At 41.5% G+C, this 53,011-nt stretch overlaps 2 protein-coding genes across 2 annotated transcripts; both read left to right on the top strand.

Annotated features, from left to right (window-relative positions):
• The first annotated feature begins 7,120 nt into the window (after positions 1-7,120).
• Positions 7,121-28,161, top strand: gpr139 (G protein-coupled receptor 139). Its single transcript, XM_004558295.4, has 2 exons — positions 7,121-7,595; positions 25,386-28,161. The coding sequence occupies exons 1-2, from the start codon at positions 7,451-7,453 to the stop codon at positions 26,396-26,398; spliced, it is 1,158 nt and encodes a 385-aa protein (XP_004558352.2). The 5' UTR covers positions 7,121-7,450; the 3' UTR covers positions 26,399-28,161.
• Positions 28,162-49,972: 21,811 nt separating this feature from the next.
• LOC101481379 (lipid droplet assembly factor 1) lies at positions 49,973-52,479 on the top strand. Its single transcript, XM_004558296.2, has 5 exons — positions 49,973-50,114; positions 50,370-50,483; positions 50,596-50,764; positions 50,853-50,998; positions 51,592-52,479. The coding sequence occupies exons 2-5, from the start codon at positions 50,391-50,393 to the stop codon at positions 51,658-51,660; spliced, it is 477 nt and encodes a 158-aa protein (XP_004558353.1). The 5' UTR covers positions 49,973-50,114; positions 50,370-50,390; the 3' UTR covers positions 51,661-52,479.
• The last annotated feature ends 532 nt before the right edge of the window (positions 52,480-53,011 follow it).

The raw sequence follows: 53,011 nt of genomic DNA, 5'->3' as shown, positions 1-53,011 counted from the left end.
TGAGAGCAGTGTAATTTACAGACAGGGCCGTGGGGCTTTAGTCTCAGCTGCAGCAGTGTTAAATGTCTCCATTTCCCAAGTCTAATAACAGAAGTATTATAAGAGCCTGGTCAGACCAGCTGGTCCCTGGTGCTGGGCAGGGGCAGAAGCTGGACCACTTAGACCAGGGAGACTCACCCAGGGGTGGCGAGAGCTAACGCAGAGCCTGCTCGGGCGTGCCGAGCTGCAGCTAGATGTGCAAATGATTCTGATAATTTCCCTGGCGTGTCTGGTGTCCGGTGTCCGGTGAAATTGCTAAAGACACGCATGCATAGTATACACACTGTATGAGCGCACATGGGATGTGCAGCGTACACCAGATGTGTTACTGGTGTGTTACGTGCGAGCATGCAGGTGTGCTCAGTGCTGTATGCGCTGGCTTAGAAAGAGGAGTAGAGGAAAACTTGCTCAGTCATCCATCCATCTCTTTCCTTCTGTTATGTTTTATTCAGCATCCCCACTCTTGTGTTGTCTCTCACCCTCCCACTCTCTTTCGCTCTTGCTCCCAATTCTTTCCCACTCCTCTTATTATTTTTGAGTGCTGACTCTAAATTGGAGGGTAGCAGGAAAGAAAGGGTGGCACAGCGCTCACGTGTAACCTCGCTGACCCACTCCTCTTCACATCTATGGCCCAATTTTACAGGCACACTAAACAAACGGCTCATCGCACAAGGCATCTATAATTAATGTCACCTGATACTTGACAACTTTGTGATGAATTTAACAGCCTGGTTGTTAAGTCCACCGGACTCCCTGTCTGGAGTCTCTCCCTCTCTCGCTTTCTGGCTTCCCTTCTTTGCTTTAAAGCTGTGCTAGCAACATGTCGATTTGCCTGCTGTTCCACCACTTTGATCCAGACTCAAATGACTTAACATATTATTCTAAATAGGCTTCCCCAGACATGTTTACACCTGCTGTTCAAACCTGGTTACAAAGCATGGTTGTTTACAATATTAAAAAAGTAACACTAAAACCTGGATCTCCTCCCTCGTCAGTTCGTTAGACCAGAGAAAGGATGCTTCTGAATTTATCGATCCTCAGACTTTTCTTTCAGTCTGTCCAACCATACATGTCAGATTTTAACTTTAAGCAGTGCCTGCTAATAAGCATCGGGTACAATAGCATGCAGATTTAGCACTGGATAAGTTAAAGTTTAGCCTCACAAAGTCTGCATGTAGCCTTGAATATTTCCATTTAGCCCAAGATGGCAAATTATTATTTTTCATGTCATTTATACATACGTATTATACAAACAGCTGTAGATGGGTGATATTCAGAAAAAAGCATTGGGACACCTACACATTACAGCTACAGGAGCTGCTCAGCCATAGGAACTAATGCCATGTAGCTCCCCATGCTCAGATTTTGTTAATGTCAGAGGAGGTTTGGAGCTCTCAGTTGATGGCTGGTGACGTATACGAACTGCACGACCCCGCTCTGTAACTTTATGTGATCAGGCACTTTGTGGCGGAGTTGCTGGGACTCTTAAACATTTCCACTTTGCAATAATACCACTTACCACCGATGGTGGAATACCTGCAGGGAAGAAATTAAACAAACTGACTTGAGGAAATGGTAGCATCTCATTTCAGTATCACCTTCAAATTCAGTGAGGTCTTAGACCGACCCCTTCTTTCACACACGTTTATAAAGGCAGACTGCACGGCTAGGTGCATGATTTTACACACATAACGGGACTGAAAACACCTGAATTCCAATATTAAATGGCGTGGCCCAATACTTTTGTCTCTATAATGTACAGTCATGGTAAAATGAAAGTACACCCTCTGTCATTTCTAAGTGTTTACATATCAGGACATAATGAAAAATATCTAGATCTTAAAATTAGGTAAATGCAACCTGAGATGAGCACAACAAATTACATATTCTTCCTTAAATATTTGCAATGGTATGGAAGCTTGTTCCCATGGCTGAATGATTGGTCTTATTCACCATTTATGCACCATATAGTGTATGTCAGCATATCACTATGAGACACACAGTCTTAGAGCTTCTGGTTCAGAGCTGGTGCTCTTTTGAAGTAGGACAAAACTGTCTCTGTAGGGATGTTTTCTTAGCTTGTTTGGCACTGTACTTAACATTAGCCAGCTTCTCACAACAAATGACAGATGCTCCACAGAAAAAGCAATCAAATGCCAATAATACTGCACGATACTTTCTTTGCAGTTGCACATGTAAGTATCTGGTATTTCATGTATTGTTAACAGAAAACCAAAAGGCACACCTGAACTGGCCTGGCCTCACACCATTTATAAACCAGTAGACACTCTTTAAGCCTCTGAGCCGGATCATTGGCACCTTTTCTGAAAATTTAGGCTTGTTGCAAAGAATAAAACAAATAAGATAGCTGTTAACATCAGCACAGCACTTGAATTAGTATTTTTATTTCTGTGGCGTTTGCACTGAACACAAATCACCAACCATTTCTTTAGCAACAACCTGCGTTTGTTTTTTTTCTTTTGTGCATCCGGTGCTCGTTTCGGTGATGACCTGGCAGCATGGGGTCCTGAAACACTGCGTGTAATGATGATGTAATGAGTTAATAACACACGTGCCCTGTAACGACCTGCACAAACCTATCCTACCACTGAACTCATCCACATGCGTCACCGCAGGGCATAATGGGGTCGGGCTGAAGTTCAACCGCGTTCCATAACTAACGTGTATAACAGCCGTCGTCTGTCCTGGTTTGGTTTTGAAAAATATCACTGCATTACACATCAAAAAATACCCTCACACGTACACAGGACAGTATCTGATGTCCTATATTAAATCTAACTGCAAACAACAACCCACATGCACAACACAATCCCGCCTGGATCAAAGCACCACAAGATTACATGTAATCGAGTTTGCGTGACAAGGACCAATGATGATGTTGTATTAAGTACTGGAAAGCAGGCCAGCTCTAACCCTGTGGGGGTTTTTCACAGCTATGCTACCTACTCTTGAAGGATATCTTCCGTTTCCCCCCACATCTCTCTGTGATTAATTCACGTCATCTGGCTATATTTTATTTAACACTCAATCGTGGAGCTCCCCTCCCTGCATCCCTTGCAGCTCATTTGTTCACGTGTTGCAGAAAATAATTAAAAGCACATGATTATTCCTTTCTTTTCTCTTCTACTCTCGCTCACCTTTGTTCCACTTTTCAAGTGGCTTTTAGCAAATACGGGTGAGCCATTACTGGACACTTTAGCGCTCAATTCTTGCTTTCCTTTACACTAGTGCCCATCTGGGTAGAAAATGCTCATAATGCCATAAATGAAGCTCCTAGCGGGTATAAAGATGATGCTGTGATTCCTTCCCTTCGACAAGTGGTTCATTTTCTGCCACAAAAATCTCTCTCTTCTTCTCTTTCTTTGTGTGAGACTGTGTAATCTAATCTGCCCTCACCTTCTTATCGCAGACGCATGTCCTACTTTATAAATGATCTAAAGTATGGTGCTCAGACAGCAGAGATGAGCAGGATGCGGCTCTCTGGCTTCAGAACTGAGAAAGAGGCAGCGTAGGCCCAGATTGAGCTGAAGATGGGCAGAAAGAGCAGAGGCACAACTGACAGCTCCCTAAATGGACATGATGTTTCACTGTAATCATGCCAAAACCTTTTTGATGCCTGCTTTCTGCACGTGTAGCTTCTCTTGAAAGCCTAAAAAAGCCTGTAGTGTAATCATAATACGTATGCATATGTATGCTATGTAATCGCTACACTGACACCATCTCATAGCTCACGTTTTGTATGGTTCATGCACTGAGAAATAACGTGGCAAATGACACAGAAATGATAGATATAGCAGTGGGTGGTGAGATCTGAGGGGAAAAAAGACCCTCGGGTGTAATTGTAAATCTTCTGCTTGCACTCAGTTGGCAGTTTATTAGGAACATCTGGGTAAAACTAATAAAAAAGCGACTTCTCTCAGCTCTTCCCTTATTCATAAGGAGTCACAACCCAGTCTAATAAAAGTTAGAATGTTTAGTTTTTGTTCAAGCTGCTTTACAGAGGTGTTAATTCAAATACATTCTCATTTTGGAGGAGAACTTTGTTGTGATATTGGAATAAAGTGTTAGGCTGCTTCACTGGAAAGCTAATCATATTCTCTCAATCATGTTCTGCTGAAGTTCAAAGTGAGCATCACAAAGGTGGAAAAAGGTGATTTAAATGACTTTGAATGTAGCACGCTTGTTGTTGCCAGACAGAAACTGCTGATCTACTGGGATTTTCCCACACAGCCATCTCTAGGGTTTACAGAGAATAGTCAGCGAAAGAGAACATACTGTATCTGGTGAGCCACAGTTCTCAGGGTAAAAAATGCTTAGTTTATGTCACAGGTCAGAGGAGAATGATTATACTGTTCAATGAACCCAACAGTGGCTCAAACTAAACTCATTCTAACTAAGGTGTGCAGAAGAGCATCTCTGATGTGGCTGATCAGCTACAGCAGCAGATGACCACAAAGGGTGTCACTCCTGTCAGCTAAACAAAACTGGACGACTGAAGATTAGAAAATGTTGCCTGGTCTGATGAGTCTTCATTCCTGCTGTACGCGGCAGAAACGACATGAAATCATGGACCCATCCTGCTGTGTATCAACAGTTCATTTTGCTGGTGGTGCAATGGTGTTGGGGATGTTTTCTTGGTGCACTTTGGGCCTCTTAGTACCAACTGGGAATCATTTAAACCCCACAGCCTACCTGAGTATTGCTGCTGACCATGTCCCTCCCTTTATGGCCACACTAATAATGGATTGGATTTATATAGCGCTTTTCAAGGCACCCAAAGCACTTTACAATACCACTATTCATTCACTCTCACATTCATACACTGGTGGAGGCAGCTACAGTTGTAGCCACAGATGCCCTGGGGCAGACTGACAGAAGCGAGGCTGCCATATCGCGCCATCGGCCCCTCTGGCCAACACCAGTAGGCAAGTAGGGTAAAGTGTCTTGCCCAGGGACACAACGACCAGGACAGAGAGCCCAGGGATCGAACCGGCGACCTTCCGGTTACAGATGCGATTCCCAACCCCCTGAGCCACGGTCGCCACACGGTCGCTGCACCCATCTTCTCATGGCTACTCCCACCAACAGAGCATACCATGTAATAAGCCCCAATGATCTCAAATTTCACATTTCTTGAACAAAATAATGAGTCCACTATATTCAAATGAGCTCCACAGTCACCGGATCTCAGTCCAACAAAGCACCTTTTGGGATGTGGTGGATGTGGTCCTGACAAAACTGTAGCAACTGTGTGATCCTATCATGTGAACATGGGCTAAAATCGCTGAGGAATGATTCCAGCACCTCGCTGAATCTATGTTATGAAGACTTAAAGCAGTCCTAAAGGCAAAGTAGGGTCAAAGCTGCTACTAGCAAGACACAACTAATGAGTGAATTTTGTATGAAAATCTTGATCTGCAAATAAATCTATCATAGAAATGTACCGTAAATGGCCTCAAACTCGTACCTAAGTAGAGTACATGTTAAAAATTAAAGTGAAAAAATTAGTCACTGGGCTTTCTGTTAACAAGTGTTGATAGAAGAAAAAATTAAATATATATTTGCTGATATTGTTCACTGAATCTAAAGAGCTGTTTGTTTTCTCCTTTCTGTTCCATTAGAATGATTATGGGTCATTGTGAGTCTTTTTTTCTTTTCTTTTATTAAACGAAGAACTTTAGCGTTCCTAAGATCGAGGCTATTGTTTAAAATTTCCACCTGAATAAAACGTAAGTCAATAACGGTTGCAGAATGGCAGAATGCGGACTGAATGGAAATGAGAGACGCTTTAAAAATTTTAAACAAATCTTTTTGTACTGGTGCAATTAGAAAAACTCCAACAACTATTGATAATAACTTAGAAAATTACTTCTGCCTTTTCAGCGTGGCAGATCAGAGGGTAAACTAACAACCCAGCTTTTTAACCTCCTGAAATTCTCAACTCTGACAAATTTGATGTGTCAAAAACAGAGCACAACAATCCCCGTGTCTTTTTAATCTCAGCATTTCAAAGGCTCCTCTTTCGTGATTCTGCCATGCTTGGCAACATTTGAAAAATAGTTACAGGTCGTTACAGTGGTTTCTTTTCTTTTTTTTAAGCCTAGAACAGCTTACATGAAATTACTCATTACTGCTCTCTTTCTGAAACTCAAGAGCAATTTATTAAATGGTCCAACACTTATCTGTAATATTGTAGCAAAGAGTTTCAGCTACATCGCAATCAGTGGGATGGAGAAAACAGTCTACTATATCTGAGAAGTCTGAGGAATAAACACATCATTTTACACACCAAACAACCAGAGGATCATTTGTAATAACTGACAGATGAATAGAAAATGAAAATAACAGGCAGCTGCAGACCTGCTGTCACACCAACTGATGAACCAGAAATTGGAATCTGTCTTAAGGTGGAATACTTGAGTTTTTAAGTGTCAGCCTAGAGTTCATTAGCACCTTTTAGCTGGAGATTCAAACTGTTCACACTGCATTAGAATTAGACTGTGCAGCCAATCCCAACCCCCATTTCCCACCACACACACACACCTACATGCACACACAAGTCTGGTCATATGTAATTATACTCTGTGTGACATCCAGGATGTGCAAATTGGCTTGTGGATGTAAAGACATTTTAAAGACTAATGGACCCAGCTTGTGATCTGTCCCCTAACTCGATATGCAATCAGAAAGCCACCAAGCAATGAAGAGACACACTGACAGAAAACAAACACAATGACAAGGGCAAATGCACTATGTCCTTTTCCACAGTTGACTTAACCCCCCATTTATCTTTTCTCGTCTATCACATCTGGCTCCCCATCAGTTTTATGATCTCTTTATGTTCTCTGCCCTCAAACCCCTATTTCTCTCCTTAAGCATCCTCCCCTCATCCTCATCCCGCTTGCTGCCTCCACTCTCAGTCTCCGTCTCTCCCTCCCTCTCTTTCTGCCCTTTCTCTTTCCCTCTTCTTTGCCCTCCCTCTCTCCTCCTCCCCGCTGCGCTCCCGACTCGCTCTCATTCCCCTCGCTCACACACTCAGGCAGCATCCTCCCCTCTCCACTTCTACCTTCACACTCACCTCTTCACGCCTCCCTCTCAGCTCCTCTCGCCACCTTCCTTTTTCCGTCACCTACTAACACATATCATCCCTCGCATCTCCCCCGTCTGCTGCCTATCTCGCTCTCCTCCATCTCTTCCCATTCCTCCCTCCTTCTCACTCACTCACTCAACCTTGCGGTCTTGCCAAACGCACACGTACACACACCCATGCTGATTGGCACCCAAGGACAGAGCACCCTCTCCCCAAAACCGGCTTCCAGGCGGTTCGATCTCGTGGCCAGCACGCTTCTTGACACTGAGCTCAGCTGAGGAAGAGGACCAGGAAGAGGCCATGGAGCACAGCCACTTCCCTGTTTTTCCCCCAAACGGGAGCACCTGGAGCACAGGGCAGAATCCCTCTGAAGCTGCCCAGGGATGCCCTCTCGGACCACTACCCGTCATCTATTATAGTGTCCTGCTCTGTCTTGGCCTACCAGGTAAGAGACGTGCACATGAGTGTATTCTTTCACCTGCATGCCTTATTCTGTGTTAATTTGCTCACGCTTTTTGATGACAGTCTGGCTTTGGTAGCGTGCAGTGTTGCATCTTGATTTGTTGTGCACTTACCTGCAGGACTAAGTGAGTGTGTCGTGCACAGCTGCTCCCGAGTGTCACTTCATGCACACATACTGTTGATTCATCAGCCTGACCTTGTGGCCAACACTTGTGGGTGCACATGCACTAAGCATGTATGTGTCTGTGCTTGTGTCCATTTGGAGTTTCTTATGCTTTTGCCTCTTACTTGGAAAGATTCAGGGATAATAGGGAGCGACATACTGATAAGTGAAATTACTCTCTTCCAATATTTCCCAGACATTTGATCTCAAACTAAGAGATGACATCTTTTTTATTAATCTGGAGCTGGCATATGTATGTTTGCATGACAAATTGTGGGACTCATGGGTTAACCTCTGGGATGAGTGTGTATGTGTGTGTTACATGTCTCTTCTCTATGACCTGAATTAATGACACTGCCTTGTCGTGTCTATACCATTGAATGATTAGTCCATTCACAGACACTGTCAGACCCATTTACTGTCTCCATCCCAATGCGTGATCTATGAGCACTGACCTAGTCTCACACAGGGAGGCAAAGTGAGGTGTGTGTGTGTGTAACAGAGACAGCCTGAGACACAGACAGAAAACCTGGAGGTCAGATGAAAGAGGAAAAGTGCTGAAGCCTAATAAGAGATTAGGTGAAGACCCAGTGGACTGTCTGCTTTTACCCAAAAACTGAACTCAATCTGGGATTAAAGAGTGTAAAACATAATTTGGAGGTTACACTAATTAACCTCAATTTTATGATCTGATTTATTGGGAGTTCTGACATGACGTGGACTCACTTTGGTGAACAGCAGCACTGACTTCTGATGCCTTATTCATGCTAATCCTCGCGATTAGCACATCTTCTTTATCGCCGAACCTCTTTCCTTGATAAAGGGAGTGAGATGTTATCAACAAGCTAAGCTGTGCTGGTTCAAAACAGATCTGCATTGCAAAGTGAAAAGCTCTCGCGTGCCAAGACTGCAGTCGCTCCAGAGATTTGCTGTCTTGTAAAAGTAAAAGTCGTTCTTTCTGATCAAACCTCGCTTAATTGTTTCCCCTGGATGGCAGAGCAAGCAATTTACTTAGCTGTCGTTTTCTGCCGAAATTGTATTTGATTCTGCTGCTGAGTCGTCTTTACAAATTGGATTGAAGCTGGTTGTTTAATCACTGAGTAACAATAACCTGAGAGTGTAAGGCAATCCTACAATAGTCGTCTGAATTAATGGCTGAGTTGAGTGCAGCGGGCTGATACTTTGCGGCAGCAGGTTCGACTTATTCAATCATTATGACACAGCTCGTTCCACTCAAGCTGAATCATGAATGTTTCATGAGCGCAGCATGTGTGAGTAGTAGCAGCGTGACCCGCAGAACCACACATATTAGACACATAGGAAGGAAAGGAGGCTGTTAATTTGATCGTCAGCCAGTGATTCATTAGTTAACTGAAATGAGGTTTTAGCGAGGCAGCATCGCATCCGTGCAGACAGACTTTGACCTGCAGTGCGGCGGGCAGACAGGGGTCACAGCAAGGCGGGAAGAAGGCGATAAGAAAAGGGATTACGCAAGTGGAGCGGCCGGGAAAGATTACTGTGACCTATAGTGAGATGATGAATTGGAAATGCAGAACAAAAAGCAGATGAATTGGGAGCGAGTCAAAAAAATGGAAGATGCGGACACCCAGAAGAAGAAGAAAAGTGGAGTTAGGAGAGAAAGATCAGAGCACTAATAGAGAGGGAGAGATTAATAACAGCCGAGCTGGCTGAAGTAGCACCTCTGAGCCCCGACTCGGGGTGCTACAGACGACAGAGCTGAAACGAATTGCCACATTTTTAATTAATCGCTAACCCGCTCTCTTTCGTTCTCCACTCACTACAGCACACTGCTTGAGACAGAGCAGACGTGTGGTGGCATAGCAAGCAGTACAATGAAGGCATCGTTTCTCTGGCTCTTCCTTTGACATGATGGAATTATAGAGGTGAAGTACAGCATGTCTCAGAGCGTTCGCCGGTTAGACAAAAATTGTGGAGTGGGAAGCCATCAGCTAATGAACAATGCTGTGTGACAAGCGGGTCCTCGAGAGAGGGTCCCCCTAATGTCTGGGCCAACACAGTCCAACATTTCTCAAACACAATTTGTTGTTTATGGAGCTGTTTACTGACCTGTACCTACACATTTTAAATCCTACTTCCCCTGGTGATTCATCAGCCCTTTCTGCAAACAGAAGCCATTTTGCGTAGCCTGAAGACTTCTGCATCTGAATTAAACACGCAAAACACGTTAATGAAATGTCTGCGCCCCGAGATAATGCAGCAGGGCACAAAGCCGCTAAGGAGATTAAATTAAACTCTATTGCCTCCAATAATTAACAATTAAAACTTCATTTAATTAGTCATAAAAGATAATTTTACCAAAACAAGCACAGTGTTTGGGCTTGAATAATGGAGTAACGCACAATCCAGTGAACTCATGATACACTGTCCCCGTTGAGATAAAGCTATTCTACACATCGGCCCATTATACTCCATACAAGACAGTCTACAACACAGCACAGCATCTGCGTATCTATGTAACAGTAAGTGTTCTTGGTTTTCAAATATTTTGGTAGCCAATAAGGCCTGATTTAGACTTCTCCGGCGAATCGGTGCAGAGCCTACGATGTAACCTATGTAAGTCTTAGTGCTGTGCAAGTTTTGGTATCGAGCAGATACCAAGTAAAAACAGGGACAGTATTGCTGATACCATTACTGATATCAGTATCCGTAATAGCAGATCAGGCAGATCAGTGTGTCCCGACTTATGAGATGAATCATTATTTGCAGTTTGCAAATTGAACACACGTTTAAAAAAAACACTAAATCACTATGATCTTTACTTTATACAGTGTATAGTTAACACAACAAAACACAGCTTTTCATGTATTTTGAATCTATTTTTTGGGAGTGTCAGAATATAAACGTGCCTGTCTATAAAGCACTCTAGGCCAACTTCTGTTATTTAAATGTGCTTTAAGCTATAAAAGAAATAGACATGACGCAAAAATCATATCCCCCCCATTTTCATTTACAATATATTTTTATTTAAGTTCATCGGGCTGAATACTGAAATTAGAAAACAAAACCAAAGTATCAATCCAATACCAGCACCAACTTTTAACAAGTGGCCGACATCGTTGCCAGCATTTATGTTTGTTCTGGTGCATTATGTATTTATTACTGTGTGGTCATCGTCGACAGGAGCAAATAAATTACTGAGGCTTTTTTTTTTTTCGTCTTGGGTTTTGACAGAAATCTCTCTCCAGGTATGTGCTGACATTTTTGAGCCCTTATGCTCATTATATTAGATTATTATTCCTTATATGGAGATGGTGATTGTTATTCTCTAACGGATACATTTTAAAAAACTGCAGTGAAAAAGTAAATGCACAGGAGGTGGTCATAAGGTTATGCCATAGGTTACAGCATAAGGTTTCAGAGAGGTTTGCAGTCACCATGGAGCTATGCCATAGATTTCCTGCTGAAGCATGAATCCTACAGTAAGAAGGAATTAGAAGAAAGTCAGGATAAGAACAAAGTGTCTGCACAAGACATGTAAAGATTATTCTGAATTGCGACTTGCACCATGCCACTTAAAAATATAGAGTTGGAAATTAGCACAGCAGGTCTCCTTTGCACGCTTGAGTAAAGCATCTTAAAATGGTTGTGATGTTCAGTAGCTGAATAAATGTTCTGGTAGAGCAATTCAACTCCAAGTCTGCACACTGTCAAAGAATGTAGCACATTTTTGACCTTGGGAAGACTGAGACTGTTATCTCAGTAAAAAGAAAAAGCACTTCAGCCGTTTCAGTGGGAGACCAGAAAATGATGCTCTTTTTGATGCTTTACTTTCAACATTGTGGGAAAAGAGAATCACGTGTTGTTTTCAGTCGCTTGCTGTAAAGCTCCCATGGGATTCCTCCCTGACTCCCTGTGCACAAACATATGTGTGCTCACATTTCTGCATGGTACCTCGCCGCTCCTCAAAGCTCCTCACAAGTGTGACTGTGTTCAGGTGTCTCCTCCCACTCACACTCTTGCATCCACGCAGGGGGGGAAAGGTTGGGAAGGTTCAGCACTAACAACCCCTGCCTCCATGTTGCAGTGTAAGGGGCCAGTGTCAGCCGCTGTTTAGGATAATGAAGAGACGGACCCCCATCGATTTTCAGTTTGAGCTATTGATCTGTCAATATGCACCAGCAGCGGGACCTCTGTAGTGGGTTGGTAACTTGTTGATAAAAATCCAATCACTCTAAAGATGTTTTTTTAAAATAGGTGGGGCATGCAAAGGAAATGGATGTGAGGGTATATCCTGAAGCATGAGCAGATTTCAAGTACTGATTTACAAAAGCAGAGAAAGATAGGGGGAGAGTGAGAGCTTGTTATGGGAGAGATGGGCCAGAGATGGCACGGGAGAACAGAGGAGGCTAGAGAGGAGGGAGGTGTTGCTTGAGGCAATAAATCAGAGATGTGCTGTGACAGAACTGACTTTATTTGACCAGTAGGCAGCAAAATGCTGTCACGGCTGCAGAGAATACAGCAAACTCGGTATGTGTAAGTCGTTTGGATTCTTTGGACAGCAGTAACATATAAATCTATGGCTAATTAGATGACTTTTAATGATTAACATTCCTGATCTTCTATCTGTTTCCCCTTCTTCCCTCCTCACATCTATTATCAAATGTGCTCCTTTTCTTTCTTTTCACACATCACACTCAATTACACGTGCTACATTTTCCTTAGGTGAACATTACAATTGCTGATTTAGTTGACTAATCCTTAAAAAATTAATAGCAGGTCTTTGTCATTCAGTGCACAATACCTGCACCTTATCACCGGCGGCAGCCTTAGCCTTGATGTGAGGACAGTCGTGCCCAAACCTTGACTCACTGTGGCTTGTCTGTAAAATGAATGGCTGTTAAGGTGAGCAGGCAGCAAAGCACTGCAGTCACATCAATACCATTAGCAGCACATAGGGAGAGGGCTTATTTTCTCTTAATATGCCCATTAAACTTAAATATTCAGTTTCCGTACACATCTCCGTCTCCCCTTCTCTGATTTTTCTCATTGTTAGCTTTATGTTATTGAATTTATTTCTCCTTTGGGCTTCTTCTGAAATCCTCTGTTAGCACTCACCTCACACATCAGGAATCAGGTTGACTGTCACTGCATTTAAATCCCATACTGAATGCAAATGAATGCTTTGTAAAAAAGAAAACCATCATTTTTTATCTTCCCTGTTTGCTTTTCACTGCTTTGTAGTGGGGACGCACCCCTGTTTTTTGGTTTGGAGAAATTAAGGAATCGCCACCCTTCATGTCCAGTCTGACACTTAGAGATAGACAAAAGGGAAATGCTGGTCATCAGGAACAAAGTGCTGTGACCTTTGAAGCAAGCTTTTGATATTCACCCACTCTCCGTCTCTCGCCTTGCTTCCTTTCCTCCTGCCGCCCGTCCTCGATACCTCTCTGTCTGTCTGTCTCTGTCCCTGCTCACTCACCTGCCACCTTCCTCAGATCACACTTCACCCTATTCTTATTAGCCTCCGGAAAAGCCATTAAAGCTTGACCTCGATTTCCTCCAAGATTATAAAGGGGAGAAAAATTCCCTAATTGCAATGATGCAATGCTTCTCTTTTTTTAGATCATAATTTCCGTTTTACAATATTGTTTCTGCTTTACATGGGGCCCGTGAGAAAACTTGATGACAGTTGTATAAGAACGTGTCAGTCTCTCTGTCTCTATGTTATACTTGCTGTTGTGAGGGGTTAAACTGTGCTGTGTCATTTGTCGACAGCCCGGCTGAACACGTCCCTTTAGTGGTGGGATGAGTCAGCCTCGTTACACACCTCAGGGAGCACACTCTGCCTTCCCTTTTCCCGCTAAATAACGTCAATGGCCCTGTCCCTCGTTATATTAGGGGCACAGCGGGGGGAGCTGAGACATGCATAAAGGCACACAGATCACCAAAGTAATCACCCGTGCAAACACACACAATCAAAAGTAGACAGACACAGAACAGCCGATTATCCGTCCAACAGGTTATTCTAATTTCCTCTTGGATGGAGATGCTTATTTTTTTCTCCCACAAAGAAAAAAAAAGGAAAGGATGGTGAATGTTTTTCTGTCGCATGTGCCTTTCTGTGCGCGCACGGTGTACCTCTCTGCACCTCGGCTTCCCCTGTTCCTGCTGAGACGAGCCCCGCATGTGCCACCCCATACCACCTGAATGCCGAGCAGATCTACCCCCGCTCCAGAGACGACGGAAAGAGCAGGAGTCAATTGAAATGAATAGGCAACCCAGTGCAGGGTGGCTCAGGCTAAATGGAAATGTCAAGCTCTCAACAGATCCCCTTTGTTTGTTTGTAGAGTGCCCTGCCTCGCTGGGGAGCCCAAACAGAATAATACCCAGCCTGTGACAGTCAACACCTCACTGTTTCCATTTTATGTCACTCCCCCTCTGTTCAGCAGTATGTACACAGAGAGGAAAACGGATGGGCAGAGGTACAATAGAGAACGTGAGGCAATGGATTGAAGGTGACGTCTATTATGTGTTTGATTTGTAATGGATCTCCATCTGGAAGACAGCACAAAGTTAGCAATAAACATAAAAATATGTGATAAGACAAACTAATTCATCCATCCTCTTCTGCTTTTCCTTATCACAGACAGACAACCAATGACACTCATATTCACACTTAAACTAACCCCACTATTCTACTCAAATCTATTTACAGTGTTGGGAAGGTTACTTTTAAAATCTATTCCACTACAGAGTACAGAATACTTGTAACGTATTCTGTTAAGTTACTTAATGTGAGCAAAGTATTCTGAATACTTTGGATTACTTAATATATTGTCATGCTTTTTACAACTACATGAATGTACAATTGCTGTGTGATTTATTACTATGACTGAAGCTTACTCGCCATACCAATACCAACTAGATTTTTAAATCTCAATATAAAATGAGTAAGAGTAGGGTGGACATTCGGTAAGGCTGCACTTTTTGCAGTGATCTCGTATAGAAAACTAATTCTGTATCAGTAATATGTTTTCTTTCTGTCTGCTTTCAGAAGTGCACATGATTATCTGCAGCTAGCACGTTGTTAATGCTATCCATCAAGTCTAACAGTCTGCTGTCTATGAACTAACCCCAGCTAGCACCAGCTAACAATGTTAGGTTGGTGGCGAGTAGCCTTCAGTAATAGTAATAAATCACACAGCAATAGTACATCGAGATACTGAAGTGGCACATAACCCAGGTAGCTACCACAACTAAAACAAGTTAGTTGCAGTAGGCTAACGTTAGTTTTTTTTGTTTTTTTTTAAAGAACTTACAAGCAGATGCTTCTTTAGGTTGGAGGTGGAGTCTTTTGATGCTGAGAGCAGCTTAGTTGCGGCAACAGAGTTTGCATTGCACAGTCAGATTTCGCCCATCCTTGTCTTCTTTAAATGTGAAGTGGTGTCAGAATTTCCAAGTAAGAAATGCATTCCTGCCCGTGCACTGCTGGCTCTGTTGTGGTGGCTTCAGGTCTATTGTGTAACTGACGCCACCAACAGGACGCTTACATTAAAGCCTCTTATTGTGTGTTTTGTTTGGGTTTCCACCAGCGTGGAATTACCAAAATTAGAGAGAGACATATGAAACAGGAAAAGACCGCCGTGTAATCCATTTATTTCAACAAAGTAACTGTATTCTAATTATCACCTATTTAAACAGTAACTGTGATGGATACAGTTACTCATATTTAGTTTTTTAAATACATATATTCTGTTACTCCCCCAACACTGTCCATTTATATAGGGCCAAATCACAACAGTTGCCTTAAGGTGCTTTATTTTGTGAGACCCTACAATAATAAAAGAAAATCCCAAATTAGTTTAAAAAAAAAAAATGTGAAAGGAGCATATATTTTTCAAATAGGGATTTTTAAAATTTATTTACAATATCTCTGGTGCTGTCAACAGAAACATAGAACCCAAACTGTGAAGAAATATCGGCCAATCGAAAGCCGCAAACAATAGTATGGCACACAGTGTGACACTTTAGACGTTGCAGAACAAAATCTCGGTTTTCCCTGTTCACATATAAACGCATGTAAATTATTACCATGGCTGGAATTCTTTCAAAAACTTAGTTTTCAGTGATCCAAAATGCTGTTCATGTTCCCCAAACACGTAGAATAGAAGCTATGTTTACCAAAATACCTGTATAATACCCATCAAGTCAAGTCGAGTAGTAGAAAAGAGGCTATAGTGTTGAAAAATGAAGAAAGCTGCACGTACCAAAAACTGCAGTTCCTTAAATCACCGCTTGAGGCTCTAAGAGCGAACCAGTCCCCATAAACACCAATCAAAATGTCCAGCTTCACCGAAGTGAAAATAGAGTATTTATATTTCAATTCAATTTCAATTCAATTTTATTTATATAGCGCCAAATCACAACAAAAGTCGCCTCAAGGCGCTTTATATAGTACAGTAGATACAGAGAAAAACCCAACAATCATATGACCCCCTATGAGCAAGCACTTTGGCGACAGTGGGAAAGACAAACTCCCTTTTAACAGGAAGAAACCTCCGGCAGAACCAGGCTCAGGGAGGGGCGGGGCCATCTCCTGCGACCGGTTGGGGTGAGAGAAGGAAAACAGGATAAAAGACATGCTGTGGAAGAGAGACAGAGGTTAATAACAGATATGATTCAATGCAGAGAGGTCTGTTAACACATAGTGAGTGAGAAAGGTGACTGGAAAGGAAAAACTCAATGCATCAGTACAACCAGCATCAATGCTGTGTTCGCTTCGGATTACTCCTCACCCCCCACCCACCCCTGTAGCTTGTCATGTCTTCATAATGTTGTGCTGTGGACATTTATGTGCTCTTTGTGCAGAGGAGTTTTTTGTGTTTCCTGTTCTCATGCTGTCCTACCATGGAAGCACAGCATGAGTAGGGGTCTCTTTTTTTCCTCTTGTACTTTCCCCACTGTAGTGTACATTTCAATGTTTTTTTTCTCTGATTCTACCAATCTCCGACCTGTATCCCCATGTAATGTTTGTGCTATATGTGTAAGGTCGGGGGGGGGGGGGGGGGTCCCATTTCACTGCAGGGCAACCTGCATGTGACGAATAAAGCTTTGATTGATTGATTGATTGATTGATCATGGGAATCCCCGGCAGCCTACGTCTATTGCAGCATAACTAAGGGAGGATTCAAGGTCACCTGGTCCAGCCCTAACTATATGCTTTAGCAAAAAGGAAAGTTTTAAGCCTAATCTTAAAAGTAGAGATAGTGTCTGTCTCCCGAATCCAAACTGGAAGCTGGTTCCACAGAAGAGGGGCCTGAAAACTGAAGGCTCTCCCTCCCATTCTACTTTTAAATACTCTAGGAACAACAAGTAGGCCTGCAGTGGGAGAGCGAAGTGCTCTAATAGGGTGATATGGTACTACAAGGTCATTAAGATAAGATGGGGCCTGATTATTTAAGACCTTGTATGTGAGGAGCAGGATTTTGAATTCAATTCTGGATTTAACAGGAAGCCAATGAAGGGAAGCCAAAACAGGAGAAATATGCTCTCTCTTTCTAGTCCCTGTCAGTACTCTTGCTGCAGCATTTTGGATTAGCTGAAGACTTTTCAGCGAGTTTTTAGGACATCCTGATAATAATGAATTACAGTAGTCCAGCCTGGAAGTAATGAATGCATGAACTAGTTTTTCAGCGTCACTCTGAGACAGGATATTTCTAATTTTAGAGATGTTGCACAAATGGAAGAAAGCAGTCTTACATATTTGTTTAATATGTGCGTTGAAGGACATGTCCTGGTCAAAAATGACTCCAAGGTTTCACAGTAAAAGAAAAAAACTGTTTTGGTGTCTATAGAGGTTTTACAGACACATGATCGCTATCCACATCATGCTATCTCATTCATTTATTTGATTGCATGACAATCATGGTGACGGTATATGGTCAGGTAGATAAGGCCCCAGTCATACAGGTGTGCGTTGTGATAGAAGCAATCTGCAAATTCAGAAAATGTGTTGTAGAGTTTGTTCTAGTGTTAACCAGACAGTAGGGAGTACATGAGTTAAGGGGAAAGCCTGTGATTTGATGAGCATGGCATTCGCAGTCGTCTGCCGCCATGTTGTATTTACGCTCTGGTAACAATACGTTCAAGAGTAATAGCGTATATGGCGCGAATGTTGTGGGAATGTTGTGTGAACATTAAATGAGCTATTTGAGTTATGCTGTAAGTTATCCTTCAGCCGGGTTTTGTGTTTTTTTTAAGTTATGAGTATTTGAATAAGTAAAATTATTTTGAATTATTGCGTTTTTTGCTTTTTAAAGTTTGCATTCTGTAACTATTTGAAGAATGCTTGGTTTAATGTGACTTGTACTGTGTGTATAGGTTGAGTGAATGAATGGTAGCCCAGAAATAAATGAGCAAGACGCTAACTTTGGTGTCCTCTCTATTAATCCAGTTTTTTATAATTGGCTACGCAGTGCTCTCTAGCCTGTGTGCCACTTGCTGCTGGTCCACATTTCCCCTAGGTCTGATAGCATCAAGTGGGAAAAAAAGACCAATCATTTCCCAGTGACTGATGACAGTACCCAGGAAATGGATTGCTTAAGCCCCAGTTGCACAGGTCTACAGATTGGTCAGTGACTCCCTGGCAACCACCAGTCGCTAAGGAAAAATCGTGCATTCCTTGACTGCTTCATGAAAACATCCTTGTGATTGCTTTGCTCGGTAGCAGATTCCTGATGTTCCCCATAGTTTGCATGGAACACACTGATTAAAAACACTCACCAGCTGCTGTCTGGTTAAATTGCAGGATTAACATTATACATTACTACAGGTGTGGCTGTTTGGAGTGACAGGGGGCTGTGACTAAAGAGTTCATTATTCACACTGTTGTCACCTTCACGAATGGCAGCACAAGAGCACAAGCCAGACTTCAGTGTTGTTTTTTCAGGGTCATGCAACTCTCAATTTTTGTAACCTTGCAGTAGTGGTAGGTTGAAGACAGGAGTGGATTTTTTCTGCCCCCTGGGCGACCGTGGCTCAGGGGGGTGGGAATCGCATCTGTAACCGGAAGGTCGCCGGTTCGATCCCTGGGCTCTCTGTCCTGGTCGTTGTGTCCCTGGGCAAGACACTTTACCCTACTTGCCTACTGGTGTTGGCCAGAGGGGCCGATGGCGCGATATGGCAGCCTCCCTTCTGTCAGTCTGCCCCAGGGCATCTGTGGCTACAACTGTAGCTGCCTCCACCAGTGTATGAATGTGAGAGTGAATGAATAGTGGTATTGTAAAGCGCTTTGGGTGCCTTGAAAAGCGCTATATAAATCCAATCCATTATTATACTGTATTAGCGCAAAAGCTCAGAAATTACCAGATTATATAGCTTGAAAAATAATTAATTTCTGGTGAAAACTTTGAAAACAACTCAATGATTTCTTTGCTTCCAATTCCCATGTTTTCAATTCCTATATCAGCTCAGATATGGAGGTTTTGTCTGAGTCATGAGGCTTATCACTAAGGAAAATACTGTCTGGCAAGCCCTCAGAACCACTGTAATGGCGATGGACTCACAGCGATGGTTAACAGTGCTACCAATGCGGTCATCTTAAGCCGTTAGCTGTTGTCAGTTGAGGTATAGCTTGCTGTATAGTACAGCCCAGTGAGTGAAATTTTGAGTCCTCATACAGTTATGGATGCAGATTACTAATGTCCTCTCATCCAAATAAAGCCATTTCTGAGTTGGAAAAAAGATGATGTGATGACCGTAATAATAAAGTAAAAGTACTTAAGAGTCATGTGACTAGACAAGTACAAAAGACAATGATATACTGAGTAAGGAAGCAAAACAAAAAGCAATTAGCCTACATATAAATAAAATCATGGTGTCACTAAGTATACTTTTATGTCAGTATGACCCCAGTGACATCTCCTAGACCCTGAGCATTGTTGGCTTGTTAACCTAAAGTAAAATTTATCTGATCAATAATCCCAACCCACATGTATTCAAAATGCTATGAATGACAAAAAAATATAGCAAAGCCATACGTTTAAGAAGCCAGAAGAAGGACATGACATTTTTCCTTCAGACAGTAACTCAGTTAGCCGATTACCAAGATCCAAATGTTTTTTTGGTCTAAAAATCAATGCGCTGACTTTGACTTAATGTCCTGCAAACAGCAACGACAATGTGCTCAGTAACTGGGAGCAACCAACCAAACTTGACCCCTGTTACCCAAATCAACTGCCAACAGTCAAATAAAAAGAAAATCAAGGGTTTTTTTGTTATTAAAGTTTTGTCAAATCAAAGGGAAAAGATTAAAACACCTTCACATGACACAAAATCGCTATACTGTCTCTCATTTGGGGTTAATATACACCTCATAGCACAAACGATTAAGTACCACATCTCTTACTGTTTGATTTGAGTTGTGTAATCTGTAATCTACCAAAATTAAAATCAAAAACAACAACAAGCAGCTTTAAACTCAAAGAATCGATGACACAGTCAGACAAGATTTAAGACGAAAGCAACTCAGCTATGGAGAGGATAGTGAGCTGTGCAATTGTGATGTGACTGATATTTGTTAAGTTGTTGGGTGTTGTGAGCAGCTTTGACGTCTCATTTGTGGTTATTGATAGATCGTTAATGAATTGGTGCTTCCCTATCGATCTGTGTGTTTTTTATGCACATTTGTGGAGCCGCACATGCATTTCTATGTGCGTTTGTGTCGTCTGCTGCACATCCTCCGCACAACTTTAGTCGTTATCCAGAGCTGGCTTTGTAATTTCTAATCAGTTGACAGTGGCAGAGGCTGTGAAGTGTGATGTACCAGACTTCAAGCTGCCATATTTAATCCAATCCCAGATCTTTTACTGCAGAGGGAGGCACAAGGATCACAGAACATACACACACACAGACACACTGTGTGGACTGTGACTGCCACTGAGTGCTTTGATGTCTGTGAAGCTGTTGTGTAAAGTGTAATGTTTACGTGTCTCCGGCAGGTTTGACTTAAAGAGGGTTATGCAGCAACAGCAAAGCACACATGCAATGTTGTGTGTATTTTATCGTTAGTTAGGTTATTGAACTAATAGAGCATGAAATAGAAATCTCTGGATAAACTGGAAACAAGTGACTCAAAACGTGTCTCTGAATTTCACACTGCACTTACGTTCCTGTGAGGACAAAAAAAGGTTCAAATGCATTAAATAAATGGCTGCCTTCACTGAATATTATCAGAACAGAAGGTAAGACTTTACTTGAAGTGCCTTGAATGTTTTCTTTGACCTCAGCTACAGCGGTGCAGGTTGAACAAGGCATGAAACCCCGGTTGTACAGTAACCTAATCTTTGGTAATGTCATGTTATCATAACATTGATGTCTCAAACCATTTTGGTATTAGTTTAAAATAACATAAATGACCTAAAAACACTCACTGACATCGACCATAAACATCAAAAAAGACTCATCCCATGGCTCAGGGTGACACACCTTCAAATAAAGTGGTAGCAAACAGAATTCACGGATCATCGCTTTCAGGGAAAAATAACGTTTATTTTCAAAATGTCAGCATCAGCGTTTCAGGAAGATAGATAACCTTGGTTATGAAAGTTGATAGCCAGAGTCCATTAAAGGTATCCTGAGCATTATGCAGCACAGTTTTTAGGAGAAAGTCCATTTTTCACTTAGAAACCCATTTAGTTGATAAGCAGCCCTACTGATGCTTGCAATCTATTCTTCTAGTGTGTAGTTGGTGGCACTGGTGTATTTAAAAACAACAACAACCACAGGTAGCAATGCACCAATTAAGCAAGCAGAAGATAACTGTTAGCAAACTAATACTGAAAAATGTGTAGAAATAAACAGTAAATATTTCAAGAGAAATGCATTGAGCCGGTTGAGAAGACCTCAAGAATATCACAAATTTGTTTTGCATTGAGTTTAAGTCAGATTTGTTGAAGTAAGTCTACAGATCACAAAAAATTACACTATTTGATGCCTAAAAGAAAAAGCAAGAGAAAACCTAAAGCTCACATTGTATCGTGATGAACAAAGTATTCAAGCTAAAACTTTTTACTGACATACATTGTGTAGGCGTAACAGTGAAAGTCATAATCCTCATCCCTTTGAGGGTTGGATTAGCCACCCATCTATCTATATGCACAACATCTGGGCATGTCTCTGAGGTGATGCTGGGTTGGGTCTTAGGGGGATCTCCTCCCAGTCCTGTATCTAATCTGTGGCACTATTGATCAGTGTCATAATAGGCTGTGTTGATGGTGAAATACACTGCACAAAAAAATTAAGGGACACTTAAATCACAGTATAGCATCAATTCTGTTAACCTTCTGTAATATCTGCCTAGTCAGTCAACTAGCAGAGTGGATTCGTTTCAGATGCGTTGGTGCTAATTAAATTACCAACGGGTGCAGTAGAGGGGCAACAATGAAACAACAGGAATGAAAAAACACAAATAAGCGGAGGCTGCTCCCATTTTTTCTCCCTTGTCATCTTTTCTGACTGTTCTTTCAATAGTTTTGCATTTGGCTAGGGTTAGTGTCACTGCTGGTTGCATGAGGCGATACCTGGTCCCTACAGAGCTTATGCAGGTAGTCCAACTCCACCAGGACGGCACATCAATAAATTCCGTTGCCAGGTTTGCTGTGTCTCCCACCACACCAGTAGGCTAACCAAGCAATCAGAAACCGGCTACATGAGTGGGCTGAGGGCCCTGTACTCACTGCCATGGAGCCCCATTGGCATTTGCCATAGAATACCAGGATGAAGAGATTAATTATAGACGTATGATTACGTGTAGTAGCTGATCTCAAAATGAGCTGTGCCATTACATCTACATTACATGCATGTTGTACAATTTGCTAAGCAATTTTTAGTCAAGTATCATGTGTTCTCATTCATATCTGTAAATGTTTATCAAACAGTAATGCTAATAGGGCCTGTAATTGTAATTGCTTTTTCTTATACAGTGAAGATATAGCTTGCAAAGATTATTCATTCAAGAACAACATGTCTTTTCATATATAAATGACGTGAAAAAGTTCCACAGACTTGGCAAAAACCATCCGTAGGGCAGGTTTTTTGTTAGTAAGACATAAAATACAGATATAAACAACACAGAAAGCCTAATTTTCAAAAGTAACACAGGATAAAATCTGAGTATGAATTATGCTCAAAACAAAAGGATCCAAGAATACTCCTCCAAGACCCAGGGACCATGTCAGATCTACAGACACGTAGCATCCCAGAAGGTCTCACTTGAATTCAGCTTTGATCAATACCTTTGAGGCTAGGCACTGCACCCGCTACACCAGCACATGGAGGCCACCTCACAGAAGTAACAAAAAATAAGTGGAAGCATAGGTCCCCAATTAGATTTTATTAGACAAACAGGAATGAGCAGTTAATCAATTAAACGATGTGTACTGAACTGTCAAATTAAGTACCCTCCTTCCTCGCACTCGCGGTGATGAAATGTTTTCAATTTTAAAATGTACCAGCAATGCTGATGATTCATTTCACTGATTTTAGTCTTTGTCTCAGTCTTTACTTCCATTCATATTACAGAGTAAGCCAAGCATGCATTTTGTGTGCTGTGCCCTCGAAGTTTGGGAAGGGTTTGAGTGAGGCCTATAAACCTTGCTGACGTGATGAGACTATCTTGGGAGCAATGTGCAATTTGCACTGATTGGAGAAATGGGATGTGCAGGTCCACGTGAGAGCCAGAAAGCTGTGCTGGTGCCTCTCAGATGCACAGCAGTCAGACTAAATGCAGTCGTGAGCTAAATCACATTCAGACCTTTTTGCACTCCATCTTGGGTATTTACCTGTAAAACAAATGCGTAATAAATCAGCTGGGAGAGAAACTTGGCAGGCTGGATGAGAAGTTATTATGGAGCTTGCTGGGCACATGGAATAAAAATCGAAAACAGAGGCAAATGGAGAGATGGGGTGCCCTTGTGCTTTGTTTTAGGACCGAAATTGCCGGCAGCAGGATGGCACATAGTAGTGAACTCAGCAAATTGCCAAGGCTGCGATGCTGCACGCTGCCCTCCTGTTTTTGTTGTGGGTTCGCTCTTTATTGCAGATAACAATTTGGCCAAAGGCACAGGCAGGTGCTGCTGGAATCACACAGCAGGTGTAGATGAAGGGGATCAATAAACTAGAGAAGGTTTACAGAATAGGAGCTGTTTGAACATGGAAAACACTGTCTGGGAATAATGACAGAATTGAATATTTTTGTATACTGTGGACTGAAACTGCAAGAAAATGTCACAGGGCACAGAGTTCACTCGGCATGCTTTTACACCTGCTTTTAGGTGGTGCTGTTGATGTGCTTTCTTTTTTGCTCAGTTTAAATTTTCTAGCCTCCTAATTTTGGTGTCTGCTTTTTGTGTTGAGCTTGTGTTAGCACCTACCTGTCTGCAGTATCTCTATTGCTATCAACTCCTAGTGATGGGATTTCCAGCTCTTTTTAGAGAACCGACTCTTTCGGCTCGGCTCACTAAAAAGAGCCGGCTCTTTCGGCTCCGAAAAGTGGTTTTATTTATATATGTTTATATGTAAATATATGCGGTGGCCCCTAGAGACAAAGCACGTACAAACTCCAAAACACATTTCTAGCTTTAACTGAACTTCCAAAACAGAGCTACCTAGATCACTTAAATTACACAACTGAAAGCATATGTGTATTGTTTGTGTATTTATACACAAGCACTCATATATATTCACTAGGTAACCACTAGGTAACAAAAGCTCAACACTGCGCCCAGCATCCTGGAGCACTTCTGTTGTCTTTTGTACGTGTTTTGGAGTTTTTACGTGTTTTGAAGTTTGTACGTGCTTTGTCTCTAGGGGTCACCGTAAATATACTTTTATTTATTCACTCCACATAAAATGTAATAAATAAATCATATAATACAAACCCAATTATTCACATTTCAACTTTTAACTATTTAAATTTTCAGCTTTTTCCTTTTAAACCAATTTAAAGTGAAACCACACAAAACACTGCAAACCACAACACAATTAAATAAATTAAAATATGAAAACAAAAAGAACATGCATAATCTCTGTCATATGGACCTGCATGAATAAACTTTCTGAATCCTTTATCATCTGCAACTGAAAATAGTTGTGGATGATTACTATACCATTCTAATGTGATGTTGTCCCTGGCTCTCTTTCTCTGTCTCTCCCTCCCGCTCTGTTCCTGTGCTACTGCGAGTGTAACTATCGCCCCTCCCCCCTCTTCCCAGTGCAAAGCACAAAGCGGAAAAAAGTGCGAGAGAGGGTGCGAGAAAGAAAAAAAAAAAAAACCACGGCTCGCGATAAGGAGCCAGGTCTCGCGTTGTTCACGTCAAAGATCTGGCTCTAAGAGCCATTTCATTCGCGATCGACATATCACTATCAACTCCCTCTCTGTTGCTGTCTTGTTTATTGCTAGCGCTTTCAATTATCTGCTCACTAACACTCAATTTCTCTGTTTTCTCCCTGCCCTAATCCATGCCCATACCTTTTCCCGATCTCATCATACTTTTTCCTTCCTCATCATTTCCCTATTTCCTCTATCTTCTTTCAATCACCTGTCCGCATCCCCCTCCCACCTCCTCCTAGCTAACATCCTGACTGTGGTAATCCTGTCCCAGCTGGTGCTGCGTCGTCAGAAGTCCTCCTACAATTATCTCCTGGCTCTGGCAGCCGCCGACATCCTCGTTCTGTTCCTCATTGTTTTTGTTGACTTTATATTGGAGGATTTTATTTTGGCAGCGCCGCTGCCTCCGTCATTAAATAACGCAGTTCAGGTGCTGGAGTTTTCCTCCATCCACACCTCCATCTGGATCACCGTGCCTCTTACCATTGATCGTTACATCGCTGTTTGTCACCCTCTGCGCTACCACACGGTCTCCTACCCAGCCCGCACACGCAGAGTGATATTCGCCGTCTACGTTGGATGCTTGGTCTCTGCAGCTCCCTACTACTGGTGGCCTGAGTTTTGGCACAGCCTTCCTGGACTGGGTAGTAGTGATCGAGGAGGGGGCGGAAGAGAAGGAGAAGGAGGAGGAGAAGAGGGCGACAAAAGAACGGTGGCCCAGCACATCCTTGTGTGGGCCCACTGTGCCACCGTGTACCTCCTACCCTGCACGGTCTTCTTTTCCCTTAATGCCGTCATTGTGCGTAAGCTGCGCAGACGCCGTAGCTGTTTCCGTCTGCGTGGTTATTCAACCGGCAAGACCACCGCCATCCTCCTCGCCATCACCTCCATTTTTGCTGTTCTGTGGGCACCGCGCACCCTCGTGATCCTCTACCACTTCTACTCGTCTCCCCCGGTATCACAAACTGCCAGCCGTCTGCTCCATGTACTCACGGATCTGGCAAACATGCTAGCACTGCTCAACACCGGGATCAACTTCTTCCTCTACTGCTTCATCAGCAAGCGTTTCCGGAGCATGGCGGCCAATGTGCTGCGAGCCTTGGTCCACTGCCGGAAGCAGCCGCCGCCATTCTACGCCAGCCACAACTTCTCCATCACAAGCAGTCCCTGGATCTCACCAGCCAACTCCCACTGCATCAAGATGCTGGTGTACCAGTATGACAAAAATGGGAAGCCCATCTGCATTTCCTCTTGAGCTCTTAGCCACGAGTTGCTTCCCCTACCCTCAATCACTGGAGGGGTGGGGCAGCGGGTGTATTCAGGCTTGTCTCGATGGTGACCAGCTTTGCCTGTATCTTTTAAGGCTTGAAAATGTCAAAACACCTATTGAGCAAATGGTTCAACTACCTTTGAGCAAAGCAAGGTGGAAAAACAACCAGCAAGGCTTCTGATGTTCAAAAAAGTATTCACAAAGCAGCGACCAGCACTGAATAGGTGTTGATGGTTTCCTTCATGCAAAAAAATAAATCTACTGTAAGTAACTGATGGCTGTAGACTGATAAAAAGACATCACGACCATCTAGCACTCAGTATGAGCCACCATTTGTAACATATAAACTGACAAAACTATAAAAACAAGTCCTCTGTGGGGCGTCAAAGTTACTGCGGGCCGTGCTGCACGCTGCCGATGAAGAGCTTCGAACAGCTGTGTCTTTTGCTGCTGGGAGTCATTTCCAAAAGGCAAAGTTTCAGTAAGAGTGTGGGCACTAAACATCTCACCTCAAGGGGTGATTCACTCAGGCAGAGCCACTGACAGTGTGCCCACTGCCACATGATCCTCACGCTCTTTCTCAAGCAATGTAAAACAGCGCTGTCATTTCCAGTTTAACACGCAGAAGAGTCTCCACGGCATGTTAAGTAGGGCTTTCATAAAACGAGCAGCCCTCCCAGACTTTTCCTTGCGTGTGCTGAGTTCACCCTAGCAGTGCAGGTCACCTCCAAGTCGACACTCGCTGTGGAAGATCGAGTCATCCAACGTCCAAGCTTGCAGACTGCTGTAGGCTGAATAGGCACTCTGCTTATTGTTGGTAAACAATTTATGTGATGGTAGATATGACTGTTATTGTAGCTTTGCAAAAAAAACAAAAAAAAAGATTAAAAAAAATATGACTTGGAGTTGGTGTGGTGCCAAGGTGTCATTTTATGTAGTAATCCCTTCTCCAGTATTAGGATGAGGAAATTTCTGCTGTAAGTAGATAGTCCTCTTTAACTATTAATGGTCCTTGGTGACTTACTGTTAGCCATTAACCGGAAGAATATAATGAATGTAGCTGAACATCTCTTTAACCCTTTATCTTTGTAAGAGACTGAGAAAGAGAGAAAGATAGAGAGGACAGAAAAAGCTGCTCCATTTGTTTGTTTGGGGGGGTTTTGCCCTCCGTCCAAAGTTTTTTTGTTTTTTTGCTCCCATGATGCAGCAGTGAATTTGGTCTCAAGCCCAAGGTGACACAGCTCTGCTCTGCTCTTTCTGCTGCTGGGCAATGGCACTTCTGTAACATTTTATACAGAAATATAGTCACGTACATCAACTCTGTCTCAGTATTGCCTGGTAACAAACCATAAATGAGAACACACACACATATACACACACACACACAAACCCTATACTGTATTGCCCACAGACAGAGTGCACTGAGATCAATGCACATCCATTCTGCAGACACCTTGGGGCATTAGAAGTGTTCATCAATCTAGTGAGAATGGAGCTGTGCCAAAGGGCAGATTTCTGTTAATACCTGGGATGACACACCTCACGTCTTTCTTTCTGTAAGGCTTTAAATCTGATGAATGTGAGGTGTGTCTGTCATAGCTGATAAAGTCGTGCCCTCCAAACTCTTGTTCGACACTGTCTGAGACACTTGAGGGCGTGACTGCCTGCATGTCGTTTCTTTGCTTGCACTTTAGAAGCCATGAGAGCAAAAACTGACTAACAATCCTAAAACACAGTGATTAAGTGTGTATATATATATATATATATATATATATATATATATATATATATATATATATATATATATATATATATATATATATATATATATACATACATACATACACATATATACATACATATATATATATATATGTGTATGTGTATATATATATATATATATATATATATATATATATATATATATATATATATATATATATATATATATGTGTATTGCAGATCATTTTCCCTTCTTCTTTGTACCCTGATAATTGACATAAATAAGGCAAATGTTTAAACAGCCTGTTTTCATTCCCAACTCATTACATACAAATGTTTTGCCCAGACTCCTAGGTGTCATGATTTGCATACGTGCTGGGATGTCTTATGATCGTCAATAGGCTCCTAAATGACTGAAACTGACACAGAGAGACAGCAGGCAAATTTGCTCTGCTGGTATTTTGAATGATGCAGAAGAAGAGTTTGAGACTAATCTGTGACCCCCTCCCCCCAGCAACTACTAGTCGCCAGAAAAAAGTCTGTGAAATCAATAGCTAAACCCCTGTCAGACAGCCCTAGGGATGAGTCAGTGAGTTACTAGGGAAAAATGTGTATTCCATAGTTAACCAGTGGTTGCTGGCAGTCGCTAGGTGAAACTGGTCACAGAGAGGTATATAAGATTGCTTTGGTCGCTAACAGATTGTTTCAATTGCTTAGGGTGACCATATTTTGATTTCCAAAAAAGAGGACACTTGGCCCAGTCATGAAGAACTTTAATAATACTGTTTGCTTAAAGAAACATATTTAACATATTTAAACGATGCCTTCTCTGTGTTATGGCTTTTAGAAGCCAACAAGTGCAAAAAAAATAACTTAAAAACCTCTGGAATTAAATAATGCTACAGTAATGATGCCTCATCTGTATAAGAAAAATTACCAGTACCGGGATGAGGGAAATTTCTTTTGCAGTTCGTCTGAAAGGATGCATTTGCGCTTTGACATCTTTTAAACATCATCTGTCCCATCTGTAAGCCCAGAACAATCACTCACAAAGCAGCAGCTCGGGGATGACGTCACACATATGCGTCCTCTGTAGGCCAATAGGAAAACCCAGGCATTTTCATCCATCTCGAAAATCCCCCCGGACGCCCCGGACAGAACATGAAAAGGGTACATGTCCGTGGAAAAGAGGACAGTTGGTCACCCTACAGTTGCCTGTAGTTAGCTAGCTATGGATGACACCAACTGCTGGCTAACTGCTGCTATCCCAGCAGTGGTGAAATTCAGTTTGAGTTGCATTTTTTCCAAGTTTCACTAAAGTTCGGCTAGTAGTTAGCAAGTGTTTGCATCTTCCATGCAAACTTCAGACAGCTGCAGCAACCTGCTATTGACCAAAGGAATCACAAAGAGGTGTTTGGTGCATCATCCTTTTGATAACCGATTTCACCTTGCAAAGGCCAGCAACCGCTTACCAACCATTCAGGGAACGCATGTTTTTCCCTAGCAGCCAAAGGTTGCCAGAGGATCTCTAGGTGTCACTGAGGCCTTATGGACCACCTAACTAAATTATGCCACCTACCACCCATTGTAAATCTTAACACAGACTCTTTCATCTGGGTAACTCAAGATTCAGAGCAGGTCATTTACTAATCAAGAAGTTTAGTGGGGCAAGCCATGCTCCAGTCTGCATGCCAATGTATCTTTGCACTCCAAGTCGTCCCTGATGTGTTCATCTTAGTGTGAATGTTAGACAAAAGCACTTAGACATAGAAAAAAAGAAGAGCTACTCTACTTGTGAAGTATAAGAGTGCCACATGTGAACCAGTCTATTTACCATCTTCATTAATACAACACGGTATTCCTTAGCTGTTCCATGCATGTTGGAAATGATACTAAAAAAAAGTGATGATGGCCAAGTATTACTATGCAATGAGTTGGGAATTAAATAGTTTTTAAATGTTGTGTTATAGCTGGTGTTGGAGTGCACTTGTAAACATTAAAAAAATATATAAATGTTTTTTATATAATTTTCCTATGCCCATTCTGAAAATTATTTTAAAAAATATGCATTTATAGTGCATTTATGATTAAATCAGTCTTGAACTTTCTTTGGTGAGACAATAAAAGTGGCATAAGAAGATATTTTCCCATCAAATAAAACTTACCATCATTCTGGCAAATAGACTTTGAAGTAATGTAACGTTTGTTTTTTGATAGTCAAATAAGCTTACACATTTCCAACACAATATAACAGTACATATTATGTTAAAATGAGCATATCCACCCATTTATAGCTGACGAATATTAACTTGCACATCTGCTGGGCCCACTTACCCCAGGTGGCACCAAACTGGGCTTTGGTATGCATTTGGTTACATTTTACATGAAAGGGAGGGTATGTTTTCACAAGAATTGATGATGTCACAGATAAACCAAATCAAATTTCTGAACTATCATAGGGCCCTGGAGTGTCTATAGGTGATGAGGAAATGAGAGATAATGAGTTTAGTCCAACTCATTTATTAAGAAATCCTCATTCCACCAGTGAACTGGCTGAACTCCTCACAGAAAGATAAAACTGTGTCCAAAACCTCCATTTCTTTTGTGCTAAAAACATTTTCAAGTGCTGCAGTTGTACAAATTCCAGCTATGGGCTTATACAATACAAGTCTTTCCAATTTCTTTTGCCATCAAAGATTTCTTTTACCAGAGTAAACCCAATTTCCCAACTTCCAACCCTCCCGCCTTCTCGGTACATTGCCCGTCCATTCTCGTTTCCAATTTCTTTTTTTCCCACACAAATTGATTTTTTTCCCCCTGAATGCAAACAAACAGAAAAACAAACAAATGAGCCATCTGCTCCTCACCTCCTTTACTCCTCCTACTCATCCCTCTTTGCTTGCAAAAGGACTTGCTCAAAGTTAATTTCTCAGGTGTCCTCATTAATTGTTAACTGATTACCTTGGAGCCTTTTATGCCTCGTGCACAGCGTATCGCTCCATCTTTTTCACCAGGAAATTTAGGGGCCTTGAGCCGAAACCAGTGGATACTGAAAGCCACGCTCAGCAGCAGGATGTCAGACTTGATCGAATGTAAACGCCATGAAATATGTGCCTCGGTTCTAATCAGCGTTGCCTAATGGCCAACATGCGATCACTAGGAAAGTGCAATTTCAAAAAATTTGCCTCAGCATCAGTGTACGGAGCTCAACCCAGATCAGTGTTGCCATGACATTCATTTGGCGTGTTAACCCCATTCAGTGTTTCGCCAATGTTAATGTGACATTTTATGCGACAACCAGCGGCTCATTGTCACGGCCTCCAGGGAGAGAGGCAGATATGCTGCGAAATCAAAACGGAGGGATGGATGTGTGTGTGTGTTTGTTGGGGGGGGGGCGTCACATGCAGGTGTCCCATATTCCCCCACGTGAGGCTGCTGGGAGAAGGTGTTGGTGTGTGAGGGTGGTCAGTGCCAAGAAATATTCCCTATTATGAGGGGGAGAAAAAAGAAAGTGCCCGGGATCTATATTTTCTGCAGCCAGATATTAAAAAGATAACTAAACATAAATCAATCAGAGGGGAAAATTGTATTTTCTCTTTCACGCATCTTTCTCTGCTCCATTTCCTCTCTGTCTCTCTCTACCTGCTCAGCTCTGCAGCGTGTGTGTGTGTGCGTGTGCGCGCGTGTGTGTTTGCACAATTGTGTGTGCACAAATGTGTGTGTAAATAAAGTTTATATTAGACAGAAAGGAGCTTTAAAAGTGTTTGTGCCATAGGACTTGTAATGTATAAGATCGAATATGTATTTATACTCAGTCATTAAATGCAGCACACTATTCTAATGATGTATTAATGTACTCATGACGCTTCTGGCATTTTTTGTTGGTATTTTTCTGATAGCGATTTTCTACACAATGACTTTTTCGAGCAGTCTTTTACCTTCCTCCGTGGCAGTATTTCAAATCAGTGTTTTTTGATTGTATTGGAGTGATTATAGGCTTGCATAAATCCACTTTTTTCCTCCTCTTAATGAATGTATTGACTGTATAAGGACTATGTATTACTGTGCTGTGAGAAAGTATGCAGAAAAGTATTGGCACATATTTTTGATTAAATAAATAAAGAGCAGTATGTCTAAGTGTTGAGACACAGAGCTGAAGGTGAAGTGTGTCTTTTTTTTTGTCTACTAATAAAATCATACATTAGTTAACACCAAGGATGTTACTACACAGATGTACATCCATAACAGAAACACAAAAGGCTTAACTGCACTAATGCAGAAACTGTAGAAGTCTTGAAAGATCAGATGTTTTTTTATTGATAAATGCCCATTATTATTTTTTTAGGTAATCACATAATCATGTTATTTTTTACTAATTTTAAGCTGAAACCCAAAAAGGATCCATTACTATCATTACTATTCAAATTAAAACTCTAAATTAAGATACTCAAAATAAATACAGTTAAGAAACTGTGTTAATAAAATACTTCTTCTGGATATGTGTTTTTAGTCTTTTTAGTGATTTATCAGAACAAAATTTCTAATATGACTAACGCTGACTTTCTAATAGACTTTTTAGTCGTTCTAGCTGAACATGCAAAACTAGGGAAATGTTTTAAACTAATAGGCATCATAAAGATCCAGACTATAAAAACTGTCTGAAGCCTTTAGAGCACTCTAGAGTCTGACTTACTGCACAGCAACTAGTAATACAAATTTTGAGGTTAATATTTCAGATTTTGGCCATTTTGTTGCCTACTGGGTTGCTGAGGCCAGTGTAAGAGAATATATGAGGAAATAAGGAAAGCAAAATAAGTACCTTTTAAGTAGAGCTATTCTTTTTAAATAGTTGCTAGAATGTACACCCATTGGTTTATTACTTACTTATTACTTTATTAGGTACAGCTGTTCAATTGGTTGGTACCAGGTGGGCTGCACTGAGTACCAGAAATTGCTGCTCTAATGGGATTTTCCCACAGAACCATCTCTAGGGCTTACAAAGAATGGCCGGAGGCAGAGGTGAAAATGCCTTGTTGATGGCAGAGGTGGTCACACAACATGTCAAACCTTGAAGCAGATGAGGTCCATGGTGCTGAAGAAACTGAGGCTACAAAAAAGTTGTCTGGGCTGATGAGTCTCGATTTCTGCTGCAACAGATGAACAGAAGTTACTGACGTTTAAAACAGCGGTTCACATTTTTCCCATTTCCATATGAAACACTTTGCACTGCTTATTTTAGCCCATTTATCACTTACTGTGGTGGTAGAGCCAGCGTGTAACACTGATTCAGGACAGCATTTCTCCCCGGTTTGTGCAACGGTGCATAAATCTAGAGTTTCAAATCCAGCTGTGTACCATTAAAATTATGGGAACTACAATCAGTGTGGTTTAAAGCATTTAGAAAATACTGCAGAGCTGGGTAGATGTTATCATGTTGCTACTTACACTGCACTAACAAAGCAGAAGCTCATCGGAAGCAGTCCAGGGGGTTGCTCACAAGCTCATACAGCGAGAGGAGGGATTTGTGTGTGTGTGCGTGTGTGTGTGCGTGTGCAGATATATGTTATTGATGGAATGGAAAGCCAGTCCTCATAATGTAAATCAGTACATTCTAAGGGTGTAAACCTCTAGACAGTGATTGTGAGTCAGTGTCATGCCCTCTGGAGTGATGATGATGCTGTGTGAGTGAGTGTGAGTGTGTGCGTGCCCAATTAAAGTCTTCTGACAGCTGCCCTGAGTCATCCAACACTTTGTTCCTGTCAGCGTCAGTATAAGTGAGAAACGGAGCAGGAGAAGATGTTATTTTATCAGACCATAATCACCTCTGACTGAAGACAAAGCAACACAATTGTGTCATCTTCCAAACTCCCCCTGGTTCGATCCACAGGCAGTAAACCAATCTCTGACTTGCTCATATTCACAGTCTACCAATCATCAATTCACAGAGCTCACGAAAAGCCAATTAGAAAAATAATGCTCACATTTCACATTCCCTGCATAACAGTCACATTAAAAGCAGCTGCACAAAAGAAACGGCGCGTTTGTTTCATGGAAACAACCTGCGAGTGGTCTCTCAATAAATCCACACGGGATTGAATTTTACGATCTGAGGGGACTGCGCTTTTCATCTGCACACTAAGATAAAGTCTGTCTTTTTGATAAATGTGCTGTCCACTCTTACCCATGTGAAGCTTATGCTTCAAAAATGAGGAAATAAGGAGGGAAACATGGAAGGACGAGGAAAAAACACAGAGTCTGTGTATTCACATGGCAAGTGTGAGCAGGCTGTTGCTGCAGTAATAAAGATGGATGAGCCTGTCGGATGCTGCCGATTGTGGCTGCGTGTGCTCACGTGGGCATTCAGTTGTATCCTTGGTATTAACAACAACAATAATATTAAAAAAGAATACATTAATATGAGGCTAATATCCATTGAATGACAAATAATTATGAAGTTGCTATTTTTGCTCTTTCTCATTTTCCTTGATAATGAATTAAAATCATGTCAAGTGCATCAAATCGCATTTTGTGAACGCTGTAAGCAACAATCATTAGAAATGAACGACATCTTGTCCCTATTTATTTGAAGCTTGTATTTGTGCACACATTGACTCCGTGGTATAATTTTTAAACACGTACCCTAAAGCAGATGACTCGTAATCTGGAGAGGAAATGGCGTGTCACAAATTTAGAGGATCATCATTTAGCCTGGAGAAATAGTTTGCTGCTTTATAAGAAAGCCCTCCGCAAAGCCAGAACATCTTACTATTCATCACTGATTGAAGAAAATAAGAACAACCCCAGGTTTCTCTTCAGCTCTGTAGCCAGGCTGACAAAAAGTCAGAGCTCTTTTAAGCCAACCATCCCTTTAACGTTAACTAGTAATGACGTCATGAACTTCTTCACAAATAAAATTTTTATCATTAGAGAAAAAATTACCAGCAATCATCCCACAGATGTAACATTATCTACAGCTACTCTTAGTACCATCGATGTTAAGTTAGACTCTTTTTGTCCAATTGATCTTTCTGAGTTAACTTCAATAATTACTTCCTCCAAGCCATCAACGTGTCTTTTAGACCCCATTCCTACAAAACTTCTCAAAGAAGTCCTGCCATTAATTAATTCTTCGATCTTAAATATGATCAACCTATCTCTAATGATCGGCTATGTACCACAGGCCTTCAAGCTAGCTGTAGTTAAACCTTTACTCAAAAAGCCAATCTCTAGACCCAGCAGTCTTAGCTAATTATAGGCCAATCTCCAACCTTCCTTTCATATCAAAAATCCTTGAAAGAGTAGTTGTCAAACAGCTAACAGATCATCTGCAGAGGAATGGTTTATTTGAAGAGTTTCAGTCAGGTTTCAGAGCTCATCACAGCACAGAAACAGCTTTAGTGAAGGTTACAAATGATCTTCTTATGGCCTCTGACAGTGGACTGATCTCTGTGCTTGTCCTGCTAGACCTTAGTGCAGCATTTGATACTGTCGACCATAATATCCTATTAGAGCGATTAGAACATGCTGTAGGTATTACAGGTACTGTGCTGCAGTGGTTTGAATCATATCTATCTAATAGACTCCAGTTTGTGCATGTAAATGGAGAGTCCTCTTCACACACTGAGGTTAATTATGGAGTTCCACAGGGTTCAGTGCTAGGACCAATTCTGTTTACATTATACATGCTTCCCTTAGGCAGTATCATTAGAAGACATAGCATACATTTTCACTGCTATGAAGATGACACCCAGCTCTATCTGTCCATGAAGCCAGATAACACACACCAATTAGTTAAACTGCAGGAATGTCTTAAAGACATAAAGACCTGGATGGCCGCTAACTTTCTGCTTCTTAATTCAGATCAAACTGAGGTTATTGTACTCGGCCCTGAAAAGCTTAGAAAAATGGTATCTAACCAGATTCTTACTCTGGATGGCATTACCTTGGCCTCCAGTAACGCTGTGAGGAACCTTGGAGTCATTTTTGACCAGGACATGTCCTTCAACGCACATATTAAACAAATATGTAAGACTGCGTTCTTCCATTTGCGCAACATCTCTAAAATTAGAAATATCCTGTCTCAGAGTGACGCTGAAAAACTAGTTCATGCATTTATTACTTCCAGGCTGGACTACTGTAATTCATTATTATCAGGATGTCCAAAAAACTCACTGAAAAGCCTTCAGCTAATCCAAAATGCTGCAGCAAGAGTACTGACAGAGACTAGAAAGAGAGAGCATATTTCTCCTGTTTTGGCTTCCCTTCACTGGCTTCCTGTTAACTCCAGAATTGAATTCAAAAACCTGCTCCTCACATAAATAAATAATGTGCCTTAAATAATCAGGCCCCATCTTATCTTAATGACCTTGTAGTACCATATCACCCTATTAGAGCACTTCGCTCTCGCTCTGCAGGCCTACTTGTTGTTCCTAGAGTATTTAAAAGTAGAATGGGAGGGAGAGCCTTCAGTTTTCAGGCCCCTCTTCTGTGGGACCAGCTTCCAGTTTGGATTCGGGAGACAGACACTATCTCTACTTTCAAGATTAGGCTTAAAACTTTCCTTTTTGCTAAAGCATATAGTTAGGGCTGGACCAGGTGACCCTGAATCCTCCCTTAGTTATGCTGCAATAGACTTAGGCTGCCGGGGGATTCCCATGATGCATTGAGTTTTTCCTTTCCAGTCACCTTTCTCACTCACTATGTGTTAATAGACCTCTCTGCATTGAATCATATCTGTTATTAACCTCTGTCTCTCTTCCACAGCATGTCTTTTATCCTGTCTTCCTTCTCTCACCCTAACCGGTCGCAGCAGATGGCCGCCCCTCCCTGAGCCTGGTTCTGCCGGAGGTTTCTTCCTGTTAAAAGGGAGTTTTTCCTTCCCACTGTCGCCAAAGTGCTTGCTCATAGGGGGTCATATGATTGTTGGGTTTTTCTCTGTATCTATGAAGCGCCTTGAGGCGACTTTTGTTGTGATTTGGCGCTATATAAATAAAATTGAATTGAATTGAATTCTCAGTCAAAGAAGAAATCTCATTACTTTTGTTAAAAGTAATGCAGTACTGGTGCAACCCAGATTAGCAATCTGTATCTAATCAAGTGTATATGTTCATCTATATATCCAAGACAGAGATTAGACATCATCCAAAAACCACACGAAAGGCTGATTTTAACATTACAACAGTTTCTGTGGTTGTTTCAGAGAATGCATCTCACATACATTGAAGGGATTTCATTCAAAATTTCAGCCTGAGTGAAGACAAATTGAGAAAAATTAAATCAAACCCTGGCACATTATTTTATCCAATTTCCTTGTCTGTCTGTCATTCAAGTTCACATAATACTGTGAAAACTTTCATGCAATTTCTTCTCATTTCAAGCAGCAAATCCTTGTAATCAGGGGCTGTCAAACTTCTAATTTTATCATTTACAGTTTGATGGCTAAATTCCACTTAGCTGCTTCAGTCAGTCAACGGGTTTTGTGCGTGCTGGCTCTCTGGGACATGTGAACAGAGTAGAGCAGTGTTAATGATATTAGTCAGCAATGAAAAGTTCAGGCTTCAAAGAAACATTTCAGTCATTAAAAGAAATATCTTGTAAATATAGGATGAAAATTCTTTGATCTGTTTTGATTTTACAGAGACGATGTTTCTGGGCTGTAGTTAGGGGGAACTTTGATTTACAGAGGTTTGAGATTTCAAGAAATCCAATTGTTTTTCTTAAGCCGCCCACATTGACGTAAAGCTCACGGCATAGATGTGAGACATAGGACCACTTAGGAGCGAGGCTTCCTGAAAATCTGTGAGACTTTAAATGTAATTGGATGTGATTGATGGTGCCACACGAAGCTCTGAGATCAAGGAGGATGAAGATGGAGTGCAGACCCAAGCCGGCAGCTGTAAAAACATAATTTAAAGCGCCTGTTCAAATGTTTGATGGAAAACCATATATGCTGTTGATCATAGGTGATGTTTTTGCAGCATTTAAAAAGTAAATGCTGCACTGATGCTTCAGAGGCTTGACTTTTAACCCAGTGAAAATATATCCCATATTAAAATCTTAGTGCACTCAAGTGTACTTCAAAGCAGAGTAATGGTGGGCAAATCTTCAACTGTGTTCATGATTATTTCACTTGAAACTTGCTTTTCGGGAAATTCTACTTTTACTGTATTTTACATATGTGGAAAATCTATTGCAAATGCCTCTAAACAGTATAAGGAAATAGACCATGAATGTCACGGCAGTAAAAGTGTTTATAGTCATAGATTTGTTTTGTTTTTATATTAGAATAAAATCTCACTTGTAATTAATTACCTTTTTAATTTATTTATTTTAATTTGGTATACTGTGTCCATTACACACTGTGCTATATATATAATACACCTATCTGGTTAACAGCTACACTGTGCTACAGTAGGTACACTGGGTTACCCCTTCTTTTGCTTTCAGGGTTGCCTTAATTCTTCATTGCACAGATTAAAGAAGGTCCTGGAAACATTCCTCTAAGATTTTGCTCCATAATGAAATGACAGCATCACAGTTGCTGCAGATTTGTCAGCTTCACATCTATTATGTGAATCTCCTGTTCCAAAACAGCCCAAACGGGTTCTCCTAGATTCACATGTGGTGACTGTGGAGGCCATTCAAGTACAGTGAACTCACTGCCATGTTTAAGAAAGCAGTTTGGGGTGTTTTCAGCTCTATGACATGGTCAGCAACAATACTCAGGTAGGCTGTGGTGTCTCAGCAATGCTCAGTTTGTACTAAGCAAGACGCAGAAAAGCTGCTACATACCACTCTGACGCCAAATTCTGATGCTACCATCCGAATGTTGCAGCAAAAATCAAGATTTATCAAACCAGACGATGTTTTTCCAATCTTGTATTTTCCAGTTTTGTTGCTTTTGTGTGTATTCTAGTCACGGTTTCTTGTTCTTAGGTGACAGGAGCGGCACCCGATGTGGTCTTCTGCTGCTGAAGCTCATTTGCTTCAAGATCTGGTGTCCTGTGTATTCAGAGATGTTCTTCTGCACAGCTTTGATGTAACAAGTGGCCATTTGAGTTACTGTTGCCTTCCTATCAAAAAAGTTTGACCTCTGGCATCACCAAGGCATTTTCATCCAGAGAATGCTGCTCACTGGATATCTTCTCTTTTCTGGACCGTTCTCTGTAAACCGAAAATCTCAGTAGATCAGCAGTTTCAAAGAATACTCCAACCAGCTCCACTGGCATTAATTTCTGGCACCACATTCAAAGTCAGGTGAATCCCTTTTCTTCCCCATTCTAATGCTCAGTTTGACCTTTTGCCGGTCATCTTGACCGCGTCTACATGCCTAAATGCCATGAGTTGCTGCCTTCTGATTGGCTCATTAGATATCTACATTAACAAGCAGTTGGCCGGTGAGTGCAGTCAGCATTTTACCTGCTTAAATTTTCTAAATGGCCTCAAACCCTCCAGAGTTAGAGAAATCGTTTCACATTAGAGTGAAAAATCTACACACTACAACATTTAAAGGGAACTTTTACAATGTAAATTCAGAGCAGAAAGCAATCACTAATAAGCTCTCTAACCTAATTTAATAATACAAATAAAATTTGCGAATATCATTTATTTGCTGAGCAAAATATTTTTGAGTTCGTGCCACATTGTACTTTTCCATATCACCCTGATGAAGCCCTCTTCAGTTTGTGCTTCTTCAGATAAGCTTTTCAGTGCCTATTAACGCTCTAAGCATGACCACTTAGGCAGTACGCACCATGAAAAGCTTTTTAAAGGTTTAAATCAAACCTTTATGGTAATATAAGGTGTATTTAGAGAGGTCAGCGGAGGAGTCTGCATAACAGCAGTAACAGTTCAGCACAGTCATCCTTGCAAAAACCAGTACTAAACAAACTCAGTGTTGAGGTTTTAATAACGTTGTACAGGGCTGCATTGCATTTCCTCCTAACACACAGGTGTTACAGCACAAACGTGGGTGTTTCTGATATTTTCTTCAGAGAGACATCAAATTGGATTGCATTATATTGTTATTATATCTGTCTGTGATGTAGGCGTCTGTCACTGCTCCAGGCGCTCTCTAAAATACTCAACTCATCCTCCTTACTGAGCAATAACTGCTGTAAGTGTGTGTTTGGACCTGAGTTAAATGAAACACAAAGACAAACAACAGCACTCCGTCTTGTGACTCATCTGACGAGGTTCGTCACACAGATGAGCACGATTAGGGACATCAGTAGTAGTTTACAGTCACAGGAGTGTCACACACCTGTGAGTCTTTTTGACTGCAGGAGGTGGCAAATCATGTCTTGATTGTGGTAAAATTATATAGTGGGATGATGAAGCTTTAAAAAGGTTTGTATTCAGAGAACAAAGTGACTGGAGCAAATCAGCTGAATTGTTCCAGGAAATGTATTGAAGAAGGTGTTACAGAATATATGGTACAGACTGGAGGAAATAAGGTAATTTTTCCAACCTGAAAGGCCCTAAAAAACATTTTTTTTGCATCAGTCATCTTATGAGACGCCTGAACGCAAAACTTATCAGCTGTAGCTGTTTCACGTGAGAGATTTATGCACGTTTGTGCCGATCCAGCTGTGCTCATCTGGTAATCTGGATTTTGCAGCATTTGAATCTCCGTGTTTTGACAAATACACTTCCAGGTCAAATAAATCTGATCAAAACACACCCACACAGTCACGATAAGGTGTGCTCTGTACTAGTGGGAACTTTTATAGAAAGGCAAGCAGAGACCAGGAACAAAAAGAAAAAGAGCGTTTAACGAGACAAACTGGACCCGATTAAAACAAACCTTTTCATGACTGTGTCATGGCTTTTATTCTTTCATATCCTTTTCTCTACTCCCTCCTGGTTGAAGAATTCAAAACGTTATCATAATCAGTATTATCGTCCAAATATTTACCATTAGCTGACAAAGAAAAATAATTTTACAAAAATGTAAACGAATGAGAAAACCAACTATACCAAAAACTAATCATGAATCATAAACTGGGAAAACTAACTCTTGAACAGTAACCTGGAACAACTTGAAGACACAAAGGAGGATTAACAGACAACCTGACAAGGCATAATGGATAACTGACACAATATATACGTACACAAGGGTCAAAATAGAGACACAGCTGAGACGAATAGATATAACGAGACAGGGGAAGCAAAACTGAACACAGGACAAGAGACTGTCAAAATAAAACAGGAAACACAATGAGATGCAGACAGAGACAAACGGGCTTCACACTGGGGTTCGATGCATATGACAGACAGGGGAGACATGGAATGAAAGACAAGGAGAGGAACAGAATAGGGAGACAAAACACAAGGACGTGACTAGGACCCGGAGAGCGAGGGAGCGAGCGAACAGAGAAGGAGCGAGGGACAGATAGACGAAGGCAAAGGCACAAAGGGAACCCAATAAACAAGAGAACATAAACCAGAAATTACAAATAAACTCAGAGACATAAACAGGAATAAAAACTTGAACTTTAAGCATCTTCAAAATGCAGCAAAAGGAATCATGAATGCAAACTAAACTCTAAATGTTGGATCAAGTTTCCAGCAGCCTGACAAATATAAATAAATCCTTGTTCTTTGTGCTTGAACTATGACTATGAAGCGCAATCAACACTATATAATTTAGAACCATCTATGACACAACCTGGCAACACACAACACTGGGTGTGTGGGCAGCTAATCTCTGCACGGGCATACAGAACATGATGCTCACATAGACTCTATAGATGTATAATGTTGTAGTGCTATTGTGGCTTCAATACTTTACACTTCGTGAGCATGGAGACACAGTTGAGAGAGACTTTAGAAGACACGGTAACAAACAGTAGTAGGTGGGACAGTAAGACTTCTCCAAAGTTATTGTCAGTTATGCCTGTAGTTATGAAAAAAGACTTTTCAGTGAATTCACTGGATTAAATGTTTTATTTTCAAAATCATATCTAAAGCCAGTTCAGTGGGGGGTTTTTTTTTAAATGAAATTTGACGCTCTTTTGCAGCAAAATGTTGTGATTTCTTTTTGTGTGTCCTATGAATCAGAAAATAGTGGCCGTGGGAGTTCTTCACTATTTAGAAATTTTAAAATGCTGCCTTTTTTTAATGAGACCAAGTCAGCAGAACATCACCAGTCTATAGAGTTACTGCTATTAAAAAAAACTCCACAGGGGGCCTTTAAAGAAGTTTTGTTTCCCTAAAGTTAACTTTCACTGTTGTTAATTTAGTCATGAATATTTAATTCTTTAGAGAAATGTGCCCTAAAGCCACATTCTGTCACGGGCTGCGATGGCAGACCGTGGAGTTGCAGAGAAATTAGGGCCCAAACGCGAGACTCTTAGTGAAGGACAGTGGATTTATTGACAGGGGTGGAAAACACACAACTATATACAAAATCCCGGCACTGTGGTCCCGTGGCGATTCTCCCTGAATCCCACACAGTGCAGATGTTCGTGAAAGGTGAAACAGTGGCGACTCCAAAAACACCCATACCGTGACTTCCAAAACACGCACCGCTCCAGATTCCTGGTAACACAAACAGGTTAGCAGGGAATCTACTTTCTCGAAGGTTTATATCAAGTCCACGGCTGTACTGACGAGTTCTGACTCAAGGATCCAGCGTCAGCCTCAGCTCAGCTACAGTCTTAAATACTGCTCCCTTGACGGGCGTAATCCGTTGTAGCTGGCAGAGGAGGACGAGCGGCAGGTGTGGCTGTCTCTAGTGCAGGAACACTTCCGGGTTTGCAGTCTCCACAGCGAACCAAAACGTCTGGAAGCTCACACGGAGACACCAGGAGGAAAAAAGGAGAGAAAGCCAAAACACCACACGAACATAACTAAAATACATGAGTCCTGGGTCCGTAGACCCAGGCCATGACACATAAAGCTCTCAGTGGTTTTAATCTACTTACTTAAACCAGAAAAATGGGAGGTGGGGTTCACCAAAGACTTACAGATCAGTTCCACACATGCCAACCAGCTTCTGTTTTTTTTTAATGAAGTGAGTCAGAATAAATAATCAATTAAATGCATTTAAACCAATGCATTTAATGCATTTAAATTTCAAGGCGGTATAAAAATGTTTACCATTAAATGCTAAGACAAGTAATTGGACACTTTTATGCTCCTTTGTGTTTATAGCAACCAATAAACTGCTGAGCCCTTCTGCGAGGAAATACAGAGTAGATTCATGAAGCACTCATGCCTTTTCTGTGATAGAGAATGATGAATCCATGCTAATCCACTTTCATCGTGCCTACTCCTTCTCCCCAGCTGCTTCACTTCTAGCTGTGAATATGCGCCTGTTGAATGTATTACCCGCCGTGCAAGCCCTTTGCTTTCATCTAGCTAACCACGCCACCTTGATGTTGGAGTAGTGCTTAATTCAGGGTGGTTTAGAGCATCAAACAACCTGCAAGTCCAAACAGCTAACAGAAACAAAAGGTCACCTGTGAAGTTGACACTTACAGCAGACGCGGGTTGTCGTTTTTTTCTCTGCGCATTTGTGCAAGCGAGATATTATGCACATGCACCTGACAAATTTGTTTGCATCATAAAGGATCTGTTTAAACACTGACAGACCACTGCCCTGCAGTTTGATTAGAGGATGTTCCACCATGTGGAGCACTGCTATAACCTCCAAAAAAAACACAGGAGAAAATCATCTCTTTTTCCTGTCCAAATCCTTCACTGATGCACAAATCCCTCCCTTTGCTTCAAAACAATCAAGTTAGGTTTAATGAGCGAGTCCAGTCACTGACAGTAAAGCTGTAATATATGGCCAGAAGACTCTCCCTGCCTTCCTGAGGGGCACATTGTGAAGTGATGGGGAATACAAAAGGACGTCTACAAGTTTAACAGTCCCTTATTGCCATCCTTATTCGTCCCCCATCTTTACTTTCCCCCTTCCCGCTCCTCTTCTCTTCTCCAGGTCAGACTGGCACAAAAGTGAAGCAAATAATGCATGAGGGTAATATACTCTACCATCACCTTTCTTTAATGGTGACCTCTCAAGCCCATCTTCCTTCTCTTATATAGTCTCTCCTGTCTCGAGAGCTGTCACTAATCCTCTTGCTGCTTTTAGCCAACTCCCTCTTTAATCATAATTCAAACAGTGTATCAAAATGCAGGAGCAAAAGGCACCGAGAGCCATCCATCAAAATACTGACATTGAATAAGAACCTGAATATGTGATGAGGAGCAGAAACAACACATTGCAACATTTTGCAGCACAGGTTTTTTTTTCGTTTTTTTGTTTTTTTTCTTGCATAAACCCACTGACCCGACTTTGGATAATATTCACTCTACTTTGTTATTCAGTGACGCCTCATAGATTTTGCATGGAATTGATGGCAAAGTTTGTTTAGTGACAGACTGCGGTGACAGTGTTGATTCATTGTAATTGAAAGTGGGGAAAACACTGATTAAGTATCGCAAATTAAATTACCGTCTATGATGTATTTGATGATAAATCAAAAGCCTGATGCTAGGGTTTATCAAAAGAGACGCACATGCTGAGGACAGAAGAAAACAGGCAACATGTGACTCCTAAAATCTAACTCGTCTGGGAAGGCATTTAATTGCCAGAAGGTACATGAAAAGATTGATTCCACATGCGTGTCAGGGCATTCATTAATTTCTGCTCTGAAGAAGCTCACTGTTTTTGTTCTAGGTTGATTTTCTCACAGTAAGGATTAACTGCAGATGCAACTGGGTACTAAGCAACTCAACGGTTTGATCAGAGAAAAGTTCGCCTGCATGAAATTAATCTTCTCCCACCGTATGCTTGAATAAATGACTACCGTGGTTGAGGATCAGACAGTTCTCTGTTATAAGGATGCAATAAAGTCTCTCTGGATACAGAGCACCAAAAAATGTTCATATGTACACTTCATCAAGTACACCTTGCTGGTGCGAGGTTGGAGGCCCTATTTTTTTCTTCAGAACTGCCTTAATTCTTTGTGGCATAGAGTCACCACGATAATGAAAAATTTTCCATATTGACATTAAATATCACACAGTTGCTGCAAATCTTTCAGCAGCACATCCATGATGTGAAGCTCCCATTCCATCACATCCAAGCGTATCTTACTGGATTGATATCTGGCGATTTTTAGCGAGCCTGTGCAAACTGTTATTTCAGGTTCCTGTTCTGAGGGGTCTCCTGTCCCTCGCTGACTGAAACACCTCCAGATTCTGGCCAGTGATGCTTCCAGCCTTGCCAATCAGTTTGTTGACAACCACTGACAATGAGAGAACACTGGTGTTTTGTCCAAGACATCTGCGCTCCAGGTATATGCATCTGTGCAGCACATCCAGACAGATTCAGCTCTCTAATCAAACCTACTAGCACTGGCTGACAAAAAAAACAACCCACAATGGCAATACGAGAAACCAGTAGGTTAGGAAATCTTCGTCCATTATTCAGGCTACGGATTCAGCATAACTGGTGAGCTTCGGGGCTGCTGCGGTCATTTTTCTTTTAAAAATACCACCTTTATTGCCACGAATGGAGAGCTTTAACCAAGTACACATTATCTCCTCCTGTGTCCCCTCTTGAGGGAGGGTGCAGTGGTGCTGCTGCTGCTGTTGGTCAGCTTTAAGAGGCTGATGAGGGCTCTGACTTCATCCTCTGCAGCGCCCTTTACCACCCTCCAGGGAGCTCCCTTTGAGCCTCTCACTCAGCCCAGTCGGAGGACAGGAAGCACAAACAACCCCCTTCATCTGGCAAAATGACAACCACTGACAATGAGGGCTATCGTATTTGGCACAGGGCAGACTCCAAAGACATTTTGTTCTCCTGCGGCCAGCTGTTGGACGAACACGCCTGTGCAACTTCAAAGAGAGGCGAACAAAGTGAGGAAATGTGAGAGAGCGGTGTGGGTATTGAATGGGACAAGCCGAACACAGACGAGTAAAAGCAGCAGGTCCCTCGCGTTTTCTCATAATGCACAGAAGGCACTGACTGCAGTGTGTCAGCGAAGGGATAGACATCAGCAAACAAATGATATAAAAAAAAATGCTGGACATGCACCAGTTAACAGGGCACCACTGGAGATTTCCAACTATTTCATGGTTCTTCATCGCTCCTCCTCTCGCAGTGATTAGTTTTTACAATCAGCGAATGCAAATTGGAATTTGCTGACAGCCCATCAATCACATTTTGGTTGCAATCTGTTGAGCAGCCTGACACATGCCAGTAGACATATCGTGCAGTCAATTTGCTCTTAGACAGTCAAATATATCTCCGTGCCACATGTATATGAGACATATTAACAACATTCCGTTTTCAACTACGCTCAAGGGAGAGCAGGCTGCTCGTCACACATGTCATTCACTGTTTCTCCAGAGCCACAGAACAGCTCTGTTGCATCGAGATGTCTTATTTTGACCAGCGCAAAGCATATATGAATTAAACCTAGCGCACAACCAAAGTGATAATATGATTTCACCTCATTTAAATCCCATTTTAGTTGTATATTTTACTTAAAGATCTTAAATGAGATGTGAAAGAGGGTTTGTTTTAGAAATGCATGGCAATTCACTTCAGTCACATTGGTCACAGAAGGGAAACCCCCTTATTAGTTCTGCTTGACATTTATTATTTCAGCATCAGTAGTAGTTTCAGCCTTATAAAAAATCAGTACACGGGTTTTATAAGAAACTGAAAAGACACACTGCTTGAACCAAGTGTAATATATTTTTAAAAAACCACTGCTGAACAAAGTGCCTTTAATTTTGCAGACTTAAACCACATGTTTTTGGCCTAATGAGCAAAAAAGCCCATAATTACCTTCTAGCATTGTGTAATGACCATGTACTTTGAAGGTGATTAAACCTCTACACCTCCTCTAGCTCCAATTTAAGACTAGATTTTTTTATTTTTTTTAATCCAGATGGTAAGCGAGGACTGATCCGAGCAGGTCAGGTGAGTAGCATAATGTACTGGTGAAAGGGGACATAAAACAGAGAGGTGGCAGCTGCTTGAAGGTTTGTTGCCCACTGCAGCTCTAAGTGATGAAAAATGAATGCTGCACTGCCGTGGTGATTTGATTGATTTCAACATGTTTCCTCCTAAATAATGCATTACTACAAAACACTGTATGATGGCATGCAGCGCAGCAGTGCACAATTTCAGGCTCGGGGACAAAACGCATTGGAGGAGATAATCCAAAGAGAAAAGTAATTAGAATAATATTGTTTGAGTTCTCACCTGTTGTTTGTTACTGAATAATTGTAATTTAAGGGGGGTGCTTTGCTTAAACTGACTTCAACTACAAAACAATATTAAAGATTTGCAAAAAATAGGCTGTCAATTGCTTCAAAGGTGTCATTTGTTTCTTAATGATTTATTGATTACTGAGTGTTTGACAGATGACTGAGATTTGAGGCTGGTCTCCCTGCGAGATGTTTCACAGCTTTGGCAGGAGATGAAGCTTAATGCAGTTCAACAGGGGCGTGCTGATGAACAACAAGCAGACAGGCAGGGTCGTGTTAATGAAGCATGCATTGGTTGGCAGCCAGAAGTTATGTGGAATGCAGTGCAGCAGCCAGCCTGCAGAGTTTCCCACTATGAAATGTGTAATCTGATGGGAAAGAGCCATAAAGATGAAAGCCTGAAATTCAAGGAGATTGCAGAGGGTGGGGTGAAGGGTGCAGGGCTGAGTTATTGGGAATCCCTTGTTGTTTGGGTGCAGATGCACTAACTGCATACACAATCTCCTTTTGTGTAACTCCTGTGTGCCTCCTGAAAAGCCTTGGTTCACTGAGTTCACGGTGTTTAGCAGTCTGGAGAGGTGGATGCTGGGTTTTTTTCTCTCCCACCGAACCTTCCCCCTGTACACAATACCAAACAGCGTGATTAATTAGTATGGCCAGCAGCTATAAAGGCTCCAAATAAGTTGTCATCACTGGTCCCAGGGGTGTCTCTCTTTGGTGTAATTCAGAACAGATCGCCCTGCCGTTTCGCTCGCCCATGCCTGGCAGTTATGTGCTCACAAAAATTTAATGCCGTCCAAAACTCGAGGGACTTAACGTAATTTGTGGGCACCTGTGGTAATATCTGCTATCTTTTACCGAGGAAGTAATCAGCGGCGGGGTGAAGCTCAGTCATTTGATATTCCGATCAGTCTTCAGAGAGAAATCTTACTGTTGCCATCTAATAGCAGCACAGAGCTGAGAGCTAAACAGTGTGGTCATTATTTTTAAAGGGCCATTTCAGCCCGACAGACTCTAAGTGAAATAGGAACTCCCCCTGCAGGATCTCAGGGGAACTGCTGATAATAAAGCACCTGCTACAAAGCCTCGGCAGTCAATATGAGGGCATATTCAAAAGGTACCGTTTGCTGAGGTTACTCCACATCAGAGGTGCTGAGTAACCTCAGATAATGATGTCACCTGCTTGTGTTTGCTTTCTACTGAAGCACACTTCCAGAAATGCACGTTTATTCTTCGCTGATTTCCGTTTTGCTCCCGTGACAATAAAAACAAAACGGCAAGAACAAATCATTTGATCGTTCGTGACCTCGTGACCAACTCAATTAAGTCCATTTGTGTTTTATGGCACAATTAAGCCGAAGCAGAGAAGGCTGGCACCGGCATCCATCATAATTACTAACTGCATCATTTAATGACAGTGAATAATATGTCTGAGGAGGAGGGGAAGACACGCAGCTGTGCAGGTGGAAATACATTTGAGGGTATAGAAATGTCACCGCTGAAAAGGAACAGGAGAACAACCTGGGAAGAAACTTCACTGTTCCAATAATCAGTTAATGGCAAAATAAGAGGTAGCATCAATATAACGTGAAGCAGTGATCGTAAGCTCCACATCATTATTAATGCATTAGCAATGAAAGTATTACATGTTATTATCAAGTTATTATTTGTTTTTACATTTAAACATAAATGACTGTATCAGTGATGTTATGGTGTGCAAAGTATCATTTTTGCCACTAGAGGACAGTAAATATACATGAGTCTGTCTAGGGTCAGGTACAAACGATATGTGTTTTCATTATAGACATTTTATTACTATAAACTTAATTCTACTGCCTTATGGTTACCTATCTGTATATGTTTCCTTGTGGGAAAAATATATTTCCCTAATATTAGGAAATAAATAAGTACACATGACTAGCCATGCTTATTTTGGAGTTGCTGCTGGTTTATTATTTTGGAAGTGAAATCTATTGTTCACATTTATTTTCTCATTTATTTAACTTGATTTAAATCTTTTAAAAACGGTTTTAGAGGGCAATGCAAATATTTGGTCACTCCAGATGTTTGATTCCTGCATCCTTGCATCCAGATTTTATTCTGCGGTAGAGTCACAGAGTGATATCATCAGTCACAAAGTGTCTTGATTCATGTGCAGTCTTCAGGTAGGGAAATCCCAAAAAGGAATCCAAGTGAAGAAGACCCTTGGATGAGTGACGCTGCAACGTTTCTCCCACTGAAAACGATGAACAGAATCCACTTTTTGGGGCCATCAGTCATTTCTTTTCTCCAAAACAAATGAAAGTGCAGGGTGGGGAAGAGCTAAAGTTTCATTTTACAGAGTAAGGAGTGTATTTTAAAAAAAAAATTAAATTCATTTTGTATTATTTTGTCACTGTTATAATTATTAATATTTTATTTTTTAATGCACTCCCTCACACGACAAAGCCTTCAGTATGGGACTAGGTTACCTTTATTGTAGATTATACTGTTTTTAATTTTCTTTGCTCCGTTGCTCTTGCTAGCCACCTAGAGCTGCAATACCTGAGGCCACCACTAGGTAGCAGCGTTAACATCGAGAACCCTTTCTGAGTTTCTGTGAAGAGGAAGAAGGAGGAGGAGGGACGAGAAGAAAGGAGATGTGCGTTTTTAAATGGGTGTGTTGTTTCCGTGGACGTGTTTTAAGCAGCCACGAGACATTCGTGATTTCTCTCTCATGTTGTGAGCTGCCGAGACTCCGTTTAAGGTTTGTACCTCACAGCAGAACTTGTGTTATATGTTTTAAAAAGTGTGTAATGAAAGTTACTTTCGTCCAGTGAACGGCAACAGAAGTTCACAACAGTTGTTAGCTTTATCCCAGATTTTGTTTCTGAGCTAGTTTTTATTGTTACTGGGGCTGAACTGAGGATGTGTTGAGCCGTTGGAGTAACTTTTAAATAGGAAGCTAAGTGTTGGGATTTAAGCAGCCAGATTGACTGTGTGTGCTTTTCCTCCTTCTCAGTCACTTCAGACCTGTGTGAAGATGCAGAGCAGCAGCAGTGAGAGTGGGGCTGACTTTGAGCAGCTGAAGAAAAGATGGACGGCCTTGGTGAAACACTTTAAAGATGACCCCAGGGTAAGCCAAAACTTCACACCTCCACTTGTCAAAGTCTTTTATGTTTTCACTAATTTGTGTGCATCAGCTGATGGTTTGTCTTGCAGCTGCAATGAAACCTGATCTCTTACAGGTAGCACGGTTGCTGAATACGAGACTTGGGCGGTACCTCAGCAGCCACTCGTTTGTAGCTCTCACAGCTCTGATGTTCTGCGCTATGGCTGCAGTGCCTGTTGGACTCTTTGTCACTTTTGCTGTTGTGACCATGATGATATCTGCAGTGGGTTTTGTTTTCTGTGAGGGTAGGTGTGCTCACCCTTGCGCTGTAGCATTTTATGACACCGCACCACCTGGTAGTCACAAACCTGTCACCTGTGTTTGCTCTCTCAGCATTCCTGTTGTTTGTCGGAGGGTTGGCTCTGCTCTGGGTGCTCTCTGGTATCGCCCTCTTCGCCATCGTGGCCTCGGCCGTCGTCAATGTTTTGCATGTCACCACTTTCAGCCTGTTGAACCGTTATTACCCACATCTGACAAAGGTAACGTACTGACAATTAAGCATGAGTTTAGTTGCCTTGTTTGGAACAAAGTTTGTTGTAAATTAAAGTGGATCTATTATACTCATTTTAAGTTCAATGTTATTATTCATGAGCTCTACTAAAGTAGCTCTGACATTCATCAGACCTTCATTCACTGTCTGAAACAACCTTTTAGCTCCCTTAAAGACATCTCTCTTCTGATTGGCTGCCTGAGAGATGACCTACTGGCTCACAGGTGTTGCTTGCAGATAACTTTTGACTTATTAAATATGAACTGTATACATTCAGTCGTCACTTTATTAGGTACATTTCTTCAGCTTCTTGATAATGGACCAAAATCTGAGGAATATTTCCACCACCTCGTTGAATCTGTGCCATGAAGAATTAAGGCAGCTCTGAAGGCAAGCAGGGGTCCAACCCTGCGCTAGTAATATGTAACAGAAAATAAGGAGCATAAGGAACATGGCAGGTCCTTTTTAGACATAAACAGGCATACATTTTCATATCATCGGGTAATGTTAAAAAGTTTGTAGCTTGCATTGGAAACGTTTGTTTTCTTAGTGGATGTAATCAGTTTTTCTCTTCGATAACAGAAAGGTGTAATCGAGGGCGAGAAGACAGAGTGTGAAACTTCAACAGAGAAGGATTCGAAGGCCAACTAGTTTTTCTTCTTCTGCCTGCCTGAAGTTTTGAGTCAGCCCTGCTGAATCCAGGAGGTTGCGATGCAGTGATACAGACTCCTGAACGTGCACTATGGTGTTTTGTTTGAAATCTGCTGTTGTAACAGATCTCATTGTTATTGTATGTCTTAAGCCTAATATTGTTATTATTTCAATAGTCTCACTGTAGTGGAGAAAGAGAGAGACCCATGGAATAGCTAATATTGAACCTACCTCATTTGCTAAGTCAAGCAGCCTTGTTTTAATCAAATGCCAAAGACGCAGGCAGCGTTCCGATCTGCAGAGTGAAGCCGATGACGAGGTGTTTTAAACGTGCACTCTTTTAATGGCCACTCCTTTGATTGTGTGAAGACTTACAGCTGTGTAGTAGTGTGCCTGTGTTATTTATCCATCCCTTATTTGTAGCGTCCAGTTTTAAAAGCTCTCAAAAAACATTCAGTGTGAGGGCTCATTGACCAGTGAGGGAGGCTTTATGTGAGGCTCATTTCAAGAACTAGAGAAAAGGGGGAACTCATGCACTTGCAGTGTTACTTTATTTCTCCCCTCCCCTCCAAAGAAAAAGGTCATGCACTACTTCATTACAGATGAACATTTTGTTAGAATGGAAATGCCGATATGTTTGTGTGTTCGACTACAGTGTACAGCTACTTGATGTTAAGTGAAATGCACCAAAATGACTGTCATGTGTTTATGTTTGCTGTTACGTGTGAAGAGGAACGCTGTCTTCTGTCCAAACAGGGGTGAAAATATTCTGATGGGTCGCTCCAAAAAATAAAGAATGGTGACAAATGTTGTGTAGAACATGCAGTTGTAGTTATTTACTGTACACAGCTGTTTATTGGTGTGATATCAATCATAATGAGGCCAAACTCCATGTACTGAGAAGATGTTTATCCATACTGCATATTGTGCATCAGACTGCATCATGACTGAACACAGATTAAACATTGTTGGGGTAAACTGAACCCAGTGCACGCTGTATGGTATGTTTCACTATTCTATCAACATTTCTGTACTTTATTTCTCTTATTATCAAAAACCATCTGGTCTTCGCTTCATCCAAGTCACATCTGGGGTTTATCTGGCTTTAGCTGGAGTAAGTGAACTTGTCGAATTTAGCGATAATGATGTTCATTAGTTGTTTGATCCCTGGTTTGTTTCTGGGAAAAGACATGAATGCAGCCTCGGGAGGGGTCACGAGCCTGCGTAAATGGGAGGTTTGCGTCAGGAAGGGCATCTTGTGTAAAATCTGTGCCAAATCAAGTGTGGATTCATTTTGTCCGCCCTCAGGGCAAGGGAGTAGCTCAAACTATGTTAGTGTTTCTCCAGTGTT

The sequence above is a fragment of the Maylandia zebra genome, linkage group LG4 (genome assembly GCF_041146795.1).
Source record: "Maylandia zebra isolate NMK-2024a linkage group LG4, Mzebra_GT3a, whole genome shotgun sequence".
In the NCBI taxonomy this organism is placed as follows: Eukaryota; Metazoa; Chordata; class Actinopteri; order Cichliformes; family Cichlidae; genus Maylandia; species Maylandia zebra.
Note: the sequence above shows the minus strand (reverse complement) of the source record. Positions and strands in the feature narration are given on the sequence as shown.

Coding starts and splice junctions, on each gene's coding strand:
- gpr139 (XM_004558295.4), top strand. CDS start 7,451: ATGGAGCACAGCCACTTCCCTGTTTTTCCCCCAAACGGGAGCACCTGG. Junction 7,596..25,385: donor GCTCTGTCTTGGCCTACCAG/GTAAGAGACGTG, acceptor ACCTCCTCCTAG/CTAACATCCTGACTGTGGTA.
- LOC101481379 (XM_004558296.2), top strand. CDS start 50,391: ATGCAGAGCAGCAGCAGTGAGAGTGGGGCTGACTTTGAGCAGCTGAAG. Junction 50,484..50,595: donor ACTTTAAAGATGACCCCAGG/GTAAGCCAAAAC, acceptor GATCTCTTACAG/GTAGCACGGTTGCTGAATAC. Junction 50,765..50,852: donor GGGTTTTGTTTTCTGTGAGG/GTAGGTGTGCTC, acceptor TTGCTCTCTCAG/CATTCCTGTTGTTTGTCGGA.